Source organism: Glycine soja, chromosome 20 (assembly GCF_004193775.1).
Source record: "Glycine soja cultivar W05 chromosome 20, ASM419377v2, whole genome shotgun sequence".
Classification (NCBI taxonomy): domain Eukaryota; kingdom Viridiplantae; phylum Streptophyta; class Magnoliopsida; order Fabales; family Fabaceae; genus Glycine; species Glycine soja.
The window spans coordinates 2,520,334-2,582,713 of NC_041021.1; the positions used below are offsets into that span (position 1 = coordinate 2,520,334).

The 62,380-nt window shown below is 32.5% G+C and overlaps 2 protein-coding genes across 5 annotated transcripts in view; one reads left to right on the forward strand and one right to left on the reverse strand.

The window, feature by feature from the left end:
• LOC114401627 (LOB domain-containing protein 4-like) overlaps positions 1-2,378 on the forward strand; it is a 4,837-nt gene extending 2,459 nt beyond the window's left edge. The window contains exons 2-3 of one of the 2 annotated variants that reach the window (XM_028364188.1): positions 1,331-1,629; positions 2,004-2,378. In XM_028364188.1, the coding sequence (XP_028219989.1) occupies positions 1,331-1,629; positions 2,004-2,022 (318 nt within the window). In that variant the 3' untranslated portion in view covers positions 2,023-2,378. Of the gene's footprint in view, positions 1-1,330 lie in introns of both variants that reach the window. The other variant, XM_028364189.1, reaches the window with a different exon arrangement.
• A 3,592-nt stretch (positions 2,379-5,970) lies between these two features.
• LOC114401626 (cyclin-T1-3-like) lies at positions 5,971-12,518 on the reverse strand. Of its 3 annotated transcripts, none has more exons than XM_028364186.1 (7): positions 12,334-12,518; positions 10,486-10,729; positions 9,907-9,988; positions 8,524-8,658; positions 7,768-7,943; positions 7,525-7,676; positions 5,971-7,256 (listed from the first exon to the last, which is right to left on the reverse strand). In XM_028364186.1, the coding sequence occupies exons 2-7, from the start codon at positions 10,713-10,715 to the stop codon at positions 6,325-6,327; spliced, it is 1,707 nt and encodes a 568-aa protein (XP_028219987.1). In that variant the 5' UTR covers positions 10,716-10,729; positions 12,334-12,518; the 3' UTR covers positions 5,971-6,324. The 3 variants fall into 3 exon arrangements, with proteins under 3 accessions (XP_028219987.1, XP_028219986.1, XP_028219988.1); XM_028364185.1 differs by having other exon boundaries at positions 10,486-10,784; positions 12,334-12,517; XM_028364187.1 differs by lacking the exon at positions 9,907-9,988 and having other exon boundaries at positions 10,486-10,784.
• Between the last annotated feature and the right edge of the window lie 49,862 nt (positions 12,519-62,380).

Sequence of the window (62,380 nt, forward strand, 5' to 3'; positions counted from 1 at the left end):
GTGAAGCTGTTTTTGACAGTCAATTTTCTTTCAAGTATATATATAGAATAAAACTACTTATTTCGTTGTCAAACATGCAATATTTTAAGTTAACGTACTCTTTAATATAGTATTTTTTTTTTTAGTGATAAAAATAATTTATTAACTTATTTAAAATAATGGCCAAAAAATTAAAAAATATATTCTTTATTATATAATATACCATCTCTTTTTCGTAGTCTTATATATAAAGGGGATTCTTTTACCGGCTTATAAAAATTAAAGAAATAGTTAAGTTAGTTAGTAACATTAGCTTTATCAAAATTTATATATTTCTTTAAATTACTTTTAAAATATTATAAACCTTTTTCTGTTAATTTTTATGCCTCTTCACTTAAGTAACCACTTTATTGTATTTTATAAATAAATGAAAGAGACAAATTTGAGCAGTGATTTTTCCTTGTCCTAATAAAAAAGAGAAATAATCAAAGAAATGAATTTAATGTATTTATTGTTTATTTTTAGAAAATAAATATTAAGTAACTAAGTACACTTTTTGTTAAAAAGTTTAATACAGTAGATAATTTGAAGAGTATGTATCTTAAAAATAATTTATTATAATCATTAAAAAAATAAATAATAAAAATAAAAAATAACTCTAAAACAATTACTTTTTTTTCAATGTAAGTTCATTTCTCCTCTTTATATGTAAAAGAGAGAGAACGGAAGGGGAAGAAGAAAACATACATGGTGTAATATAATATGAAGAAAAAAAGAAAGAGTTCTGTTCAAATAGAGAAATGGGAGGAAAAAGTAAGAGTGTTGTTGAAGCATACAAATGATACAAGTACTGTTATTATAAAAGTAACTAAGAAAGTGACATCAAGGTTATCAGAATATTTAATTTTTATCTTTAATTTTTTTAAGGAAACATTTTTTTCATTAATCCTTAACTCATAATTGTTTTTACACCTTTATTAAATTATATGATAAATTTATTAATTTTTAAAATAATATCTTAAAAGCCGTATTGATTATGATTTTTGATTAGTAAGCAATATAATATACTGCGTAGAAATCAAATCCATGTTATATTTATATGTAAATTACTCTCAATAATCTTCAAATAAGAGAGTATAATTCAATTAGTTGAATATGTGTCTAAATTGTTGATTTGTACATGTCTTTGATTCCTATTTATGACTCTTAAGAAAATTACCAGCATATTATCAAGCTAGCTTAATTGATTAAGCAGATTTGTGAGTCGTTGTAAATATTTTGACACCTATTTTGGATTCCAACAGATAAAAAAAAAACAGCATATTTTACTAATTACATGTCCTATTTACAGGACTTACCAGAGCATCAGCGAGGAGATGCAGTGAGCAGCATGGTGTATGAAGCAAATGCAAGAGTGAGAGACCCTGTCTATGGCTGTGTAGGGGCCATCTCATCTCTTCAGCAACAAATTGATGTGTTGCAGACCCAATTGGCAGTGGCACAGGCTGAGGCTGTGCACCTCAGAGTGCGCCAAGCTGCATCACTCTACAGCCCCACTAGCCCAACCAACAGTGGCTCTCCATCACAAGCCAAGCCTATTTTTGACATGGACATGGTGGTGGACCAGACCCCCTATGGTGATTCAATCTGGTGATATATGCCTGCTACTAGCTAATTTAATTATTATTAGTAATATAAAACTATACTAGTATACCTACTTAGATCATGACAAGATACAAAAAACAAAAAATTAAGGTGACATTGTTTTCTCAAGTGGTGCCTTCTATATACTTTTACTTTATAGTAGGATGAGAAGTGTACAAATAATGCATTTTTTAATACACTCTTTTTGCTATATTATTTATTATTCGTTAAAAGTTATTGAAAGTTACAAAATTATGAGCAAAATTCGTTAAAAGCGTGACTTGTATGATTTTGTAATTTTTAATAAATTTTAATTGATAATATAAAATGTGTTTAAAAGAATGTGTTAGAAATTGTGTTGTTGTCATTTCTCTTTGTAGGATACAAGTAGAACTCTAGAAGCAGTTGTGGCTGCGGGTGTGGTGGTGAGACTGAAGAGAGCTGTGGCGGAGGCCGTTCGCCCGCTTAATCAATTTCGTTTTGAAAATTAATTTCTCATTGACGAAATGTGGTGTATATGTTTATTATATATCTTTATCACTTGACATTATGTGAAGGGTTTGGTTATATTGTTGGATTGTGGACTATTTTCTGGCTGAAGGCTGCGTGGACTTTTTTGTTTTGTTTTTTTCTAGTAATGTTTTTGACTTGATCTTTGTTTACAAAGGAGATGCCCCTATAGACATTGATTTTCATATGTATTGCTACTTCTTCGTAATTTTGGGGCTGTTACCTATACAAAATATCATTTTGAAGTTTTAAGTATTAACGTGACTTTTTTTTTTTTCTCGCTTTCTTCCTCTCTGTGTTGTTTTCTTTACCTTTTTTTAAATATATTTTTTTGGGAGATCTGTCTTTAATTTCCTTTGATTTTAGTTAAAGACCATTTGTAGCATTTAAAAAAAAATACTATATAATGGACTACACATGCATACCAAAAAAGTAAAAATTAGATATTTGATGACGTCTACAACAAATTGAATTGTTGATGAATCTTAAAATTAAGACAGAAGCACAACCATAAATAAATATATATTAAGGATGGCAAAAAAATTTGTATCTGTATATATATATGGATAAAATCTACCACAAGTAAATGATAGATATTTTAAATGTGTATCTATTACTTAGGATATGAGTATTTTTTTAATTTGTTCATTAATGGTAGGATATAAGTATCATAATACTCTATTCATGGATACTTACTCGTGAAGTTATAAAAGTAAGAATTAGACGATTGATGACGTTCCCAACAAATTGGATGGTTGGATCTCAAGGTTAAGACAAAAACACAATCATAAACAAATATATATTAAGGATGGCAAAAAAATTTGTATCCCTATATATATATATATATATGGATGGATAAAATCTACCATAGATAAATGACAGATATTTTAAATGTGTATCTATTACTTAGGATATGAGTATTTTTTTTTAATCCTTTCATTAATGGTAGGATACAAGTATCATAGTACTCTATCCATGGATACTCATTAGTCATTACCCATGAAGTTATAAATTATTCTTTTATCAAAGAAAAGAAACCCTAATTCCTAAATCAAATTTTGATATTGTTTCATCCCTATGCTTATGTTCATCCTTATATATATATATATATATATATATATATATATATATATATATATATATTTATAACTTATTTATTGAACTTATGTTTTGTGATATTGTAATTTTATTTATATTTTGAATTTATGTTTATTTATGTTTAAAAGATACTTATTTTATTGATAATTCCATTGCATTGATGTTTTTCCTCCTCTTAGGTTTTTAATTCACTAGTTTTATTTGATGTTGAAAATCATTTTTTTTAATAATTATTTTAAAAAAAAATTGAAGTATCCATAGGTATCCATGGATACCTGTAGGTACCAAAAAATTCAAAGCCATTTTTCAAACAGATACTCAATAAGTAATGAGTAGATATTGAACACAGACTTTTTCTAAGATACATGTAATTGATAACTCATATTCATGCTCGATCCTACTCATTATCATTCCTACTATATACATTTGAAGAGGAAAAGTTAATAGACACAACCTTGGCTATTATATAGGTGTTATCTTGTGTAAATAATGTAATATGTGCTAAGCTATAACGAAGCTTATTAAACAATCATTTACACGATGAGATAAAAAAAACTAGAAGATACTTGTGATTCCCAACAAAGACAGGACATATCATATGATAGGAACATATTTTATGAGATAATTAAATTTTGATCATATAATGAAACATGGATGATCAAAATTTAATATCATGTGAATTTAAAAAAAATGTGAATTTCTAATATTAAATTTCAATTCTGTATGTATGATTATACAATCTAGATTTAATTTTTTCGCTTTCATATAAGATATTTTCTCTTATAAAATATGTCATATAAAAGTTACATTCAACATGCAACTAGACATACATCTGCACTTTATGTGAATATCTTTACAAATCAAGAATTTTTTTTAATCATAATCGGATATTAACAAATAGTTAGCAAAAAAAAAAAACTTAAACGATTAATATACAATTTTGAAAAGTAAGTTAAGATGGTTATAAATGGTAAGATTGACAAGTAAAATAAACAAATTAATGTTGTATACTTACAACAAAATAAATTTTGATTTGAATAGTTATATATTATAGTATAAAACATCTTGCATGCTTAATCACTGTTCGTGTAACTTCTATGAGTATTCACATTATAATAACTCACAATAGTTACTTTCAAGGATCTACCTATACACATTAATCATTTTTATTTTTCCTAATACAAGTAACTCTTTACAATAAATCTCTCCATTGGAGTAACTCACTTTTGTTGCTTCCAATGGATCCCCAAATTATTTTTAACACATTTACACATTATAATAATAATTTCAGATTTTTTTATTGAGCAGCAACATTGCTTTAAAAAGCAACAACTGCCTCGGAAGCAACATTTTCAGCATTGCTGTTGAGGGAGTTGCTATGCAAGCACGGAGCTAGCTCTGACAAATTACTTCCCTCGTGCCCAGATGCAGATGTTCTAAGGTAATCATTCTAAATATCAATAAACTTATTATATAATAATAAAATTATAATTAAATAATAATATAAAACTATTTTACAACATCTACTTTATCTTGGTGAATTGTGATTGAATTTAGTAGCTAATATCTTTAAAAGAAATAAAGACAAATTAATTACTACTTGCAGTGAAGATTTTAAAGAAAGTAAATTATTTGATTTCAATTGGCTCATATGAAATAGAGTCAATAAGATTGTTCATCAATTTTCCTGGAAGCCTTCGAATGTTTGAACTATCAGTTAAATTAGACTTCATATTAACTTACCTAGGTTGATGTAAACAAAAACACACGTGAAACATTAAGTATTATTTTGGGTGTACATATAAGAATAATAAATAAATAAACATTTTCTTTTTCACCCTTCCATTTTTACGTATAAGAGTATTTCCTTTGTTCAATTTTCTGTTGACTTTGTTTATTATGCCTCCATCCCCAACTCGGCTAATTTTTCTTGTTTTGAATTTTTAGACTTGCAGATTTCTTCAGGAATTTAAAAGCTCATACTTTTGGTCATAGTTCTGAAGTTTCCCTGTTTTTCAGGATAAATAACAATGTTGGTTTATTTCACTTTTTGGAAAAAGAAAACTACCCAGATTTTTGGAACCCCAGGGTAAGTTTTTAAGGTGATTTTAAGAGAAGAAAACATACTCTGCCGCACTGAATTATTAGGTAAAAATATATGTATATCTTGATAAAATTTAATGAAACTTGCATCATATTTTTTTTTTGGTAGATGAAAACTTGCATGAGTGGCATCATTTAGTGACCCAAAATATTCCACCCAATAAAAAAATGCTAAAATTGTATTAAAGAATTCAACATTCTTCTTAATTAGGATTCTCTCGGGCTTGGCAGGTTAGGTGGATGCAAAGGCACATGGGTAGGTCTCTTTGATAAACTTCTCTATAAAATACTTCTAGAAAAAAAAAACTTTCCATAGACTAATATTAATTTTATATATATATATATATATATATATATATATATATATATATATATATATATATATATATACTAATTTGTAAAAACTCTAGCATATTAACTTCTCTAAAACATAATTTTAAATGTATGCATGAGCTAATTTTAGCTTATTAAAAAACTTATTTTTTTTTTCCTAGAAGTGCTTGTGGAGAAGTTTATCCAAATAGACTTATTGTGTGCATTAGTGAAGGCCTAGAATCAGGTCGTAACATACAAGTTACTTAAAATTCATTTTTTACCTTTGACGATTGCAGCTCTCAATGATTTCAAATCACAGGGTTTGCAGAATTATGTTCACATGTATTAAATTAAATATATAGCATAAGGTTCTCATACAACCCCCTCCCAGCCCGGAAATAATAATAATAATAATAATAAGCCTTTAATGGCACTACCAAAACTGAGGCATCCCGTTCCTTAAAGAAGAAATGTATAAGGCAAACAAGAGCATCCAGAATCATCAATTCTTTAGCAACCGATTAGCCAAATCAAAATAAACAAATAAAGGACAGCAGAATATTCACCTCAACAATGATTTTGCTCCCCATTCCTTGTGTTTTCCCTGCCTACATAACCAACTCTCCCCCTTCCCAGTTCCTTTATTCAGCAAGTTCCTTTATTCGGCAAGTTCCTTTATTCGGCAAGATCATTGTGATAACTGGAATCAAGATGCTTTTTCATCTCTGGTTGCCTACCTGGAGGGCTCCCCATCCTTCTCTTGCGATTGTTCAACGAGGATGAAGCATCGTCTATCATCTCCCCTTCTTCAGCATTGTCTTCGTCCATGTCTTTCTGAAACTGCACCTTCATGTTCATGTACCGCCCGTCTCTAGTTTCCTCATGGTTCTCCCCCCCATGGTGATCTTCACCATCAGGCTTAGACCAGTTCTGCCTTCTCTCACGCTTATTTTTCTCATCCTCGACTGCTAATTCAATTCCATCTTCCAGCTCCCTCTCAATGAGATCATCCTCATCCATTACATCTTTCTTTAATGCCATTTCGCCTCGTTGTTCCTTTCTCTTCTTTCCCATAGCTGCCAGTGCCTTTAACTTATCCTTGTCAATCTTGATTGCTTCATTGGGTGAATGACCTAGTGGAACTTCCCGACGCTCCAGATTTCGGCCAACATTGCTGCCAGAATTGTTTAATGCAGATTCATCTCTCCTTCCTACTTCTGCACCCTCCTTAGTCCCAACAATTCTGTCTTGGTCACGTTCAGTACCAGATTTAGATCTATTTGACACTTCTCTCTTGTTATCTTGATGAGTCAACTGTTCTGAATTATGTGACTCCCTAATATCCAAGTTGTGATCAGTGATGTCACTGCCCATTTCTGCACTCCCATCGTTGCTTTGGTTCTCAGTTCCTCTTTGTGGTACCGCAGTTCTCTCTACAGATGAGTGCTGGGGGGCTTGAGATGATATTTGCTTTGAGGCCTGCTCCTCATTTGCAGAAGGAGCCTTTGAAGCAGCTCTTGTTCCTCCAGCACTTCCTTCTACTTCACTTCCCTGTGCTGGTGGAAGTCTATTCTGCTCATAGAGTTCCAACATTTGATTGCTAACCTCTGCAAGAGAAAATACCCACAAGAACTGAGAAGGATATACAGAAGCATACAGACACACAAAAGGACAGCCCATTGTTAAACTACTCATAGCAATAAACTGAGTTCTCTTCCGAAAATTCCCAATTTGATCGGGAAACAGGGATAAAACCATCCAGATATGTGACAATGGCAGAAATGATCATAATGCATTAAACCAAGGGAACACAAAAGGCTACCCAAACAAATCAATTTTGTTAGCATGCAAATGAATTGAGGGGATGACACCGACCCTCTAATTGGCGTGGGGTGACATCAAACTCTTGCCACCAAACCTTCTCACCATCTGATGGAAGCTTCACTTTCAAGAACTTGGCAGCAAGGAAAATGGCACCTGCCGCAATATGATGTGGCTTAAATTGCAGGCAGAGCGATGTCCTCAGCCTGAAAGCCACTTTTTTTCAGTGTGTGATCAAATATATTTTAAAAATAAATCGACACAGTTAAATTCAAACAAATTGCAACCAAATCATACCCATCATTAACAAAGTTCCACGCAACTTGTGCAAGGGCATTCTTCGCAACATTAAACTTCTTTATGGCTTCCACAAGAGGTTTATATGGATGTTGAACATTCAGATCAAAACCTAAAGTGGCAAGCACAACCCTCTCACCAAGTAAAATTAATTCTTTTTGCTGCTCGTACACTTCCTGCATCATTTACAATTTCTATTGAACAAATATAAATATATCAAGGGTAAAGGAAAGAGAACCACTACAAAAGAGGAGTGTAAATACAAAAAAGAAGTCCGAAAGGGGCCATGTAGATACTTTACCAATATAGAGCAGTTGGAGATGGAATCAGATCAACTATCCAATAGAATGGGGCATAGGAAAGAACATTTCCTTAATGATAAAATTAAAAAATTCTAGGCAACAAGTTCAACTTAAGTAGTTATTGAGCAATAAAAAAATAACCTTGATACTTTCATAATTTACAAGCCAGATAAACATTTTATAGGATTTTAATATTCGGGACATATCTACCATGTTTGACATTATAACCTAGATAGATGTGTTGCCTAGACACTGACAAGTTGGAGGGATGCGCAGTCTAGAAGCAAATAGGGGTAAAAAAAGCCTAGTCCATTTTAGACAATTGGAGAAAGTTGACAGACAGCAAGAAAAAGTCTCTTGAGTTAACAGCAGCAATAAGATTCAGCTAAATCCTAAGTCAAAAATGTTGATGTATAGGAGTGAACTGGTCAAAGCACCATCAGTAATAAAACACCTTCTGTTTTATCCTCTGCGCAGCAGCAGGATCCTTCTTGTGAATGATCTCATAAGAAACAAGAATAACATCCTTTAGTGGACGAGGAGTCTCTTCAACCTTCCCAGCAAGGAACATACAGACCGTTGCAATGGTCTGCAAAAAAGTTCATCAAGTGAATTATGAGATTTTGATTAAGTAATCTTTAAAATTATAATGCTTTAACATCTACCATTCTCTTAATATAAATTAGGAATCTCCTTACATCAAATAATTATAGAACTCAAATAATAAAGCATATAAATGTTAAAGATTTTGAAACTTCACTAAACAGAAAAGTTTAAGCAGCAGTTGGAACTTGGAACTTGAAATAAAATGTAAGATACAAGAGTTAAATGGAATAAAAATATCAGATAGATGATGAATTTTTTACAGAAATATTAACTTATAGAAGTTGCAAATTTAGAAGATCCATTCACCTTTAATTACAAAACTTTCCCTAAACTTAAAATGGACAGATTGACCTGTTCAAAAACAGATTTCATACAAGGTAGGAAACTCAACTAAAATAATAATACTATGCGAAACAGACAATAGAAATACTTGATTACAAATCCCTACTGAAAAGTAAAATTCTTGCACTCAGTCTCAGTATATAGACATCCTCTCAAACATATAGAGTCCTTAGACAATTTCTGTTAGGTCCCAGCCAGAGACAGACAGAATTTGGAAGGTTTGTTCTCATAAGAAAAAGGGGCCCACTAGTGAGGAAAGGCCCAATAGTTAGACTTGTTAGACCGAAGTCAGTAGGTTGACAGTTATTCTGTTATAGTAGGTTGATAAATAGTAAAGGATGTAACAGAATGAGGGGAACATCCCTTGGAGGACTTCTCTCCTTATGCCCAATTCTATCCAGTATCAATTCTTTTATGTCCATCTATCATTTCATTCTTTCTGTTATTCTGGTTACCACTCTCCCCATGCAACCTTTCAACTTTACAGAATTTTAGAAAAAAATTCCAGACTGAATGTGCACCCAAACATTTTCAATATTGAGAATAGTATATTAGAGTTAGACAAATGTAAGACAAACAAACTCAACCTTTCCAGGAATATGCTTTTAAACAGGAGAAACTACCAATATTACAGACAAAAACCATCCACAAAGTATCAGCCAACCAGGCATGTCAAGTATTGAAAATTAAACTAAGGAAAATAATTCCACACAACACAAACCATTTTCTAGATAGTATTATGATATTTCTATTTGTCTTTTATACTTACGATATACTGGTTATCTACAATGGCAAGAACACAAACATATCACACTAAATTAAATTGCAACTCAAACTCTGGAGAGACAAAATGCCTACATAATATCTATTTGAAAGTGCAACAACCCACCCTTCGGTCATTCTTTGCATGAGATTGTCGAAGAAAGAACCGATGACAAAAGATTATGGCCGTTGCTATAGTTACCTGAGGCCTGCAGGGGCCAACATTACAATTAATATGTAAACCTCCAACAGAATTTCAAAAACAGGATATAAATATTTACAATTTACAACATGGTGAAAATAAGCAACTGCGTTCAAAAGGTAACTGCCATGTCTATCTTCCAAATACTAAATATATAATTATAAGATTATCAGAACCAAGTAAAACAGAAAAAGGAAACCAAATTTCAGAAAGAATTAAGCAAGCATATGCTCACAATGCTTTCATTACCATGCAATAGATGATTGCACTGGTGGGGTGTATCATTCACATAAACAGCTGTATAATTTAGGAAAGGTTTCACATAAAACATTACTGTTAAGAAATTGGAAAGAAAATATGGGCTTGCAAAAGTGGAAAAAAAAAAAGACAACACGATGAAGGCATAAAATCCCTCAGAGCTATCCTAAACACAGCAAGTATGTGAATCTAGAAAGTAATAATTAAATATTTATAATAATATCAGCAGGCTAGCACCAAACTCACACTTTAAGTCTCATGCCTAAATCCTGCAAGAATGTGCAGTATGACTTGCGCAGATATGTCTCTTTCTTCAAGTCAATTCCATCTTTTCTTGATGGGGAATGTTCCTCTATTTCTTTTCTAGACATATACCAGCGACCTAATGATTCCTCTTGCTTGTCTTGAGAACTTTTACCAGAGTTGCCATCAGGTGTTCCATGATGTGGCAACTCTCCAGGCATAAGTCCTGTCATATGTACCAGAATTTCTGTGCACAGAATAAATTCTGTATCATTTGTTCAACATCATGTAGCAGAAAGATTCTGGAAGACATATAAAAATAAATGAATAACATGTATGTGGTATCATGAATATAAAAGAAATGTGGAAATTGTAATCCATGTAAAACATGCAAGGGAAGAAAATGAAGGAAAATGTAGGACAACAAAAGAAAACAGAGAGACTGCAGGAGAGAGGTTAGGAACAGAATCTAAACTGGGTATTGATGTTCTCAACTTCTCTGCATACAGGGATCATCATGTTCGGCCCATCACTAAGGCTGAACACTGAAAACTACAAGGAAAATAAATAATGGTAAAATGCACAATGGATCTAGGATAGCTTTGATGCCATCTTAGAATTGGGCTTAAGGCATAACTCAACCCCACAAAACTGACTCATAAGAGAAGGATTGCCCAAGCTTTCTAAGCTATATTTAAGTCATATCTCTAGTTGATGTGGGGCTATACATCACCCTTGAAGCTTCCATTAATGTATCCCACAAAGAGGCTGCAAATAAGGCAGGCCAGAGATGACTGCGATTAAGGCGGCTTTCCAACAAAGAACCAGTACGTTTAACCCCAGACCAGTCCATAACCTGGTGTAATTAAGTGGAAAAAAAATAGTCCCATAATCCATAGCCATTAGCCACTTGCAGTGATGCCCAACCATGCAACCCATTCACATAGCAAGAGGTTTTCTTGAATGTGGAATGCATTCTCACCATGCCATGATGATATGGGTTGCATGGCTGGCCTCCTGCTATGGAGATCACACACTTTTAGGAGCCTAGACCAACGAGCATCCCACAATGCCATAATCTCATTACCCCACCAAGGCCTTGACCAACACTACCCACATGCAACCTCCAGCCAACATCACCATTACCAATGGCAAAAGGCCAAAACTCCACCATATAAACATGTCATTGCGCCCTATTGCACCGCCTTGGTGGGCCTCCCTTCACAAATTGTCGTGGTGGTTAGCAAAAAAATCCACCACACCACTCCACCATAACGGTGCCATGACCGCTTTTTTACAACACTGGCCTACATATGTCTTCCAAAGACTACTCCAGTAAACCTTTCAATCAAACTCCCACATTCACACAATAGAAAACGGTGAGATCATAAGAAAAAAAAAAGTAACACAAAAGCTTTAATTGCCCTTATCTTCAAAAGTCTTCTTTTTTCTCGAGCGAACCCTAATTTGCTTCTCAAATCCGAAGAGATTGCACAAACAACGCAAAGTACCCAACAAAAATCTACAACACCCATGCAATTATCCAGATAAGACAAAAAGAACCAAGATTTTCGGCTCAATCGGTCCCCAAATGTGGGGAGCAGAGTGAGAAAACGAGCAAACCCAGAAACACACGAGCGACGGCGAAATTGGAAGGCATTCCAAAAGGGTTTCAATAAATCGATTGCGAAAAGTGAAATTAGGAAGGAAATGACGGAGAAAAAAGGGATTCAATTGGAGAGAAAACAGGAAAAGTGATAGATCAATCAAATGCATAAAAAAAAAAATAGATAAGGGTAATGAAAATGAAAAAAAAAAAAAGAAGAAAAAAACGAAATCAGAGGCACTTACGTATTCGAAAGAGAAGCCTCGTCTTCTTCTCGGAATCGGATGCAAGCTGTGTGTCGCCTTCGATTCTCTCTCTCTTTCGCTCGCTCGCAGTCGCAGCCTCGCAGGTTGCAAAAAAGAACCCCAAGTTCGACAATCTCGTCTCTTTTGTTTCCCCCACACTCTTTTTTTTTTTTTTTTCTGTGTTTTGGTTTTGTTTTGATGTTTTTTGTTTTTGTTTTTCATGTGTTTATTTAGCCTTTATTTTATACACTTTGTCCACTAATCGTCAAATGCATTTAATTCGAATATATCTAAAAGTGTGTTATTTTTAAAATCAATTAAGTAGTTATTAATTAACACATAATTAAATTTAATGTATAGAATTTAATGATCATATATTTTAGTGTAATTTTTGTGCTGATGAGTTTCTGATAGCTGCGAAAATTAAATTATTTTAAAAATTAATTATATGTATAATGAAACATTAAATTATAGAATTTAATGATTATATATTTTGCCCAATTCTTGCACTGATAAGTTTGTGTAGCGGCAAAAATAAAAATATTTTAATAATTAATTACATGTATAATGAAATATTATTGTTATAATAGATTATAATAAAAAAAAATTGTCGGAGTAAGTTTGTTAAAAAGTGGTCTTGAGATCATTAATTTTGTTTGGATAAAAAAAATAAAATCATTTTTAACTAGTAAAAAAGTATGAAAACATCTTAAAAGAGAAAACGTTGTTTGAAACATAATCCTTATGTTATAAACTTTTATAGTCATAAAAACTTTTTGACAGAATAAATATATGAAATCATTCTATCTACACTTAATTATCATTAAGGGGTTTAACTTTATTAATTGAACTCAGTGTATTTGAATTGTAAATCTTTTAATATGTGAGTTTAATTTTTTATAAATGAAAAAAAATATGATTAATTTTACTTATCATCTTTTAAGTATTATAATTATGTGATTTTGATAAAGAAATTTCAATTCACCAAATTGGATCCCGCAAACTTTACAATTGTGAAATTTTGATTTATAGCATTGGTGCAACGTTGCCGATGTAAAGATTGAAAATAGGAGAAAATATTATAGAAGGTAAGGATAGATTTTCCTACCTTATAGGTTGAAAACAACATTTTACTACACTATAAAAATTATAGTTAAAGTTAATTAAGTATACATTAAGAGGAGTGACGAAGATTTCAGAGAAATAATAATTGGTTTGCCAAAAAAATCTACAATGAAAATTATTTATCTTTTTATTGGAGGTTGATAGAGAGGTATCGAAATAAAGTAAGAAACTTAAATATAATTTTGCTAATTTGGAGTTGGTAAAAACTTATGATGAAATGTTAAAAGAAATATTGAAAGACCTTGAAAAAAAAAAGGTTCTAGTGATTTATATTTGAGCTATTTAAGACATATATTATGGAGTTACTAGTAGTGTGAGAATTCCTAGAAATAAAATTGAACTCATTTTTAAGTTTTACTTGTTTACTAACTAACACGTGTTGTTAATATTAATATATAAATGAAAATTATAATTTATATAACTTAAATAGCAACCAAATTTGCATATATATTTACTAGAACACTGAACCTGTGCAAAGTACGGTCAGTCAAATTTCAATTTAAAAAATAAATGCAAAATGTAAAAGAAGAAAGAGAAAATGTGGATAATAAAGTTAGATACAATGTTAACACCTGTCTTGCCTTACTGTTGGACAATTTATATATATATATAGATTACTACTAAATATATATAATATTTATTTATTAGTAATAATAATATTATTTGTATATATTAATATAAAAATACAAATTATTATTAATTAATTGTTTAAATATATTTTTCATACTTCTAATATACTCATTTTTCAATTTACTACCTAAAAATATTATTTTTATCATCTAATATTTTCAAACTTTTACTTGTGGTAATTGCCTAAGTTTGTTGAAACATTCTCTTAATTTGTTCACATCATCACTTAACTAATCAAGATTAAGGACAAATACTAAAAGCAAAAATATGAAAATGTTAAGTAGAAAAAAAATAAACTTAAAAAGATATATTATAGATAAGAAAAATATATTTAAACCTTAATTTATTAGTATATAAATACTACTATTAATAATAGAATTATTATTATTCAAATTTTTTTATTAATATATTTTTATAAGTATACTAGTTGGTAACCGGTGCATGTCACTTGTAATTTATTTTGTGTGAATCTTCATTTATTCTATAATACAGTATTAACATAAACACAAATATATGTAACATTAATAATAATTAGATTGTTTGTATTTTTAAAAAAAGCTAAATTACTCATTGACAAAGACAATGTTAGTAAACAAAAGAAACAACCTAAACTTAATTTAGTCACTATCACTATCATTGTTATTCCAATCCTTTTGTCTTCTAATAATAATTTCCCATGAGAAAAATTATTTTCTTCAAGAAATTTATACCAAGGTTGCAAAACATATGTTTTGTCAATTCCAATATCAAGAACAATAACATCTCATTGTAACGAAGGTCCTAATTTTTTAAGGATTGTCATGTGTTGATCAGAGACATTTAGATGTCTAGTTAAACAGCTTGGAAGATTCTGCAAAAGAGGATAAATAATAATTATATTGAATTTTGTGTGTATATGAGTCATAATAAATTTTTTGTTATCATTACCAAAGGGTGCGGTGCGTCAATCATTGATTGTGTTATTTCAAGTGTCCAAATATGTTGCCTGGATATCATCCACAATCTTACAGAGGTTTGCTGTTCTAGCGGTGGACTGAAATGAATGTCGAATATTGAGATGTGATCGATTGCAAAGAAATGGATGATGGTAGATTCATAAATGACTAATTCCTTTCTAAACTGTTTCAGTCCTTCAACAAAGAAAATTTTCCCTTTATGGAGTCTGACTCGGATTTGGTATACAACTCCATTATATTTGAAACGGACATATTCGGGATATTCTGGTGCCCATTGAATGTGGTAAAAAAATGAGACTTTTATGATGCCCTGCAAGAAAATATTGAATGTAAAATTATAATAAATAAGGTGGGAAAAAAACAAAAAAGAAATGAGTTTTAATCCAATATTACCCTATCATTGTGGAATGTGGCTCTAAACTGCATGATTGCTGGTTTTCTGATAAATGGAAGTTCTTCCTAGAATGAGATTGGACATAAAAAGCAACATAGTTGTATTATTCAGATAGATAATAATCATACATGTGGAGTTAGGAAGAAACAAAGCAATAAAGTTTAATCTATCAAGCTGGTACAGAAAGTGTAATTATGGTTAGTCATTTTAGAGTAGTAAAATTGTCGAACATTATATTAGGTTCTGGCATTGCTGATCAGACATGGAGTAAGTTAAACAACATTGCAGGTTGGCAAAATGATACAAAAAATGGCATGATCTGATAGAAATGAAGATATGTATTGTAATTTTGTTTAGTCATTTTAGAGGCATGTGTAATGCTAGATTAGGATATTTATATGGATATAACATATAGGGAATTAAAGAAAATTAAAGTTGTATGGAATGCTTTAAAGATGTATGTAAGAAAAACTCATCTCGAGCTGGAGTTTTTTCATTGTTATGCTGATAAAATGATGAGTAACAAAATTTAATGAGGGAGGTTAACATGCACAAATAAACACGATATGAAAACAACAGTTGAAATAATCATTATAGTTGATAATCTGAAATTATTTAATATGGTTTGGTGAGCTAGAAAATTCAATTAGGATCTAAATTGTGATGTAGCAGTTTTAGGAATGGACGCTAAGAGTAAGCAAGAACAGGAATGAAATCTAAGAAGCAAGCAAGCTTGAAGTAAAAACAAAGCCATCACAAAATGGAAGGTGTGAGCAGGTGAAAAAATCGAGTGGAAGTGATGAAGATACAAAAATGATAAACAAACTGAGAAAAGACAAAAACAGAGGAAGTAGGGTTAGAATAGTTGAAGCAATGCTCGAGAATGCATCCCAACATGCATGAAAAAAAAGATAAATTTCCAAGGCAGACAAACTGAAGGTCATACGAAAACAACAGTGCAAATAATTGATATAGTTCCTAATCTAGAATAATTTTAGACGTGTCGAATGAATGTCAACTATAAAACATAAAATATATCGGTGCATGCATTGAAAACATTAACTAAGAGAGAAGAAAAACCCGATAAGGATTCCACAACCAAGTGAGGAAATTTGCAATGTAGCTAATAAATTTCATCATAGGATTAGAAATAGAAGTCAAAATCGGAAAGAACAGTCTATAAATTTACTTTGTTTGAAGCAGTCGATGAGTCTGAACTCATAATTGGAGCCTAGTCGTTGTTGTTTTTTAGCAAAGTTGAAAGAGGTGTATGTTTGTAAGGAAATGGTGTTTGTGGAATAAATTAGGCAGTAAAGTACTGGTTAGCCAACAGGTGTGACGCGAGGCATGGCAAGTAAATTGGAAATCGAGGAATATTGAATGCTGGTCCAGTGGATTGGACATGTAGGGGGAGTTGAATCACTGCGTTGAATGTCATGAGCAATATATATATCTTCAAAGATGTAGGGAAGAAAATTTGTTTTTTGTGCAAATGCTGATGATTAAATGGAAAACGTGAAATATGTTGTAATTGATAATAATTAGATTATATTTGTAAGAAATAAGTGTTTGAAAAAAAAAATTAATTGTTTATTTACATGTAAAGAATTTAAAGATTAAGTTTTTTTTTTAGTTTTCTATTTAAACGTATTTATAGTATTTCATAGTAAATTTGGTATTCTAGAAATGGCTAAATATTTAGTCAATCAATATATGTTACAAATTGGTGGCAGAATAATTAATCAAAGATGAGTATTAAATAGTTGATCATATAATTTTTTTTTCCTAAAATCATGTTAATCAAATTATGTGATTTAAATTATTTATGTATTTGCTGGACAGTAGCAATTATCGAATGATTTAACTCACTCTGGATGATTGTCAATATTGAATGCTGACACACACACACACACACACACACACACACACACACACACACACACACACACACACACACACACACACACACACACACACACACACACACACACACACACACCACACACACACACACACACACACACACACACACATTGTTACTGGATTGCTGGACAGTACACACACACACACACATTGTTACTGGATTGCTGGACAGTACCAATTATTCAATGAAATATCAGAAAATGGATTTGGCTTAAACATTTCCATCCTCTATTAATGTTCATTCAAAGAGTTTTAGGATGGCAACGGTTTCAGAATTCGGTGCAGTTATTACAGGTGATATTGATGCAAATTCGAAGACAGATATTATTGGTACTGCAAAATCATGTGGTTGATGGTTCATGTGGAATTTTGAGGCTTGTATGTCCGTGTATGAAGAAGGGAAATATGAGAAGTCAAGAAATGGTGATGGGACAATAACCAAGAAATGGATTATAATTGATAACACATATATTGTACTCTATGATTCAGAATTGATAAAAAAACACCAAGAACATTTAAATATTGAATGGTGTAACCAAAATACTTGTATCAAATATTTATTCAAGTACGTGAATGAAGAATATGTTTCTGCCTATATCTTGAACTTCTGGCTTGAGCTCTTTTTTTGCTGGATTATTTTGTAAGGTTGCACCAAAAATGGACCTATTATATGTAGGATAACCAAGCAGAAGGCAACAATATTTTTAGTTATTTGTTTATTGGATTGTGATGGTCTATGCAGAAAGACATGCCATAAAAATAGTATATATGATATGCTGCACCTGGTTAAGAGAGAATCAGTACTGGAATTGATGTGTCGAAAGCTGGCTGTTATAATTTTGTATCTAACTGCATGTTAGAGAATGAATAAGCAACTATCGAATATCATAACATACAAACTAATAATTGAGAATATATATGAAATGGATTAACCTTTTAAGATTTGCAAAGACCTCTTTGAAGACAACATTGGTTGTAGAATTTGATTTTTTTTTGTCTGTCATGTATTAAAACTTTAAGGCCTTTTTTTTTATTTTACCCTTGACAATGCCACATATAATTGTCCATGTGAAAAGGCAGGTTTAGGTAAAGAAAGGCCCACTGAGGATAGTGATTGACCTTGGGACTTGTTAATTGTCATTGCATAAGAAAGCATTATTGGGAACTATCTTCTCAAAAGCTTAAAAGGCCATGGTGATTGTGAAGGAGACATAGACATTCTTGGAATATAAACATTTTGACCAATATTTTTGCCAGAAATTATATCAGCTGCAATCACATGTTTAGCTAACGTTGTAACAATTAATCTAGTGTCATTACATAGTCCTTGAGTTTGGTCTAAGTTTCTTAACAACATGATAGGTGATCCAATTTTGATTTTGATGCTATGATTCGCTAGACCGGATGTTGTTAATGAATTAAGAAATTCTGTTGTTAGTGATCGGAAATGAGAACTCTCTAGTGTTTCTGATTTGTCCACATAATCAACACTTAGATATTCCATTTGTGCACCTGTGATTTTTATCAAGTTATCATATCAGATAAAGAATAAAAAGAGTAAAAAATTAGAAGATCAGTATAGAGATAAAATATTGAATAGATTTGATTACTAATCCTACAGAATGTTTCATAAGAATGACATACAGTCCAAATTTATATATAATAAGAATTGGATTAAGTACGTTATAATCACCTGGTATCAATGATAGTATATAATCATTAACTTGTTGTACGGTTTCATTTGTGGAAGCTAATATGACTCTAGCTTGAAAGTATTCAGGATTGGTATGATGGTGAGATAAATTTGGAAATGTAGAATTAACTATTGCATAGAGTGGGTCATCATATTCTGTGATTAACAAATCTTTTGGAATTTCAATTGAACCATAACCATCATTTTGCTGGCCAGCAATTCCATCACCAATATTAAGGATCCATTCTGCAAAAGCTGCAGTTTCTTCTCTGTCTGTTGCATCTCTATTGGCTTCTAAACGCATGTTTTTTGACAGTGTCAAAACATGTCAATGATTCCATAGATAAGATGAATTAATAGTTGCATTAACAATATCAGAGCGGCTACCCCTAGGAATGACTGGCAGAATCTACCGGAAATCTCCACCAAATACCATAACTTTACCACCAAAAATTTTATCAGAACTTGATTTCGCATTAATAACATCTCTTAGACTTCGATCAAGTGCTTCAAAATAGAATTTGTGAGCCGTGGGGGCTTCATCCCAGATGATAAGACTTGTTTCATTCAATAATTCAGCCAATTGTGTTCCTTGATTAATATTGCATGTCGAGTCTTCAAATATCGAAACAGGAATTTTTAATTTTGAATGTGTTGTTTTTCCTCCAGGCAATAACAAAAAAGCTATGCCGCTAGAAACAACCATAATAACTATTTTATTGTCAGCTCTCAATGAGGCTGCAAGTGTCTTCCAAATAAATGTTTTTCCTGTTCCTCCATATCCATATAAGAAAAACATTCAACCTTCATTTTTATTGACAACCTGAATAATTTGGTTATAAAATTTTGCTTGCTGGTCTGTAGGCATAAAGATTGTTCTGGTTTTAATAACAACTTGAAATTCCAGAGCGAAACACAAGGGAGGAAAAAAAGCAAGGCAAGTTAGTACAATAGATAAACCTGTCATTTGAGAAAAAAAGGTTAAGGAATTCTGATCTAAGTTCTTCATTGTTGAAATTCAGCTCAGACTAAATGAGGTCGTTGTCTGCATGTATTAGTAAATTTGCGTTCTCAGGATATGGCATGGAAGGATAGTCTTTAAGTGATCTTTGATTGGCTTGTAACAGCTTTTCAACTTCAAGCAATACCAAATTCATCAGATTGGAGTCATCAATATGTAATTGTAAGACATTTGAAAATGATGTTAGATAATGTTTATGATAAAACTTTTCTGCGTCAAGCTATATGTAAGCCAACCTGGAGTGTTTGATTATCTGCAATGACTATATACAATATCATCACTTAACCAATGTCAAGTTTTTTCCCACACTTGTTCAGGTTTGTTCATGGTACCTGTCAAAAGTAATAATGCAAAAAGATTCCTTAGATAAGGTGCTAAGCCCCAGTCTTTTGCTTCCTGGATTGCAGTAATGAATTCTCTATCATCCTGTAAAAAACCCATAGCAAAAAATGCTTCTCTATATGTAGAATATTCAACACCATCAACTGTTCTGATATATTCAAATGAGATAGGTCCTCTACAGACAGTCAGCATCATCCTCAAATAAAATAATTCCCCTGTAGTTGGAGGAACCCATTGAAGTATGCCAATAGTATAACCCTTTTTTCCTAAGTTGCCAACATTTCTGTTTCTGGTTATACACGAACTTAGTTACAAATTCAGAATAAGTCAGGCTTTGACCTTCAACAAAAGCCTGGTTTGTATTCATCCAAGCTATAAATTTTGATTCATAAATGCTTGGGTTAGAGAGCAGATCATCAATATCATCATGGTCTTGGTAGAGAATGCTATGTTGGCCTAGAAGATGGAACTGTAGCCTCTCTACAAAAGGTTTTCTTCCATGTATTGGAAAACCAAAGATCCTCCAAGTAGATTCACATGGAGAAATATATCTGTAATAAAAACTAAAATATTTTAAATACAATCATAAGATGATTTACATATTAAACTTGGCTCATACCTGCAATCCAGATATTCTTTGATTTCATCATTCAGAGTGTTTGCATGGGGAACTGTTCCATTGTCATCATGTACCATGATAGCGGTAACTCTATCGTATCCTTTATTCATGTACTTGAATAAATATTTGATAGAAGTGCTTTGGTTACACCATTCAATATTTATATGTGCTTGGTATTTTTTCAGCAATTTTGGATTGTAGGGTACAATACATCTATTATCAATTATAATACCATTCTTGGTTATTGTCCGACCAGTGTTTCTTCTACGATACGCAGGATAACCATCTCCATCTATAAGAGTTGTGGCCTAAAACTTTTTTGGATAAAATTGACTGCATCTGCCTTCCTTCATGCATGGAGATGTAGGCCTCAAAATTCCACATGGACCATGAACCATGTGATTTTGCACTAATTTATAGAGTTCTGGATCATCTTTCTGTGAAGGTATTTCTGCTGATATAATATGATCAATATCGTTTGGAGATGGATATCTGTTGGCGTGTAAAAATAACAATAAATGGACATGAGGAAGTCCTCGTTTTTGGAATTCCACTGTGTACATGTCTGTAGTTGTAACCAAATATCATTAATAGAAAGTTATTAAAGAAAATATAATTTACAATAAGTAGCTTATCTGTTAGTAGCAGAAAAAGGATTTAGCATCAACTTACATGCGACAACTTTGCCTAGTAGGTGATTCTTTGTAAGGTCTGATAACATCTGCTCATATTTAAGCTTGAAAATTCGGGAGATTATTTCTGGCCTATCTATTGCTGTCAAATTCAAAGGTGTCAGCAGCCAATGAATTTCAGGCCAATTTGGATTGCAGGTAAAAGTAATAAAAAGATTTGGGAAGCCTACGTGACTGCATATACTATAACTATGCCATCAAAATAAAGTTGATCCATGTAACGTGGGCTGCCAACAAAGGTTGAAGGTAAGATGATCCTCTTGCCTTGGCCTAAACCTTCTGTATTTCCAGCATCCGATGACTGCTGCAAGCTACAAAACTTGTCAACTCTGAGTTTCTTTTGGTTGTTTCTAACATAGGAAAGTCTTTTGGATTCAATCATTGTGTATCCTTCAGCAACAAATTGTTGGAATAGTTATCTAGAATGCAGCAGAGTTTGACGTTCATTGGGTCTGCATTGCAGTCTATAAGCAAACCACTCTCTCATTGTAAGACGATTCCTTTTTCTTTTTTTTCCACTGAATGTATCACGATGTAGAATGTCAAGCCTATATTCATCTTCTCCATAAGGAAACAATAGAGGATATTGTATAGCTAGATTACTACAATGTAATTCATGTATCCTCTGTAATTGACCATTTTGAGTTTCAACAATAATATCTCTGTTCGAATTTGCATCAATATCACCTGCAATAAGTGCAACAACTTCTGGAACACTTGGTACATTATATCTACGACCATCTTTTTCTCGACCAACAATCAATTTGAGTCTGACATTATGCAATTCAGTGTCTGTCAATCTATCCCTTGCCATCCTGAAACTTTTTTGCATGAGCATTGTTTTCATCCAGCATTTTTTGCAAATTTGAGACAATATGTGTCTCAATTTCATTATAGTGGCTAAAAAATCAGATATTCAAATATATAAAAAATTAAAAGGATGTTAATGTAAAATAAACAATGGACATCAATGCAAATCAGAGATGTTATATTGGTATTGTGTTGTTAACTACCTCATGGTGTTAATTATATTTTGAACTTCATTTTCTATTTCATAGATATACAATTGTGCAAATTTAGGTTCTTTTCCATGCAGTGGTAATTGACTTCCAATCCTGTGACACGGTTGACCTTGAATTCTGATTGTAGGAGGACCTCTTGAATGACTAATTGTTTTGTCAAATTTAATACCGGCAGAAGTAAATGCAAACATCATGTTATAAGTTCTTATGTTCTGTTGATAATTTTTTGCATGAGTTGTATTTTGCTCAAATAGAACTTGCTACAGAAATTTAGGTGGATTCTGTAACAGTGGAAGTTCAACCTTGTCATCTCCACAACATAGGCTGAAACGTGGGCTTGAGGTATTTGAATGTTTTGATATGTTTTCATTATACCACATTTTAGCATTACAATGTCTACATTGCATGAGCTGATCACCAAGATCAAAATATTCTGGAATAATAACATTACATATTAGACCATAACCGTAACTATTGAAAATTTAATTTTTATAGGAATGACTAAAATAGATATCAGAACATTAACTGGTAGCGAAAATCAAAATACTTTAAAATACATTTTATTGTGTCATTTAAAAAACAAAAAGAATTCTATAAGACATTTACCTCTGTGTCCATTGAAGAATCATGATGGGACGATTCACAGTTTGGATATCCAACTGAAGAAATAATCTAAGATTCTACGAAAATTGCAGTTAGGTATTATGATTAGAAGTGAAATTAATAAATCAATAAAGGAGATTTGTAATCCTACCTTCTGTTGATCCAGAACTCTCATTCTGAGATGAATCGCAGATATTAACTTCAAAACAGAAAAAGGATGATAGAAATAGCAAATAATGATAATGATTCAAACAGAATGATGAAATGACATGCATTTCTATAATCTTGCATCAAACCTAGGAATTCCTTACCTTTTCACAGCAAACTATATATGGATATTGTATCAACATAATTGACTAATATGAGCTGAATATAAAAACTTCGTACCCCATTGCCCAGAGGCTCTTCGCTATGCGAAGGTATGGGGGAGGGATGTTGTACGCAGCCTTACCCTTGCATATGCAAAGAGGCTGTTTCCGGATTCGAACCCATGACCAACAAGTCACCAAGGCACAACTTTACCGCTGCACCAGGGCTCGCCCTCCCTAATATGAGCTGAATATAAAGATATAAAAATGCTATCTTTTATAGCTTACAATGATCTTCAGCATCGTGTGAAGCCCGATTGACAATTGCATGGACACTATGCGGTGGTGACTTTGGTTGGTTATAATCATCTTCAGTATGGGATGAAGCTGGATTGACACTTGCATGGACACTATCCTGAACATTAAGATGGACCTTTTGTTGTCTAATACGCTTTCTGTTGCTCCTGGCTTTTGCTGAATCAGACTTGCTTATAAATCTATGGTTTTCCATGTTCCTGTTGCCTTTAGTTGATCATATTGTAGTTTATATTTGGACAGTGGAGTATTGTTGGAAGGAACAATTATATTGCAAACTTAAATGCTAAAAGACAGAAACAAACACCGAGGATTGTTAAATTAAACTCAGGCTATTAAGCTCGATACAGTGTTGACTGATAAGGAATTTGATATCAAGTATGTTGTGAGGAATAGAAGTAGCATTCATTCATTGATAAAACATTTAACCTCCCCTTCTTTAAAGTCATATCTTGTGTAATTTTATAAAAGTGTAGGAAATTACATGATGAATACATGAGAGCTATTTTTGTTTCTTCTTGTATACATGCGGAACTGGATATCAGATTTTGCTTGATACATATCATAAATTAACTTAAATTTAATTAAGCTCAGGCTATTAAGCTCTACACAGGCGTTGACCAAATTTGTTAATCAAGACATTTACTCAATTATAAACAACGAATCACCCATGCATGCTTCAGTTACCGTGGAATAAATAATGTTTTTTTTAAATCTGTTATTTAAAAAATAATGAATCATAATCTTGGTTAATAAATTAACACATCTCAACATTGTGCAAAAGATATAAACAACATGTCAGGCTGGAATAACGCATGCTAGTATAAGTGTAATGTTTGACAGGATCATAGATGAAAATAAAACAAAGAAAAGAGTTCTATTACAATTTCAAAATGAACATGATGTTAGATTGCAATAGCCCATGCCATACAGGGTTACACATCAAAATAAAACAAAGATAGTTCAATTACAATTTCCAAAAAACCAACAAAAAAGGAAATAGTGTTGGTTGTTCCTAACCAACAAAATCTATTCAATCTTCTCATGTTTTGCTAATTTGTTGGACGATAACTAAGCTGGTGAAATCTAGGAGCTTCTTGCTTCATCATCACATTCATTAAATGGCTATCGTTTTGTTGGTGTCAAGGGAAGTCCAATAAGTGCATCATGGTCTGCTGTTATAGAAATGGATTGCTGGATAGAACAAACAATAACAATAAGTTGATGCAAAAACTGAACTTCATGCAAATGTCAGTCGGGATTCTTGATCCCATTCGATAATCTTTATGCATGTGGATTAGAATCCTAGTCCAAATATCTCTATGCAAATACTATATTGCAAAGAGACGCCAAAACTTAAAACTTATAGATTCATCGTGGACAGGATCATTGGAATCAAATGGTGTTGTAGCTTTAATCTTTGAACATGTCTGCATAAGATGTTGATTGAGACCGGCAGAATCGATGAAAAATAAATTAGCATATAAATAAGATATACATATAACAATAATGAAGAAAAACAACTCCATAAAACAGGACCTCAGCATCAGGCAACATGTCCAGAACATCATTAATTAAAGTTAAGTCAGTGGAGCATTTCAAAACAACAGAATTTTTATACTGCGGCTGGATTTTGACTTTGAAGGCAAGCAGATGATCCAGTAGTTTATCAAGTGCTTTTGGGGAGACATTTAAATCTAGATCCAAATAAAAAATAATTGGTTACTGAAATTGGACACAATAATCGTCCCATAGAGTGCAAGACAACAATTGGTTACTGAAAAAAATAATTCATTATACAAACAATCAATTAACAACATACAACCATACAGTCATACAACCATGAGTAACTCATAGAACATATCAGACCTTTACCTCAAATTCATAAGCTTAAAAACAACTCTCTTACTTCTGGGTGAAATATGACGAAAGACAACCTCGTCAACGACACCAATGATGTCTAAAAAATTAAGAAAAAATCAGTAACGGAAAATAAAACCCACAAACACTAGTGATGAAATTAGAAATGTAAATCTAGCTGTGCTTACCTACTAATAGGTCAGACTGTAATTGGCCAGCAATGACATCCGAAAAATCTACAAATCTATACTTTTTAAAAGGAAGGCCATCCAATTCACACTGTCTGACAACCGTAACTCCAATAAATGTCAATTTATATGGATGATCACAAACCCTATACCATTCATCATTCTTACTGACTCTAAAATTGTGCATCACATAAGTACAACCTTCTTTCAAATCCATTTTCCATGCCTTTAACTGGTCTTTCTTACACACCACATGGATCTGATCACCCTATGAATAATAAAAATATCTAATTAACGGCTACAAATAGAGACAATTCATGAACGAAAAGCACAAATTAAAAGCATACGTCAGAGTCAACAATGATCATCTCAGCTTGTTTAGACCTACCCGGCGTCCCAACAAACCAGAGTTCAGTTATCCTTACAGCAAGTTTCAGAGTTTCTTTAGATCCATCAATGGTTTTTATCTTGTCAGCAATACGTGCCATTAGTCTGAACAAAAAGTCAGACACATACATAGAAATTGAAACCACATAACATGATAACAACAAATAGAATGTTATTTATTGAAAAAAGAAATGATAAGTCAAACCATAAATATGATGACTAAGATTGAAAGAATAATTGAGCTGACTTGATTCTGTTTTTTTGAACAGCCAACAACAGCACCAAAAAGGAACAACAATATATAGTATCTATCAAACATAAAATATTTCTGTCATGATGAATAACATCAGAGAAAACATGAATTAAAAAAACACGGAATAGGCAAGCATGCATAAATATAGACCAAAACTTAAGGGCCCACAACCAAAAAACATTGAAGGCATGGCTATGCAAGGTGACCTCGATAGCAAAATAGTACTCTCGCAATGATACCTTAGCTATTACTCGATTTTGTTTGGCCTGGCTAAAAACATACAAAAAATAACACCAGCCAACCGGTCGATCATAAAAAAGGGTAACAAACAAACATGCATAAACAACACTAAACATGCATGTATTAAAACAAAACACCTGCGACTGTGAACAAATGTAAAGAAAAAAACAAAACCGCAAGAACTCAAACCAAAATGCACGACAACAGGAAATCTCCACAAAATGGAAACTCCGAGCAGTTGGAAAATTTAAACCTAAGAACCAAGAAAAGTTTAAGCAAGACCAAATGTGCACAAATTGGAAGGCCTGAGAGCAGTTTAAAAATCAAACTTTAAATAATGGAGGAACAAAAACGAAAAAGAAAGAAACCAAACCAAGGAAAGAAAACAATGAGAGAATGCGCAAAGACAGAGTAAGAACTTTCTTGTTCTTGAATGATCGGGAATGCATGCAAAAGGTGGAGTAGTAGTTGAAGGAATGACCGGAAATGCATGTAGAAAGCGACAGTAGGAGCTAGACTAAAATACCCAAAAAACCAACAAATTGGGATTTTTTTTTCCTCGAATGTGTTTTATTTTTGTGTGTTATTTTATAAATGGATGTCCAATAATTTTAGTGTTGAAGGTGAAGTCGTCTTGCTGAAAATTAGAAATGTTTGTATTTGTATTAATTGAGGTTATTACAATTTTATAAAAAAAAATTACAGGGTATAATAATAATGATAGTATTTCAGGTTAAAGCATAACAACACACCTTAGCTAGAGTTTATTCATAATAACAATAATAATAAGAATATTAATAATGAATATAATAAAATAAAATAGAATTTGATGGAGTGGTCACTCCTAATGAATAGGAAAAAATCATTTGTTAATTTGCATATCATTTTTTTAAAAGAAATGGTTTAAGCAACAATGTGTTCTTTGAAGTGAGGAATCTCCCTGCAAGAATACAAATGGTTGTACTAATTGATGATCTAAAGAAGACAAATTCTTGTAAACTTTTAAGGCCCAATTTAAATATAGTTGTAACAATAGGCTCCTGTCATTCATAAGGAAAATGATATCACGATTCTTAAAAAAAATTAAATTTAAATAACCAATCTAATAATCAGACATGGTGATTTTAAATAATGTACTTAACATGTTACACTAAATTGTAGATTGTTTTTCTTGAAATATCGATAAAATAATTTTGATTTTTTGTTAAAAAAATAAACAGTTAACACAATTCTAGTCAAATATTTTCCATCTACAAAGATTTGTTTGTAATTTTTATTTATTTTATGTAAAATTTGTCTAAAAACAAACTATGGTAACCATATTTGATTTCCATAATTCATACTAATATTAACTATTTACTATATCCATGCTGAATCATGAAAAACATTATAAATTCCATGATAAATATTTACAGTCAATACAAATGACACTATCAATATAATTAAAAAGCATGGTTTTGGGAAAATATAATAAATGCATTATATATATTGTATGACAGAATTAAAACTTTAACTCCAGCTATATATATCCAAACATGTACAATTGATATAATTAACAATATGACATATATCATTATACATTTTAAATGTAAAGCAACAGAAAAATGTTAAAAAAATGAAAACAGAAATTGGGAAAAAATGCATATAAATTGTGCCGAAAACAATGTAAGAAGAATAGTCTTGCAAGAAAAAAGTTTATAAAAAACGGCGAGCAAATAATAATAATAATAATAGTAGTATTTTTGATGTACGCCAAAGTTGGTAATTTTTTTAATCACATAATAGGAATAAAATGATGAGCAAGCTTAATTAACATATAAAGAGGAAAATATAACAAAATAGAACAAAAGGATACTTAATTAACATGGTTAAACCTTGGTAGGCAAAACCATTGAAGCAACAAAATAATAAAACTGAAATTGTCTGATACCGTGATGTATTTGAGTAACAACATTAATAAAAACATAAAAGAAATAAACAAAAAAGAGTTTGTGTCCATGGTGTTTATGCATTATCTTCAGCTGGAAAGGTCCTCATCATCCCATATAACTTCCTTTCTAAATACAACTTCCCATACGTGTTCGTCAAATCTGAAGAAGAATATTACCTCATCTCCAACCATTAAATTATTTTCAGAGAGATATTGGAACCATGGTTGGGCAACAGATGGGACACCATCGTGCATGGTGATTTGCCATTGTTGACGTTTGCCATAGCCTCTCCGAACAGGAATAATTTTTTGTGATCCAAAAAAAAAATTGAAAGTTGCTGGTGGAAGGACCTGCATTGAAAAAAAAAAAACAGTGATCATACGACTGAATGTTTTACTTGTATTGTATTTACAGCATTCAGGGTTATTTAAATTTAATCAATATAAAGACAAAAATTTAATAATAGAATAGGTTTGTTGTCATAAAGAAAAGTTGGGGTGAGAAAAATAACAACATGTAGTCAGCGTTAAAGCAAAATAAAAGTAAATAATTTAATAGCATGAACATAATTGGGTGGCTAGCAAACCATTACCAAAGGGAGGCTCAGTTGCATCATGTGTTCGATGACATCGGCTGTAAAGATGTGTCTCCTGGTTGCCAGAACCGACCTCGGACGGTGCTGCCCAAGGATAGGTCCAATGACATCCACCTCGAAGGTGGTATTTTTGTCACCACTAAAAAACCGCATGATGACACTGTCGTCAATGTCGTGAGTTCTTCTAAACTCTTTTAGGTCATCAGAAAAAAAGTACCGGCTGCCATATCTGCGAAGCCTAATAAAATGTGTGGTTCCTATAGCACAAAAATTAATTAAATTTGTCACAAAACAAAACAGGGAATAATTTATAAAAAACTGGACAGGAAAAGGTAAAGCACAAATATTAGACATCAGAATCTAGTTTTTATAAGTCAAAATATGAAAGTAAAAGCCAAGTTGTTTGTATTGTGTATATTAGGGCAGACAATATTGAATGGCCTGTGCTACAAAATTTCTATGACTCTGAATTTTTAATGCAGAAAATGGTTTTGTTCTTAAATTAGTATTATAAATTATAAAACTGGGGCAGTGATTTATATATGACCTCAAACAGACAGCAGTCCTTGAATATGGATCATTCATAAATTATAAAAAAACCTAATGTCAGAATAATCAACATGCATGAGCGAGTATTAAAAATTAGGATCAATATATGGAAACATCTTGCAATTTAATACGAAGCAACAAAAGAGATAAGGAGAAAAATTTATCTTTTCTGGTGTAGCAGTCAAAATAGAAATTAAATTTGTGAGTCAAAATTGGTAATGTTAATCAATGAAAATATATGTATGCATGTACTCAATATGTCATCTATAACAAATAATAGGCTTTTAATCCATGTGTAGAATGGCAGAGGACAAAAAAAACCCTTGCTTGTAGCGGAGGATGAATGTGAAGTCATGCTTGTCTAGGTTGAGTTGAAATATGAGTCAGACTGACGGTTAGTGTTATAACTTGTTTAAAATATTAACCTACTTGATTAAAGTTATTCTAGATGGCAAATATAAGTGAGTAAAAACGATTGAGCTTGGCTGTGTGGAAGCGGAATGGTTTTTGGAGAAGAAGTGCGGGAGTCACAGACTAATTGCCGAGAAGATGTAACTGGCGGAATGGTTTTAGTGGGAATTTTGTTGCACTATTGATGGCTGGCTTCGAGGATTGTATGTGAAGACTCATATATTATAACAATAATTATAAATATATGAGATGATTTTTTTTTGTAAATTTAATGTGTATGAAAATATATAAAAGAAATGACTATTATTGAATAATAGTTTGTTTAGGTTGATAGATCAAGTAACGACTATTTTTTTGTCTTGGTTTTTTTCAAAATCAGAAAAATTAAAAATAGTCATTTAAAAAAAACTATAAAAATTGGAATAAATAGAGGTTACAAAGTTTTTTTTTCTTAGACATATAGTTCTAATTGGAATGAGTTTATTGGTTTTAAATTAATTTAACTTATTAAATATATCATCAATTCACTTAGATATAAATGTATGGAAAGAAAAAAAGTAAGAAATTGTTGTTCCAAATTTGGATTTAGACAATTAGAATCATAGAAAAATGATTAATATAATATAATAATTACAATAATATAGGTATATAGTGTTTTGACAAAATAGATATAAATGTATGGCAAGGAAAAATTGTTTTTCCAAATTTCGATCAAGACAATTAGGATAATAGAAAAGTGATTAATATGATATTATAACTATAATTATAGAGGTATATAGTGTTTTGCCAAAACAGCAAAACAAAGGAATAACAATATCCAAAGTAGTATAGAAAAAAGTTGCCAAAATAGGCTTTTATTAACGTTGTAACAATCGAATGCTGTTGTAGATTGCAATATAAATGGGTGGTTGATTTGCTGTCCGAGCCCATTTGAAAAAACACAAGTTAGCATTTGAGTATGCTGTCTTAGCAAGATAAGTTATATTTGGTGATGTTGCAAAGAAATAGAGGCTTAAATAACTAAATGGAGAGGACAAAAGATTAGGATTGAGTTAACTATCTAACAAAGTTGTTAATATAATTGAATTAAAAGTGAAAAAACCAGTACAACAAGATGGCTAATCTGTGATGCTAATCAAGCTTAACATGGATGAAACAGAAGAACTTTGATTGTGTCATATGTGGACATAGATCAAACAACTACAGAGGCAAACACATAAATTATATATATGTATCTGGTCTAAAAACACAGCATGCTAGGATAGGTTTTCTTGTTTTGATCAAGTAAATCTGAAAACAGAACATGGATATTACATGGTCTGTAAAACATAAGCAGTCGAATAGGCAACAAATAAATATGAGGTGACTGCAGCACGAAATGTCTAAGATGAAACTATGTTGATGTGACCATCAGTTGTTTTATTCTCGAATAGCTTTTATAATTTGTTTCAATTAAATGACAACAGAGAGGAAAAACATGGATAGACACCAAAATATAGAAAAAATAAGAGAACGTCGAAGGTTCCTAAAATGAAAACATCTGCAGGCAGGAAAGGATAGCTAGAAAGAACTTAAATAGAAGGCATTAATAATGTGAACTATTTAGACATCATATATAATTCAAAAAGCTGTGTAAGTACCAACTTAACAGTCATGTTAAGCTGCATCATATTGTACAATGATGAAGAGGATGTAGCACATGAGTCTCTTATCGGGGATCAGTTCTATTCCCCTGGGTTGCAATTTTTTTGGCATCTATACTTTTTCCTTTTGCAAAACAGAAATAAACTTTAAGCTAATCTGTAAAATAAAAAAGATTAAACATTTATAATATACCCAATGTTCAAAGTCAAATAAGTAAATAAGAAAGAGACCATGTAGTTGACAAAATGTTCATAAAACACAAAAAGATAGAAAAATCAAAGCACATAAACTAAATCTAGTAGTCCCAATTCTTTCTCCAGCGGATGACAATTTCCCATATTTTGTCAATGCTCCCTTAATAGAAGGAGACTTCATCACCGTGGGAGAAATCATTATCTGCAAGGAATTGATACCATGGTTGTACAACATATCTGCGCCCAACTCCATGGTCAACCACCACGACATTCCACCGTAATGGAGGTCCAAATCTTCTGAGAATGGTCATGTGTCGATCGCAGACATTTACATGTGGCATGGCACAGTTGAGGAGTCTCTACATGGAAAAAAATAGTATGATATATAAGCATGAATTAATAAGCAACATTAAAGAGGTTTTCATTGTTACCAGTGGTCATGGTGCACCAAGCATTGATTGTGTGATTTCGACTGTCCAAATATATTGTCTTGACATCAGTTGTGGCCTTCCGCAAGTCTGACATTCTAGTGAGGGAATGAAATAAAGATGAAACATGGATTTGTTGTTGCATGCCAAGAATTTAATGATCACAGATTCAAAAATTGAAAAATCTTTTCTGAATTCGTGCAACCCTTCCGCAAAGTAGACTTTTCCCCGATGTTGCCTTAGCCTGATTTGGTATGTTGTTCCATCATATCTAAAATTCACTAACTCAGGGTATTCTCGTGCCCATTGTCGGTGGTAAAAAGAGGGCACTTCTATCATGTCCTACAAAAAATCATAGCAAGAAAGCAAATATGAAACTACATGAAGAATAAAAACAATTGGTATGTAACATTACCATATCATTGCAGAATACTGCAATGAATTGTAGGATTAATGGTTTTGTGTAAATTGGATATTGAATCTGCAGTGAGAGGAAATGCAAAAATTAAAATCAAGTATGGTACTGAAATAGGAAAATTTAAAATATCTGGAGAATGACAACAACATAATAAAATGAATGAATGTATCATTGAATGACTAAAATGAAAAACTTCTAAACTTAACAAATATAAAAGTTGTGCAACATTCTTACTGCTGTAAATGTGGTTATAATCTTTTGGATCAAACATTCAGGGTGATACTCTTGCCAAACTTAACAGGTCACATTAAGTCTATTTTGAAATTAAACATTGAGATGAAAACATGCTACTGACATAAAGTATCTTTCGACTGGAATGTAGATTAACAATCAGAATAGAAAAGCTATAGCCAAGTTTTCGGATTGTTTACGTTGGTCAGAAAGTAAACAAAGTTATAATTTGTTGGACTATGTCTGTTTTCTAGTTTGGTTACATGTCAGATTCCTCATATGATAAAATAGAATATGACTATGATTGTTTTCTGGTTTGCTCTAAAATTACAATGGACAACTATTATTGAACATGAGAGATCAATATAGGTCCAAATTCCGAAGTTTTGCAGCATAATTCGCTATCCAGACACAATTGAGGTAAAGAATAAGCATAATAAAAGGATTTGTAACATGATAAGACACTCAAAGTCATGAAGAAACAGAGCAAATAACAATTGTACCAGCAGAATATTATATTTAATTGCTATCTATGAGTAGTATATTCCAAATTAAAAGCAACATATAGTACTATATTGTAATTTAATATCAATAAACAAAGCAAATAACAAAGGAAATTGGGTATTTGTTGTTTGCTGGTAAAAAAATAAAAAAAAAACAATATTTATAACAGTTGACAATATTAATGAGTCAAAATATATTCGTGCATGCAGTCAAAACATAAAGCAAGGAAGAAGTCTTGGTTTGATAGCTAGAACAGAATAGCAGGAGAGAAAGAAAACCTATGTATGAACTGACAAAAGAGGTGCAGAGGTTTTAAATTGGGATTATAATGTTCAAAGTAATTTGAGAAAGTAAGCGAGTAATTGGTTTTACATTGACCTTGCTTGTAGCTGATGATGAACAAAACTGGTACTTGTCTTCGTTGAGTCAGCCGATGATTTTGAAGCCATTCTCTGAGCCGTTTTAGTATTTTTTCTTAAAGGAATGAAGACTGAATATCTACTGAGTGTTGAAGAAGTGCTTTGTGGAGAATAAATGTTGAAGTTGTAGATGCAATTGCTTTTGATGTTTTGATGATGATCATGATTATATGATGCAATTGATGTAAATGGGCTTTTCAAGATTAAATTCAAGACAATACTTCAAGATACTTCAAGATTACAAGTTACAGCATCAAGATGATCACTAGTATATTAAGAAGGGAATTCCTAATTGAATTCGCAAAAGGTTTGGCCAATTAATTTAAGTTAAAAAGTGTTTTACAAAGGATTTACTCTCTGGTAATCGATTACCAGAGGATGTAATCGATTACCAGTGGCCAAATATGTTTTATAACAGCTACAAAAATTTGAATTCGAAATTTTAGACTGTGTAATCGATTACACAATTTTGGTAATCGATTACCAGCAGTTAATAAACGTTTTGATTCAAATTTTAAAAGTTGTAATCGATTACACAATTACTGTAATCGATTACTAGACAGGATTTTCAGAAAAATAATTTTAAGAGTCACAACTTTTCAAAGGCTTTATTCATGACCACCAATGGTCTATATATATGTGACTTAAACACGAAATTGCTCAGAGATTTTTAAGAACAACAAGTGTTTATCCTCTCAAAGAGCAAATTCATTTTATCCTCTTAAGAATTCCTTGGCCAATTCAATTGCAATTCATTAAGGAATTATTTGAGTGCTCAATCTGTAAAATCCATCTCTTTCTAGAGAGATTTATTCTTCTTCTTCTTCTCATTCTCTAAGGGATTAAGAGACCGTGAGTCTCTTGTTGTAAAGGAATTCTAAACACAAAGGAAGGATTGTCCTTGTGTGTTTAGAACTTGTAAAAGGAATTTACAAGATAGTGGAACTCTCAAGCGGGTTGCTTGGGGACTGGACGTAGGCACAAGGGTGTGGCCGAACCAATATAAAACTGAGTTTGCATTCTCTCTTCCCTTAATCTCCTTTATTTATTATTGCTTTATATTCATATTCAAATTGTTTTATTTGAATTAATATTTAAGAAGATTGTCATTAAGGGAATTCATAACTTGAATAAAAAGTAAAATAGATTTCTAATTAGGGGAAGTAGTTTGGAATATCTTAATTCAACCCCCCCTTCTTAAGATATCTGAGGCCACATGTCTAACAAGTGGTATCAGAGCTTCATTCTTGTATAAAGTTTAGAAGCTTCAAGAAAAAGATGGCCTCAGCAAATTCCTTATTTCTAGAAGGGAATTCTATCAATAGACCTCCAATCTTTAATGAAGAGGGTTACCACTACTGGAAAACCCGAATGCAAATTTTTATTGAGGCGATAGATCTAAATATCTGGGAAGCCATAGAAATAGGGCCTTATATACCCACCACAGTAGAAAGAGTTTCAATAGATGGTAGTTCATCAAGTGAAAGCATAACCATAGAAAAACCTAGAGATAGATGGTCTGAAGAGGATAGAAAACGAGTACAATACAACTTAAAAGCCAAAAACATAATAACATCTGCCCTGGGAATGGATGAATATTTCAGGGTTTCAAATTGTAAGAGTGCTAAGGAAATGTGGGACACTCTTCAATTAACACATGAAGGAACTACAGATGTTAAAAGATCTAGGATAAATGCACTAACTCATGAGTATGAATTATTTAGAATGAATGCAAATGAAAATATTCAAAGCATGCAAAAGAGATTTACACATATAGTAAATCATCTAGCAGCCTTAGGCAAAGAATTTCAAAATGAGGATCTCATAAACAAGGTGTTAAGATGTTTAAGTAGAGAATGGCAACCCAAAGTAACGGCCATTTCTGAATCAAGAGATTTTTCTAATATGTCCCTTGCCACTTTATTTGGAAAGTTGCAGGAACACGAGATGGAACTATTGAGATTACATCAACACGAAGAAAACGACAAGAAAAAGAAAGGAATTGCTCTTAAAGCATCATCCTCAATTCAAGAAGAAAGTGATCAGGATAATGATCCAGATGATGATGATGATCTAAGTTTGTTTGTAAGAAGATTCAACAAGTTTCTTAAAGTAAGAGGAAATCAGAGGCGACCCAATTTTAAATCAAAGAGAAGGACTGAAAATTCATCCTCTACTTTAAAATGCTTTGAATGCAATCAACCTGGACATCTGAGGGTTGATTGTCCCATCTTCAAGAAAAAGATGGAAAAATCTGAAAAGAAAAATCATAGTGAAAAGAAACTGAAGAAAGCATACATCACATGGGATGAAAATGATTTGGAATCCTTTGAAGATTCTGAAAAAGAAGAGATAAATCTCTGTCTTATGGCTAAAAGTTACGAAAGTGATGAAGAGGTAACATCTTCAAATAACTTATCTATTTCTTTTGATGAATTGCAAGATGCATTTGCTGATTTTCATAAAGAATCAATTAAACTTGCAAAATTAGTTTCATCATCAAAGAAAACAATTTCAAATTTAGAAAATGAAATTTCGAAATTAAACAAAGAATTAGATCTTCTTAGAAATGAAGTCTCAATTTCTAAAACAAATGAAAAAGTTAATATCTCCACTATTAATGACAAGAAAATAACAGATTCTTGTAGTTGTTGTGATAAATATGTAGAAGAAATTAAAGAGTTGAAAAATTCACTTGCAAAATTTTCATATAGTAGAAATAATTTAGATGTTATATTAAGTAAACAAAGATATTTGTCTAATAAAAATGGACTAGGGTATAAATCTGAAAAATAACAAAAGTTTCATAAAAACTTTTCCACTTCCACACAAAAATGTAATTCTAATTCTATCACTTGTTTTTACTGTGGAAGAAGAGGACATGGCATATCAACTTGCTACTTCAAGAAAAATTACAGTAACATTAAAATGATATGGGTCCTAAAAGGATCCTCTGTTTATACTAACATGCAAGGACCCAATAAAATTTGGGTACCTAAGTCAAAAACTTGATTATGCAGGTATCTTTGAGAAAGAAGTGGTACATAGATAGCGGATGCTCAAAACATATGACTGGAGATGCATCAAATTTTACACATATCTCTCCAAAGAAAAGTGGGCATGTAACGTATGGTGACAACAACAAAGGTAGAATCCTTGGAGTGGGTAAAATAGGTACAAATTCTTCAAACTCCATTGAAAATGTTCTACTTGTTGAAGGCCTTAAGCACAGCCTGCTTAGTGTTAGTCAATTATGCGACAAAGGCTATCTAGTATCATTTGATTCTCAGAAATGTCTTATAGAACATAAGCATGACATTAATATAAAGCATGTAGGACATAGAGTCAATAATGTTTACATGATAGACTTAAGCATAAAACAAGAAAACAATCATTGCTTTCTTAGTAAAGATGATGATCCATGGTTATGGCATAAAAGAATTGCTCACATAAACATGGATCACCTAAATAAATTAATTTCAAAGGAGTTAGTAGTTGGTTTGCCTAAATTGAAATTTGAAAAAGATAAACTATGTGATGCATGTCAAAAGGGCAAACAAACAAGAGTCTCATTCAAATATAAAAATGTTGTTTCAACCACTCGACCCTTACAGTTATTGCATATGGATCTATTTGGTCCATCTAGAACCATGAGTTTTGGAGGAAATTACTATGCTCTAGTTATAGTTGATGATTTCTCTAGATATACTTGGACATTATTTATTACACATAAAAGTGATTCATTCCAAGCATTTAGGAAACTTGCTAAAGTCATACAAAACAAGAAAAATCTCAAGATTTCATCCATTATAAGTGATCATGGGGGTGAATTTGAAAATAAAGATTTTGAATTATTTTGTGATGAACATGGTATTGAACATAATTTTTCTGCACCAAGAACCCCTCAACAAAATGGAGTTGTTGAGAGGAAAAATAGGTCATTGGAAGAAATTGCAAGAACTTTATTAAATGATACTTTTCTTCCAAAGTATTTTTGGGCTGAAGCGGTCAATATTGCATGTTACATCATGAATAGGGCCTTAATAAGACCTATTTTAAAGAAAACCCCATATGAGTTATTTAATGGTAGAAAACCTAATATTTCTCATCTACATGTTTTTGGTTGCAAATGCTTTGTGCTCAATAATGGAAAAGATAATCTAGGAAAATTTGATGCAAAATCTGATGAAGGTATTTTTCTTGGATATTCATTACAAAGCAAAGCATATAGGATATATAATAAAAGAACTATGAATATCGAGGAATCTATTCATATTACCTTTGATGAATCTAATGCTATCTTGTCAAGAAAGAATATGCTAGATGACATTGCAGATTCTTTAGAACATATGAATATTGATGAACAAGATTCCAAAGGAAATGATAAAGGAAACAATGAAGATTCTCAAGAAGAAGTCAAATCCAATAATGAACTTCCAAGAGAATGGAAAGCTTCAAGAGATCATCCCCTCGACAACATTATTGGTGATATCTCAAAAGGGGTAACAACTAGACATTCTCTTAAAGATTTATGCAATAATATGGCTTTTGTATCTATGATTGAACCTAAAAATATAAAAGAAGCCATAGTAGATGATAATTGGATCATTGCCATGCAAGAAGAACTAAACCAATTTGAAAGAAACAATGTGTGGAAATTAGTAGAAAAACCTGAAAATTATCCTGTCATAGGAACAAAATGGGTTTTTAGAAATAAATTAGATGAACATGGTATAATTATTAGAAATAAAGCCAGGTTAGTAGCAAAAGGGTATAATCAAGAAGAGGGAATAGACTATGAAGAAACATATGCTCCTGTTGCAAGATTAGAAGCCATTAGAATGCTTTTGGCATATGCATCCATAATGAACTTTAAACTTTATCAAATGGATGTTAAGAGTGCCTTTCTAAATGGTTTAATTCAAGAAGAGGTATATGTTGAACAACCCCCTGGTTTTGAAATTTCTGATAAACCAAACCATGTTTATAAATTACAAAAGGCTCTTTATGGTTTGAAACAAGCCCCTAGGGCATGGTATGAACGCTTAAGCAATTTTCTTCTAGAAAAAGATTTCTCCAGAGGTAAAGTGGATACCACATTGTTCATAAAGAGAAAGCATAATGATATTTTGTTGGTTCAAATATATGTTGATGATATAATTTTTGGATCCACTAATGATTCATTGTGCAAGGAGTTTTCCCTTGATATGCAAAGTGAATTTGAAATGTCAATGATGGGAGAACTAAAGTACTTTCTGGGATTACAAATCAAGCAAACTCAAGAAGGTATATTCATAAATCAATCCAAGTATTGCAAGGAATTGATCAAAAGATTTGGGATGGATAGTGCAAAACACATGTCTACACCGATGAGCACTAATTGTTACTTAGATAAAGATGAATCTGGTCAGTCTATAGACATAAAACAATATCGAGGTATGATCGGATCTCTTCTTTATTTATCTGCTAGTAGACCTGATATAATGTTTAGTGTATGCATGTGTGCTAGGTTTCAATCCAACCCCAAACAATTACATTTAAGTGCAGTAAAGAGAATCATGAGATATCTATTAGGAACAATCAATTTAGGATTATGGTATCCTAAAAATTCAACATGTAACTTAATAGGATATTCTGATTCTGATTTTGCCGGATCTAAAACTGATAGAAAAAGTACAAGTGGAACTTGTCAATTTATTGGATCGGCTCTTGTCTCATGGCATAGTAAGAGACAAAACAGTGTTGCTTTATCTACTGCTGAAGCGGAGTATATCTCTGCCGGTAGTTGTTGTGCACAGATTTTATGGATGAAGCAACAGTTATCTGACTATGGCATCATTCTTGATCGCATACCTATTAAGTGTGATAATACTAGTGCCATAAATCTATCCCAAAACCCAGTTCAACACTCTAGAACTAAACATATAGAGATTAGACACCACTTTCTTAGAGATCATGTGCTAAAGGGAGATTGTGTATTAGAATTTGTTGATACTAAGGATCAACTTGCTGATATTTTCACTAAACCTCTCCCCAAGGAAGTGTTCTTCTCTATTAGAAGAGAATTAGGTCTCTTAGATGTAAGAGATTTAGAAAAATAGGGATTGATTGGTTGATTGATTGGTTGATTTACTCTTACTTATTGATTGTAGATTATTTTGTTTGTTTGATCTTGTTTGAATTCTTGTTTTTATGATAGAATTTATGATTTCTTGTGTATATAATAAATGAATGATTGAATTTAGTGTATTAGTAGTGAAAATTAGTCATATAGGATGTATTTGAGCATAAACATAGATATTCTCTTAAGAAACTAGCCTAGGATAGGCTCTGGTAATCGATTACCATCCAGTGTAATCGATTACACATGAACAGGCAGCCTGTAATCGATTACAACATCCTGTAATCGATTACCAGAAGGCTTATTGGGCCTGTAATCGATTACCAATACCTGTAATCGATTACAATACGTCATCTTCTATAAATATTCACGAAATCAGAGCTGCTGCGCAGCCAAAGCCTCCTCCACGTTTTCCTCCATACCTAGAACTTCAAACCTTCGATTCTCACTCAATTCTTCACCAAATCACGTCCCGTAAAGCCCAATCTTCCTCTTTTTCACTCCTCTTTCACTTCCACCGATCAAAATCCACAAAAACTTCATCAAATGGCAGAGCCATCGAAGAAGAGAAAGGGATCATCCTCCACCGCTGCTGCTGCCCATCGCCGCCACGGCCCATCCGGAGCACCCACAACACCTATTCCTCCTTCTTTGTCATCACCAAGATCATCAACATTGTTTTCATCCGATGATCAGCGTCTACGGTACCTTTCTCAGTTTTCTTCTAGAATTATCTTAGACCCTAAGTACCTAGACGTAGAATTCTTTAATGATGAAACGTTTGATTGTTATCAAGTGTTTCAAAATTCTGGTCTTGTTGATTTCATGTCATTAAAATTGCCATATTATCCTGAACTTGTAAAGGTCTTCTACTGCAATTTAAAAATTCAGGATGGTATTATTATGTCTGAGGTGCATGGTACTTCTATGGTCATTGATCAGTCACTATTCTTTTCTTTGACTCATTTACCCAGTCAAGGTGCACCTTTTGAGGGCACCATTGTTGATGACTGGAAATTTGATTATTCGAGTCATGATGCTCGTCGCATGGTCTGCAATGATCAAGCTGAAATGACCGGTAGATTGTTGGCCGGGTCATTAACTTTTGATAATCGCATCATGCATTATATCATTGTTAGAATTTTGCTTCCTCGGTCTTCAAATTTAGCACAAGCCTCTGAGGAGGATTTGATTCTTATGTGGGCTTTTCTTACCGGTCGTCAGATCGATTGGGCCCATTTGGTTCGGTACTGAATGCATAAGGCATTACGGGCCAATGCACCTCTTCCTTATCCACATTTGATTACTCTGTTTTCGCGTCATTTTCAAATTCCGCTTGATGATGAACCCTTTGTTTAAGTCAAGCGTTCCTTTGCAATTGGTGCTGGTGCAGTGACATCCTTTGGGTATCGTAAAGATCGGAATGGACAATGGCTGAAGAAGGATGCACTCCCTCCTCAAGATGAACGTACTCCTTCACCTCCCCCTCAACGTGAAGATTCCGCACTCATGAATGAAGTTCTCTCCGAATTACGGGGTCTTCGTTCTTATGTTGGTGACCGCTTCGACTCGTTAGATTCACGCTTTGCCGGTATGGACATTCGCCTTACACAGCTTGAAGAGGATGTTGGATACATTTGTCAGAGTTTCGATCTTCCACCACCACCTCCGTCTTCTTAGATTTTAGTTTCTGATTATATGTCTTTTATAAGTCGTGTATTTTGGCTTTTAGTTTCTTAGAGTTTACATTATTATGCTAAGTACTTTGCTTATTTATCTTGCGGTTTTTAAATTTCAGTCTTGGATATTTTGTGGTTGTTGACATTTTAAGTTATTTGGATTCTGGTTTGATTATTTCTTGTTTGTGAGTTTGGATTATTGTGTTTTATACTCTGATATTTATATCGTTCTACTCCATTACTATATATGTGTTGATTCCCGAGTTCTTTGGCTTTTTGATGTTGCCAAAGGGGGAGAAAAGGTTGGTTATAGAAAAATGTTGGTTGTAGAAAAAGTTTAACAACCTTAGAAATCAAGTGATCATAAATTCCAAAATATAGGGGGAGTAAACGCATATACAATTGGTTGTTGCTTGCTTTAATCTTGATTTCAGGTATTGTATTGTCATCATCAAAAAGGGGGAGATTGTAGATGCAATTACTTTTGATGTTTTGATGATGATCATGATGATATGATGCAATTGATGTAAATGGGCTTTTCAAGATTAAATTCAAGACAATACTTCAAGATACTTCAAGATTACTAGTTACAGCATCAAGATGATCACTAGTATATTAAGAAGGGAATTCCTAATTGAATTCGCAAAAGGTTTGGCCAAGTAATTTAAGTTAAAAAGTGTTTTACAAAGGATTTACTCTCTGGTAATCGATTACCAGAGGATGTAATCGATTACCAGTGGCCAAATATGTTTTATAACAGCTACAAAAATTTGAATTCGAAATTTTAGACTGTGTAATCGATTACACAATTTTGGTAATCAATTACCAGCAGTTAATAAACGTTTTGATTCAAATTTTAAAAGTTGTAATCGATTACACAATTACTGTAATCGATTACTAGACAGGATTTTCAGAAAAATAATTTTAAGAGTCACAACTTTTCAAAGGCTTTATTCATGACCACCAATGGTCTATATATATGTGACTTAAACACGAAATTGCTCAGAGATTTTTAAGAACAACAAGTGTTTATCCTCTCAAAGAGCAAATTCATTTTATCCTCTTAAGAATTCCTTGGCCAATTCAATTGCAATTCATTAAGGAATTATTTGAGTGCTCAATCTGTAAAATCCATCTCTTTCTAGAGAGATTTATTCTTCTTCTTCTTCTCATTCTCTAAGGGATTAAGAGACCGTGAGTCTCTTGTTGTAAAGGAATTCTAAACACAAAGGAAGGATTGTCCTTGTGTGTTTAGAACTTGTAAAAGGAATTTACAAGATAGTGGAACTCTCAAGCGGGTTGCTTGGGGACTGGACGTAGGCACAAGGGTGTGGCCGAACCAATATAAAACTGAGTTTGCATTCTCTCTTCCCTTAATCTCCTTTATTTATTATTGCTTTATATTCATATTCAAATTGTTTTATTTGAATTAATATTTAAGAAGATTGTCATTAAGGGAATTCATAACTTGAATAAAAAGTAAAATAGATTTCTAATTAGGGGAAGTAGTTTGGAATATCTTAATTCAACCCCTCCTTCTTAAGATATCTGAGGCCACTTGTCTAACAGAAGTGACACAGTGGTTGGTGAAAATGTGTAAGTCGCGGAATACGAAGGGGTTTGAGAATTCTCGAACATTCAATGCAATATGGCAAAATTGGATATGGAGAGTCATCTAAATCATTGTGAATGTATCTGTGGTGGTGTAAACAGCCAAAGTGATTTTTTTTGTTTACTGAATGTCCAGAAGCAACATTGATATTTATAAAAATGCAGGGAAACAAATATATGAGCAAAAAAAATCAGAGTGTATTTAATATGACAGGTGTTAGCAAAGTAATTATATGTATAATAAATATATAATTTCAGAAGGTAAATTTTTTGGTATGATGCAAAGCTTTTTTAACCAAATTAAATGATTTTTAACTCTACATATATGCGTGTAAATGTGTGACGTGCAATTGATTCTAAGTTTTCATTTGATTAAACGCAGTAATGGAAATAGGACATTAGTATAAAAATGCTTAACTAATGAGCGTTGGTTAAAATTAACAAAGTTCATGAGTTTTTTTGTTCCTTTCGGGTATGCGTGTATAATTAAGAATTAAAAACATAGATAAAAAAAAATGTCAAAGCATATGGGCGCGAATCATTTATATGCAATTATTTGTAAATAGAGACAAATAAAAGTAAAATAGAATCAATTAATATGGAAAAATATATTTTGCATGGAAAATGTTTCATATTGTTTATAAGTATGATAACTCCTACACTGTGAAGTAGATTGCATAGTTATCTATTATCTATGATTAGGGGTGGGAATAGGCTAGGCCGGCCTACAGGGGCCTACGACCTGGCCTACATAAAGCCTGGTCTGGCTTGACCTATTTAATTAAAAGGCTAGGCTCAGGCTTTTTTAAAAGCCTATTAAATTAAATAGGCCAGGCTTAGGCTTATTAAAAAGCCTTATAAGCCTGATAGGCCGTCCTATATATATATATATATATATATATATATATATATATATATATATATATATATATTATTTTTTGGGTACAATTAATATTATTTTTTAAAAAAACTAGCAGATTTCATTCCTATAATTAAGTAAAATTTTAATTACAAGGTGTGAGTTTCTTTATATTTCTCATTATTTTTATTAGTTTTCTTATTTCTGTTAAGAGTTCTTTTTTCTATTCCTATTCGGTTTCCTTTATTCTAGAGCAAATAAAAATCATATCCTATCATATCCTACATTCTTATACAAAAATCATATCCTATCATATCCTATTACGTTCCTATACAAAAATAATATCCTATCATATCCTATTATGTTTCTATACAAAAATCATATCCTATCTTATAGTGGATATGGAGGAGCTAATGATGAAATGACGTTACTATTAATTTTATTGGTAGATATTTTATGCACCGGTTCTGTTCAAATAGAATGGAGATGTAGGCTTTATTTTTTATTGTAATAATTAATATGTTGGTTTGATAGACTTGGATGATACTACCTCAAGTATAAGGTTTTCTTTTGTTTTAGATTATTTTATATCATCTGGTGATTTCTGTTTATATTATTAATATATTTTTAGGACCACCAACTAAATTAACGTTAGATTAAAAATTAAGGCAAATTATATATTAAGGCCTTGTTTAGCCTATTATAGAAGGTGTGTTATTTTTTTTTTTTTGGTAAAAACAACTAGGAGTATTAAAGATTTAATGTGAAGAAGATTTTTAAATAGGCTTTTAAATAGGCTACCAGGCCAGGCTAGGCTTTTAAAAAGGCCAGGCCGAGCCAAAATAAAAGCCTTTGATAGGCTATAGGCCAGGCTCAGGCCTCAAAAATTAATCATAGGCTAGGCTCAGGCCTTTTAAAGCCTGGCCTGGCCTATTCCCACCCCTATCTATGATACACTTGATCTTCATGCTGGGTTTTATTAAATTAGGCCTCTGGTGACTTGGTGTTTTTGCATGCTGTGAATCACAATTACTGATTTGATAGAGTTATAAATCACGGGGAAAAATTGTCTAAATTGAAGTCCTAAGACTATAATTCAAGATTAATAGCTGGGAAAATGGACCACACATACAAGAATCATGACACCTGCCTGTAGAGCCATCGGAACCTGAGACTGATCAGAAGGGTAATTAATATGAAAGATGTTGAGTGTGCACCAGTAGCTCGTTAAGCTAGGCTGTAAATTGTTTTTAGTCACCTATATAACATATATTATTAAGATTGATGGATCTTTTTTTTTTTTCTGCAAAGGATGTTGAATAAAAGATTAGACAAATGTTGGTTTTATTGCATCATGTGCAATTCCTGAAATGCTGCGTCAAGACTATTTACGTTAGAAACACCTGAGAATTAAGTCCAATTCTTGTGACCATATGATATCTGTAATAGCATGGTAATAATCGATCTTATTTCCTATTACACATGCCCGCAGCCTACAAACACATCACAGATTCCACAACTAACTTAGCACATCCACAGTTTAAAAGGAAAAGAATGCAGTGAGCCAATCCCATGACACAAATCTGCCAATTAACATCAATCATGGCCATAATGAGAAGAATGTAGCACATGATTTTCCAATCAGCTTCAGAACTGATAAAAAAACATATATAACATGTAAGGAAATCACTAGCAATCCTAACAGCCACAAGGTCAAATTCCTTCCCCAAAAAAGCCACTTTAATTAATCATTTTACTTCAGTTGTGCATTATCAGTATTATTAGCTCACTATTTTTTATAAACTTTTTTTTCTTGCAAGACTATTCTTCTTACATTGTTTCCAGCATAATTTATATACATTTTTTGCCAATTTCTGTTTTCATATTTTTAACATCTTTTTGTTGCTTTACATTTAAAATGTATAATGATACATGTCATATGGTTAATTATAACAAATAAAATAAGCCAAACAAAAGAAAAAAGTCGGTCATGCACCTTAGGACCAGATAACATAAAACAATGTTTGTGAAAAGTTATACAGAAAGACAACAACCAAATAGTTAAATGTTTGGCGAACATCACAACTTGGCAATAGCAGGATTTTGAAACGGCAAACATAAATTGAAAGCAGGCAAATTCATTCAGTTGCAGAAGGGCTTGCTAGTTTGCTAAAGGAAACTTGCACGGGTGAAATGTCACAACTCATTGCTTCATCACCCAATTCATCAGATGATAGACGCTTTGTGGGTGGCAACGGAACCCTTAGAAGTGCTGACATCAACGAAACCCTTAGTAGTGCGCCATCGTCTATTGTCGCTGACACAAATTACTGCATAAAAAATATACGGTGCAATAAGCTGAATCCAAAGTTGAAATGAGACAAATTGCTATTTGTTACTGAGGTCTGAGAAGAAAATCAGAAAGTCAAATTAATTAAACTCCTCCCATAATTTAGATGAGACAACTTGTATAAGAGGTAAGCACGCAAGGTGATCCAAACAGGGTTTTAGGGGCACTTCAAATAGGCTCAACAAAACTAAATGCAACAGCTCACAAAAACCACCAACGTAAAGATAATAATGGAAGTGTGAAGATTAAAATGAGAGTGAATCTCACCAGAACATGTAGAGATAATCACATACAATGTGAAAACAACACCAAGGAACCTGCAATTGTAAACCACCAAATTAAAGGAAATCTAATAACTCATCACAGGAAATGCATATCAAGTATACCATATGCGATACGTATGAATCCAAATAGAATAAAATATGCTGGAAAATTTCTACATGACTTAAAGCAGAAACAATGAAAACCAAAGCAAGGTAATCTGACGTCAACATTCAACGACCGTGCAGCAGGGGGAAAATGAACCAATACGGTTTAAAAACAGAATCCATAGTTATGGACAACAAGTGGAATAACCTTGCTAATAGAATTCACTAATAGATTCCAGCTGCCAACCACCTGTGGTTTGATTTTGTATCGGACAAAACAAATATGAAACATAAATAACAGAGTAACCCAAGAAATCCAGTTAATGCGGCCAAATAGAAGAATCAGATCAATCTAATAAACAACGAAAACAACAATGAAGTATAAAAAAAATTGTATTGGCAGGAAAAACCAATAGTTAAATAAATGCAAATGCAGCAAATGCATGCAACAAAGCCTGGAAAAACAGAGTTGGTATAAAATATCTGATGAATAACATGGTTAACTTACAAAAAGTTAACAATCCAAACTATCAGGAGAGTTAGACTCGCCAAAGCTCGCCATTAATAACCTGGCAAATAGCTCCACCAAAGGCAGACAAAAAATGCATAAAAGATTAACAAAATACCTCTTATTTAATTGATGTCTCTAGTCCATCGGCTGATTAATAGCCAATTTAGAAGAGAGCAAAGAATCGCTAACTAAGCACGAATGCCATCCTGCAGCAGCCAGAAATAGTTGCAAAGGCCGAATCTGTTGAAGAAGAAAAGCATAAACAAATGTTAGGAACAATCAAATAAAGATGATAACAAAATGGAAAAGGCGCAAAACATATTAGACACCAACCTCAAAAGGGTAAAAGATAGCCTCAGGAACAACCTGGATGAAAAAAAAAACAACCCCACTAAAAAACATGCATATGCAACTAAACCTAGCAGGAAGGCAACAAAAGCAAAACCTCGTATGCAGAACACAAAGTCGAACGTGTTGGAATCAAGATACTTGCATGAAAAACAAAGCAAAGAAATGAAGCAAGTAAAGCACCATTGAACACTCAGCATTAATAACCTGGTAAATAGCTCCACCAAAGGCAGGAAAAAAATGCATAAAAGATAACCAAAATACCTCAGATTTAATAGCCAACTTGCAAGCGAGGAAAGAATTCCCTGCATGAAAAACAAAGCAAAGGAACGAAGTAAGTAAAGCACAAAAACAAAGCAAAGAAACGAAGCAAGTAAAGCACCATCGAACACTCAACATTAATAACCTGGCAAATAGCTCCACCAAAGGCAGACAAAAAATCCATAAAAGATGAGCAAAATACCTCAGATTTAAGCAGTGCCTCCATTCCACCGGCTGATTAATAGCCAACTTGCAAGCGAGGAAAGAATTGCTTGCATGAAAAACAAAGCAAAGAAACAAAGTAAGTAAAGCACCATCGAACACTCAGCATTAATAACCTGGCAAATAGCTCCACCAAAGGCAAACCAAAAATGCATAAAAGATGAGCAAAATACCTCTGATTTAATTGGTGCCTCCATTCCACCTACTGATTAATAGCCAACTTGCAAGCGAGGAAAGAATTGCTAACTAAGCATGAATACCATCCTACAACAACCAAAAATAGTTGCATAGGTCGGATCTGTTGGAGAAGAAAAGCATAAATAAATGTTAAGAACAATCAAATAAAATTGATAACAAAATGAATAAGGCGCAAAACATATTAGACAAAAGGCAGCCTCAGGGACTACCAGGATGACAAAAAAAAAACAATTCCACTAAAAAACATACATATGCAACTAAACTTAGCAGGAAGGCAACAGAAGCAAAACCTCATATGCAAAACACAAAGTTGCACATACTGGAATAAAGATACCTGCATGAAAAACAAAGCAAAGAAAGGAAGCAAGTAAAGTACCATCGAACACTCAACACCAGAAATAGCTGCATAAGTTGTAAAGCATAAATAAATGTTAGGAACAATCAAATAAAACTGATAACAAAATGAATAAGGCGCAAAACATATTATACATCAACCTCAAAAATTGGCTTAGATTCCATAGCTGCCGAGTCGATAACCGGCAGAGCAAGAAAATGTGCCAAGCCCGTAGGGTGTAAATTGATAAGACCAATAGGGAATCAAAAGGCAAGATTGACTCAGGGACTACCTGGATGACAAAAAACAAACAATTCCACCAAAAAACATGCATATGCAACTAAACTTAGCAGGAAGACAACAAAAGCAAAACCTTATATGCAGAACACAAAATTACACGTGATAGCAGGAGGAAAGATAAACTGGAACGCAAGATACCTGCATGAAAACAAAGCAAGAAAACAAAGCAAGTAAAGCACCATCGAACAACATGCACAGGTACGGCTCAATATTTGTGAGATAAACAACAATTTTTAGATAAACAACATTTGTGAAGTAATAATCTTATTTATGTTTACCTATTAATCGCTTCATTTCCTGTGTCCTTGGATTTTACACCTATGATATTTCTGGTAGCAGTTGATTAGTTGATACATTTGGCCCTTTTTGTGATCCCCTTCACCCTGCCTAAATAACAACCAATAGGTCAGCTCATGCTCCTCTGAAAGACTTACCTATTCCCCGATCTCCTTGACCCTGGCTATAACACAACCAAATCATACACCGAATGACATCAGGTAATCCAGAATTGGGGGAAAAAGGAAACAACTAAACAATCCATATTGAAACAACAATCCGTGCAAAACACACAGTGCAGGCACAGAACAAAACCTCAAAAGCCAAAACCAAAACAGCAAAAACAAACAACATTCCTTGCCAAACACAACATGCATTGATGAAACAAAATCCCCACAGCAAAAGCCAAAATCGACGAAACAAAAGCTCAACAGGAAAAACCAAAACCGGAAAATAATAGCTGAAAACAAAAATGTCAACTTTAACTATTTAAGCATAAAGAAAAAAACAAAACCCAGGCCTGAGATGGAAAACAACAAAAAAAAAGGAAAGAAACGAAGAAAACAAAATGAAGAAGAAACAAAGGCAATGAAGAAGAAAAAAACCAAAATGCAACGAAGAAGAAAGAAAACAGAATCGACTGGCAATGCAGCAGCACATGACACCTGTAAGCAATTTAAGAAAAAAAAGACACGTGCAGTAATACGTGGAGCAACCAACAGGCCTGGAAGTGTGATGCATAAATGCCCAAAAAACCAATAAATTGGACACATGTCAACAGCTGAAGCATAGGCACAATAGGCTTTTCCATAGACATCTCATTTATAAGACTTAGTATAGATAGATACTAATATTAATAATTTATATTGATATTCAAGTAGAAGTATATTTGTATAAGTATTTAAGTAAAAGATTTAATAATATTATTAATACTAATATATATATATATATATATATCTTACTACTAAATAAATAAATTGATATGTGTGGTCCCATTTGTGTTATATATGTTACTCCTTCATGTCCTTATTATTATATGACACTTTGAAAATAATTACACAAACTAACAAAAAAAGTGTTAATGCATTTGATTTTCTTTTAAAATGTTACTAATTTACTAATTTTACACTTATTAATAATCATTAATTTATTATGGGTAATGTAAAAATAGTAAAGTCTAACACTATTATGTATCACTATCAATAAAAAAAAAACAAATACTTAAGGGAATGTTTGTTTCATGAAGTATTTATTTATTCTTAAAAATATGATATTAGGAAAATTTATTTTCATGGTTATGAAGTAATAAAATAATTAATGTTAGATATTACAAGTTTTTTTAATACTCAAGAATAACATTCCAAAAAGAAAATATTCCTAGGATTAAATAATTAATTTGCGAAACAAATGTCCTGTTAGAGTATTTAATAAGTGCAACTAATCAGAAAAAAATTAAATGTCTTACAAAAATGACTTTTAATTCTTTCTAAGTTGTGCCTTATAATAAGGACTAGGTGAGTATAACTTTTTTTTTTATTTCAAACATTTTTTCAAACACTTTCTTTTGGATACTCTCTCTTGTAATTGATTAGAATTTATTAAAATCACCAACTTTGATAGGTTTCACTTCTCATCTATACTAAGTTCTATAAATGAGATGTATATGGAAAAGGCTATTGTGCCCATGCTCCAGCTGTTGACATGTGTCCAATTTATTGGTTTTTTTGGCATTTCTGCATCACACTTCCAGTCCTGTTGGTTGCTCCACGTATTACTGCACGTGTCTTCTTTTTCTTAAATTTCTTACAGGTGTCATGTGCTGTTGCATTGCCGGTCCATTCTCCTTTCTTTCTTCTTCGTTGCATTTTGCTTTTTTTTCTTCTTTGTTGCCTTTGTTTCTTCATTTTGTTTTCTTCGTTTCTTTCCTTCTTTTTTTTGTTGTTTTCCATCTCAGGTCCGGGTTTTGTTTTTTTCTTTATGCTTAAATAGTTAAAGTTGCCATTTTTATTTTCAGCTATTATTCTCCGGTTTTGGTTTTTCCTGTTGAGCTTTTGTTTCGTCGATTTTGGGTTTTTGCTGTGGGGATTTTGTTTCATCGATGCATGTTGTGTTTGGCAAGGAATATTGTTTGTTTTCGCTGTTTTGGTTTTCGCTCTTGAGCTTTTGTTCCGTGCATGCACTGTGTGTTTTGCATGGATTGTTGTTTCAATATGGATTTGGTATTTGACAGAGGCATGATGAAGATGGGTCGAATGTTTCCTAATATCTATGCATGTTTAGTTGTTCCCTTTTTTCCCCAATTCTGGCTTACCTGATGTCATTCTTTGTATGGTTTGGTTGTGTTATAGACAGGGTCAAGGAGATCGGCGAATAGGTAAGTCTTTTAGAGGAGCATGAGCTGACCTATAATTGTTAATTTCATTTGGTGTATGTTTTGGTTGTTATTTAGGCAGGGTGAAGGGGATCACAAAAAGGGTCAAATGTATCAACAGTGGTTGTTAATTTGTGAAGAAATCAACTCCTGCGAAAAATATCATAGGTGTAAAATCCAGCAGGAGGCAGGCAAAGAAGTGATTAACAGGTAAACATAAATAAGATTATTACTTCACAAATGTTGTTTATCTAAAAAATGATGTTTATCTCGCAAATGTTGAGTAGTACCTGTGCATGTTGGCTTTGTTTCATGATTAATATTTGTCCTTTTGCACAGCGTGCGATATTGTTTTTTTTTGTACGTTGTTGATTGCTTATGGATGTTTATTTGTTGTCTTGAGTTGGTCCTAATTTAAGCGGTTCAGGACAATTAGAAAATCGGCAACCTGTTATTCTTTTGTAAATAATTATGTTACCTCTAATGTCATACCATGTAGCTGATGGTTTTCTTGGTGACTGCCTCATCAAATATAGGTCACTGAAAGTTAATATTGTGGTGATGGTTCATGTGCTGCAACCTGTTTGATTTGTTAGTTTCAACTTTTTTATGGATTCTCGGTCATTCCCTCAGCTACTCCAAAGCTTCTTTCTTTGTTTTTGCTTCATTTTCTTATTGCTGAGTGTTCGATGGTGCTTTACTTGCTTCGTTTCCTTGCTTTGTTTTACATGCAGGTATCTTGCGTTCCAGTTTAGCTTTCCTCCTGCTGACATGTGCAATTTTGTGTTCTGCATATGAGGTTTTGCTTTTGTTGCCTTCCTGCTAAGTTTAGTTGCATATGCATGTTTTTTGGTGGAATTTTTTGTTTTTTGTCATCCAAGTAGTCCCTGAGGCTGTTTTGCCCTTTTGTGGTTGATGTATAATATGTTTTGTGCCTTATTCATTTTGTTATCAGTTTTATTTGATTGTTCCAAACATTTATTTATGCTTTTCTTCTTCAACAGATCCAACTTATGTAGCTATTTCTGGCTGCTGTAGGATGGTATTCATCCTTAGTTAGCAATTCTTTCCTCGCTTCTATGTTGGCTATTAATTAGCCAGTGGGATGGAAGTAACAATTAAATCAGACGTATATGGAAAAGGCTATTGTGCCCATGCTCCAGCTGTTGACATGTGTCCAATTTATTGGTTTTTTGGGCATTTCTGCATCACACTTCCAGGCCTATTGGTTGTTATTGCTGAGTGTTCGATGATGCTTTACTTGCTTCGTTTCTTTGATTTGTTTCTCATGCAGGTATCTTGATTCCAACACGTGCGGCTTTGTGTTCTGCATATGAGGTTTTGCATTTGTTGCCTTCCTGCTAAGTTTAGTTGCATATGCATATTTTTTAGTGGAATTGTTTTTTTTTTGTCATCTAGGTAGTCCCTGAGGCTGTCTTTTGCCCTTTTGAGGTTGATGTCTAATATGTTTTGCGCCTTATTCATTTTTTTATCAGTTTTATTTTATTGTTCCTAACATTTATTTATGTTTTTCTTCTTCAACAGATCCGACCTATGCAACTATTTCTGGCTATTGTAGGATGGTATTCATGCTTAGTTAGCAATTCTTTCCTCGCTTCCAAGTTGGCTATTAATCAGCTGGTGGAATGGAGACACCAATTAAATCAGAGGTATTTTGCTCATCTTTTGTGCATTTTTGGTCTGCCTTTGGTGAAGCTATTTGCTAGGTTATTAGTGCTGAGTGTTCAATGGTGCTTTACTTGCTTCGTTTCTTTGCTTTGTTTTTCATGCAAGTATCTTGATTCCAGCACATGCGACTTTGTGTTCTGCATATGAGGTTTTGCTTTTGTTGCCTTCCTGCTAGGTTTAGTTGCATATGCATGTTTTTTAGTGGAATTTTTTTTTTTTGTCATCCAGGTAGTCCCCGAGGCTATCTTTTGCCCTTTTGAGGTTGATGTCTAATATGTTTTGCGCCTTATTCATTTTGTTATCAGCTTTATTTGACTGTTCCTAACATTTGTTTATGCTTTTCTTCTTCAACAGATCCGACCTATGCAACTATTTCTGGCTGTTGTAGGATGGTATTCATGCTTAGTTTACAATTCTTTCCTCGCTTCTAAGTTGGCTATTAATCAGCCGGTGGAATGGAAACACCAATTAAATCAAAGGTATTTTGCTCATCTTTTATGCATTTTTTGGTCTGCCTTTGGTGGAGCTATTTGCCAGGTTATTAATGGCTTGCTTTGGCGAGTCTAACTCTCCTGATAGTTAGATTGTTAACTTTTTGTTAGTTTACTAGGTTATTCATCAGATATTTTATACCATCTCTATTTTTCCAGGCTTTGTTGCATGCATTTGCTGCATTTGCATTTATTTAACTGTTGGTTTTTCCTGCCAATACAATCTTTTTTATACTTCTTTGTTGTTTTTGCTGTTTATCAGATGATCTGATTCTTCTGTTTGGCCACGTTAACTGGATTTCTTGGGTTAATCTGTTATTATGTTTCATATTTGTTTTGTCCGATGCAAAATCTAACCATAGGTGGTTGCCAGTTGAAATCTATTAGTGAATTCTATTAGCAGGGTTGTTCCAATTGCTGTCCATAACTATGGATGCTGTTTTTTAGCCGCATTGGTTCATTTTTCCCCTGTTGTATGGTCGTTGAATGTTGACTTCAGATTAGCTTGGTTTGGTTTTCATTGTTTTTGCTTTAAGTCATGTGGGAATTTTGCAGCATATCTTATTCTATTTGGATTCGTACGTATCGCATATGGTATACTTGATATGCATTTCCTTTGATGAGTTATTAGATTTCCTTTGATTTGATGGTTTACAATTGCAGGTTCCTTGGTGCTGTTTTCACATTGTACGTTATTATCTCTACATGTTCTGGTGAGATGCACTTCCATTATTATCTTCACACTTCCATTATTATCTTTACATTGGTGCTTTTTGTGAGCTGTTGCATTTAGTTTTGTTGAGCCTATTTGAAGTGCCCCTAAAACCATGTTTGGATCACCTTGCGTACTTACCTCTTATACAAGTTGGCTCATCTAACTTACGGGAGGATTTTAATTCATTTGACTTTCTTATTTTCTTCTCACACCTCAATAACAAATAGCAATTTGTCTCATTTCAACTTTGGATTTAGCTTATTGCACCGTATATTTTTTATGCAGCGATCTGTGTTAGTGACAACAAACGATGGCGCACTTCTAAGGGTTCCGTTGATGTCAGCACTTCTAAGGGTTCCGTTGCCACCCACAAAGTGTCTATCATCTGATGAATTGGGTGATGGAGCAATCAGTTGTGACATTTCACCCATGCAAGTTTCCTTTAGCAAACTAGCAAGCCCTTCTGCAACTGAATGAATTTGTCTGCTTTCAAGTTATCTTTGACGTTTCAAAATCTTTCTATTGCCAAGTTGTGATGTTCGCCAAACATTTTACTATTTGGTTGTTGTCTTTCTGTATAACTTTTCACAAACATTGTTTTATGTTATCTGGTCCTAAGGTGCATGACCGACCTTTTTCTTTTGTTTGGCTTATTTTGTTTGTTATAATTAACCATATGACATGTATCATTATACATTTTAAATGTAAAGAAACAAAAAATTGTTAAAAATATGGAAACATAAATTGGAAAAAAATGCTTATAAATTATGTTGAAAACAATGTAAGAAGAATAGTCTTGCAGGAAAAAAAGTTTATAAAAAATGGTGAGCAAATAATTATAATACACAACTAAAGTAAAATGATTAATTAAAGTGGCTTTTTTGGGGAAGGAATTTGACCTTGTGGCTGTTAGGATTGACAGTGATTTTCTAAATATTATATATAGTTTTATTTTTTATCAGTTCTGAAGCTGATTGCAAAATCATGTGCTACATTATTCTCATTATGACCATGATTGATGTTAATTGGCAGAATTGTGTCATGGGATTGGCTCACTGCATTCTTTTCCTTTTAAATTATGGATGTGCTAAGTTAGTCGTGGAATCTGTGATGCGTTTGTAGGCTGCGGGCATGTGTAATAGGAAATAAGATCGATTATTACCATGCTATTATAGATATCATATGATGGCAAGAATTGGATTCAATTCTCAGGTGCTTCTAACGTAAATAGTCTTGACGCAGCATTTCAGGAATTGCACATGATGCGATAAAACCAGCATTTGTCTAATGTTTTATTCTACATCCTCTGAAGACAAAAAAAGAGATCCATCAAACTTAATAATATATGTTATATAGGTGACTAAAAACAATTCACAGCCTAGCTTAACGAGCTACTGGTGCACACCCACCATCTTTCATATTAATTACCCTTCTGATTAGTCTCAGGTATCGATGGCTCTACATGCAGGTGTCATGATTCCTGTACGTTTGGTCCATTTTCCAAGTTGTTAATCTCTAATTATAGTCTTAGGGCTTCAATTTAGAATTTTTTTTTCATAATTTATAACTCTATCAAATTAGTAATTGTGATTCACAGCATGCAAAAACACCAAGTCACCAGAGGCCTAATTTAATAAAGCCCAGAATGAAGATCAAGTGTATCATAGATAACAGATAACTATGCACTCTACTTCATAGTGTAGGAGTTATCATACTAAAAAACTATATGAAACATTTTCCATGCAAAATATATTTTTCCATATTAATTGATTCTATTTTACTTTTACTTGTCTCTATCTACAAATAATTACACATAAATGATTCGCGCCCATATGCATTGACATATTTTTTTATCTATGTTTTTAATTCTTAATCATACACGCAAACCCGGAAGGAACCAAAAAACTCATGAACTTTGTTAATTTTAACCAACGCTCATTAGTTAAGCATTTTTACACTAACATCCAATTTCCATTACTGCGTTTAATCAAAAGAAAACTTAGAATCAATTGCAGGTCACGCATTTACATGCATATATGTATAGTTAAAAATCATCTAATTTGGTTAAAAAACTTTGCGTCATACCTAAAAATTTACCTTCTGAAATTATATATTTATTATATATATAATTACTTTGTTAACACCTGTCATATTAAATACGTGCTGTTTTTTTTGCTCATATATTTGTTTCCCTGCATTTTTATAAATATCAATATTGCTTGTGAACATTCAGTAAACAAAAAAAAAAAAAACACTTTGGCTGTCTACACCACCACAGATACATTCACAATGATTCAGATGACTCTTGATGTCCAATCTTGCCATACTGCATTCAATGCTAGAGAATTCTCAAACCCCTTCGTATTCTGCGACTTACACATTTTCACCAACCACTGTGTCACTTTAACATTTATTCTCCACAGAGCACTTCTTCAGCAGATATTCAGTCTTCATTCCTTTAAGAAAAAATACTGAAACGGCCCGGAGAATGGCTTCAGAGTTATTGACTGACTCAACAAAGACAAGTACCAATTCTAATTCATCATCAGCTACAAGCAAGGTCAATGTAAAAGCAATTACTTGCTTACTTTCTCAAATTACTTTAAACATTATAATCCCAGTTTAAAACCTCTGCACCACTTTTGTCAGTTCATACCTAGGTTTTCTTTGTCTCTTGCTATTCTGTTCTAGCTATCAAACCAAGACTTCTTCCTTGCTTTATGTTTTGAATGCATGCACAAATATATTTTGACTCATTAATATTGTCAATTGTTATAAATATTGTTTTGTTAACTTTTTACCAGTAGACAACAAATACCCAATTTCCTTTGTTATTTGCTCTATTTATTGATATTAAATTGCAACATAATACTATATGTTGGTTATAATTTGGAATATACCACTGATAGATAGCAATTAAATATAATATTTTACTGGTAGGATTGTTATTTGCTATGTTTCTTCATGACTTTGAGTGTCTTATCATGTTACAAATCCTTTTTTTATGCTTATTCTTTACCTCAATTGTTTCTGGATAGCGAATTATGCTGCTAAACTTCGGAATTTGGACCTATATTGATATCTTATGTTCAAGAATAGTTGCACATTGTAATTCTAGAGCAAACCAGAAAACAGTCATAGTCCTATTCTATTTTATCATATGAGGAATCTGACATGTAACCAAACTAGAAATTAGACATAGTCCACCAAATTATTACTTTTTTTACTTTCTCACAAACCTAAACAATCCGAAAACTTGGCTATAGCTTTTCTATTCTGATTGTTAATCTACATTCCAGTCGAAAGATACTTTATGTCAGTAGCCTGTTTTCATCTCAATGTTTAATTTCAAAATAGACTTAATGTGACCTGTTAAGTTTGGCAAGAGTATCACCCTGAAAGTTTGATCCAAAAGATTATAACCACATTTACAACAGTAAGAATGCTGCACAACTTTTATATTTGTTAAGTTTAGAAGTTTTTCATTTTAGTCATTCGATGATACATTCATTCATTTTATTATGTTGTTGTCATTCTCCATATATTTTAAATTTTCCTATTTCAGTACCATACTTGATTTTAATTTTTGCATTTCCTCTCACTGCAGATTTAATATCCAATTCACACAAAACCATTGATCCTACAGTTCACTGCAGTATTCCACAATGATATGGTAATGTTACATACCAATTGTTTTTATTCTTCATGTAGTTTCATATTTGCTTTCTTGCTATGATTTTTTGCAGGACATGATAGAAGTGCCCTCTTTTTACCACCGACAATGGGCACCAGAATACCTTGAGTTTTTGAACTTTAGATATGATGGAACAACATACCAAATCAGGCTAAGGCAGCATCAGGCAAAAATCTACTTTGCAGAAGGGCTGAACGAATTCAAAAAAGATTTATCAATTTTTGAATCTGTGATCATTAAATTCTTGGCATGCAACAAAAAATCCATGTTTGATCTTTATTTCGTTCCCTCACTGGAATGCCAGACTTGCGGAAGACCACAACTGATGTCAAGACAACATATTTGGACACTTGAAATCACACAATCAATGCTTGGTGCACCAGGACCACTGGTAACAATGAAAACCTCTTTAATGTTGCTTATTAATTCATGCTTATATATCATATTGTTTTTTTTTCATGCAGAGACTCCCCAACTGTTCCATGACACATGTAAGTGCCTACGATCAACACATGACCATTCTTAGAAGATTTGGACCTCCATTACAGTGGAATGTCGTGGTGGTTGACGGTGGAGTTAGGTGCAAATATGTTGTACAACCATGGTATCAATTCCTTGCAGATAATGATTTCTGCCACGGTGATGAAGTCTCCTTCTATTACAGGAGCATTGACAAAATATGGGAAATTGTCATCCGCCGGAGAAAGAATTGGGACTATTAGATTTAGTTTATGTACTTTGATTTTTCTATCTTTTTGTCTCTTATGAACATTTTGTCAACTACATGGTCTCTTTCTTATTTACTTATTTGACTTTGAACATTGGATATATTATAAATGTTTAATCTTTTTTATTTTACAGATTAGCTTAAATTTTATTTCTGTTTTGCAAAAGGAAAAAGTATAGATCTAAAAAAAATTGCAAACCAGGGGAATAGAACTGATCCCTGATAAGAAAATCATGTGCTACATCCTCTTCATCATTGTACAATATGATGCAGCTTAACATAACTGTGAAGTTGGTACTTACACAGCTTTCTGAATTATATATGATGTTTGAATAATACACATTATTAATGCCTTCTATTTAAGTTCTTTCTAGCTATCTTTTCCTGCCTGTAGATGTTTTCATTTTAGGAACCTTCGACATTCTCTTATTTTTTCTATATTCTGGTGCCTATCCATGTTTTTCCCCTCTGTTGTCATTTAATTGAAACAAGTTATAAAAGCTATTCCAGAATAAAACAACTAATGGTCACATCAACATAGTTTCATCTTAGACATTCCCTGTTGCATTCATCTCATATTTATTTGCTGCCTATTCAAGTGCTTATGTTTTACAGACCATGTAATATCCATGTTCTGTTTTCAGATTTACTTGATCAATAAAATAAAACCTATCCCAGCATGTTGTGTTCTTAGACCAGATACATATATATAATTTATGTGTTTGCCTCTGTAGTTGTTCGATCTATGTCCACATATGACACAATCAAAGTTCTTCTGTTTCATCCATGTTAAGCTTGATTACCATCACACATTAGCCATTTTGTTGTACTGGTTTTTTCACATTTGATTCAATTATATTAACAACTTTGTTAGATACTTAACTCAATCCTAATCTTTTGTCCTCTCCATTTAGTTATTTAAGCCTCTATTTCTTTGCAACATCACCAAATATAACTTCTCTTGCTAAGACAGCATATTCAAATGCTAACTTGTGTTTTTTCAAATGGTCTCAGACAGCAAATCAACCACCCATTAATATTGCAGTCTACAACAACATTCGATTGTTACAATGTTAATAAAATGCCTATTTTGGCAACTTTTTTCTATACTACTTTGGATATTTTTATTCTTTTGTTTTGCTGTTTTGGCAAAATAATGTATACCTCTATTATTGTAATTATTATATCATATTAATCGCTTTTCTATTTTCCTAATTGTCTTGATCGAAATTTGGAAAAACAATTTTTCCTTTTTTTTTCTTGCCATACATTTATATCTATTTTGTCAAAACACTATATACCTCTATTATTGTAATTATTATATTATATTAATTGTTTTTCTATGATTCTAATTGTCTCAATCGAAATTTGGAACAACAATTTTTTACCTTTTTTCTTTTCATACATTTATATCTAAGTTAATTGATGATATATTTAATAAGTTAAATTAATTTAAAACCTATAAACTCATTCCAATTAGAACTATATGTCTAAGGAAAAAAACTTTTTAAAATGACTAATTTTCCTGATTTTGAAAAAAAACCAAGACAAAAAAATAGTTATTACTTGATCTATCAACCAAAACAAACTATTATTCAATAATAGTCATTTCTTTTATATATTTTCATACACATTAAATTTACAAAAAAAATCATCTCATATATTTATAATTATAATTATAATATATGACTCTTCACATGCAATCCTCGAAGCCAACCATCAATAATGCTACAAAATTCCCACAAAACCATTCCGTCAGTTACATCTTCTCGGCAATTAGTCTGTGACTCCCACACTTCTTCTCCAAAAACCATTCCGCTTCCACACATCCACGCCCAATCATTTTTACTCACTTATATTTGCCATCCAGAAGAACTTTAATCAAGTAGGTTAATATTTTAAACAAGTTATAGCACTAACCCCTGTTCTGACTGACATTTCAACTCAACCCAGACAAGCATGACTTCACATTCATCGTCGGCTACAAGCAAAGTTTTTTTTGTCCTCTGCTATTCTACACATGGATTAAAAGGCTATTATCTGTTATAGATGACATATTGAGTACATGCATACATATATTTTCGTTGATTAACACTATCAATTTTGACTCCCAAATTTAATTACTATTTTGACTGCTACACCAGAAAAAGATAAATTTTTCTTCCTATCTCTTTTCGTTGATCCTAATTTTTAATACTCGCTCATGCATGTTGATTATTCTAACAACATTAGGTTTTTTATAATTTATGAATGATCCATATATTCAAGGACTGGTGTCTGTTATAGGTCATATATAAATCACTGTCCCAGTTTTATAATTTATAATACTAATTTGAGAACAAAACATTTTTCTGCATTAAAAATTCAGAGTCATAGAAATTCTGTAGCACAGGCCATTCAATATTGTCTGCCCTAATATACACAATACAAACAACCTGGCTTTTACTTTCATATTTTGACTTATAAAAACTACATTCTGATGTCTAATACTTGTTCTTTATTTTTTTCTGTCCAATTTTTGATAAATTATCCCCTGTTTTGTTCTGTGACAAATTTAATTAATTTTTGTGTTATAGGGCCGATCAAACTGGTTAGTGACAATACGGTTTTCGGCCGCATTCTGTGTTTCCTAGGTCAACATTTAACCATTTTTCCAGTTGTCTTATTTCATATGAAACAAAATTCTTTTAATTAATGTTAACATGTTTCCCTGCAGAACATCATTGAGGTTCCACTGTCTTACCATAGACAATGGAGGCCACATCACCTGACGTATATTTTGTTTCAGTATAATGGAACCACACATTTTGTTAGGCTTCAGAGATATGGCAGCCGATACTTTTTTTCTAATGGCCTAAAACAGTTTAGAAGAACTCACGGCATTGACGACAATGTCATCATGCGGTTTTTTGCTGGTGACAAAAATACTACCTTCGAGGTGATGTCATTGGACCTATTCATTAGAAGTGACCACTCCATCAAATTCTACTTTATTTTATTATTCATTATTACTATTATTATTATTAT

Bases quoted from the DNA above. Each gene is read 5' to 3' on its own strand.
- LOC114401626 (XM_028364186.1), bottom strand. From the start codon at position 10,715: ATGACAGGACTTATGCCTGGAGAGTTGCCACATCATGGAACACCTGAT. The intron at 9,989-10,485 runs GTGAGTTTGGTG...TGGCCCCTGCAG, and splicing joins TTAGGCATGAGACTTAAAGT to GCCTCAGGTAACTATAGCAA. The intron at 7,944-8,523 runs GTGTTTTATTAC...TAAATGATGCAG, and splicing joins CGCAGAGGATAAAACAGAAG to GAAGTGTACGAGCAGCAAAA.